Below are 72,089 nucleotides of genomic sequence, written 5' to 3' on the forward strand. Positions count from 1 at the left end.
AACTAACCTTCAACTTCCTGAGGAAGAGACTGTTTTCAAAGAATAGTTCACATTTATATTTGCCTATCAAACCTTCTATTCTCTTCTTGTCTCAGTGATGTCTAAAATGATCATAGGTTTATTCAGATACTTCCTTAAATCTCTCAAATTCAAAAGAAGTTATTTCTCCCATAATACTCTGGTTCCAAGGGACACTACAAACATTTAGATGGCAAAGAGAAAAGAGTCTCTTTAACTAAGAGAACTGTATTTATTTCTTAATATTCCTAGTGAAACTGAAAAGGAGGTTTTAAATGTACTCTCAACCCATATATGACATTCCTTCTCCTGCTCCTAAACCCTCACAGAAATTGTCTATTTCACCTTCTTCCTTCTCATTATCTCTGGAATGATTTTCTTTCATGTCTCCTCCTTTCAGAATTCTTGGTTCTTTTCAAAGCTCAGGTCACTGGCCACCTCCTTTAAGAAGACACTTCTGGGGGCAGTTAGGTAGCACAGTGGACAGGTTTGTAGTTGAGAGAACTAGGTAATATCTGGCCTTAGGCACTTCCTAGTTGTTATAACTCTAGGCAAGTCACTTAACCTTGATTTCTTAGTGGGCTGGTCTTTCATCTTGGAACTGATATTAAGACAAAAGGTAGGGGCAACTGGATGGCTCAGTATATTGAAAATCAGGTCTAGAGACAGGAAGTCCTAGGTTCAAATCTGACCTCAGACACTTCCTAGCTGTGTGACCCTGGGTAAGTCACAATCCCCTTGCCTAGCCTTACCACTCTTCTGCCTTGGAACCAATACTGAGTATTGATTCTAAGATGGAAGGTAATGGTTTAAAAAAAAAGACAGGAGGTAAGAGGTTGTTTTTTTTTTTAAAGAAGCCATTAATATTCTTCCTCTTGAAAAAGTGCAATATTGTATGCACCCTTAGCTAGAAGATCTTTAGAAGTATAAGCTAGTCTCCCAAAGAATCACAGGGGGGATTATGAAGATAGGATAAACTCTCCCCTTGACTATTTTTAGCTAGTCAAATCAAGAACTTAAAGTACCCCTACTTTCCATTAAGTATGAGAGTTCACAAGTCACTTACTCTAGTAAGTGACAACTCCAAAGGCCACTGCACCCACCCCTCTTGGATAGTTCTAGGCAAATTAAAAGACTGCCATTGGTTTCTGTGAAGGAGTCACAGGAAGTGATGTGGAAAAAAGGGGCATAAAAAGAGACCAACATGGCCTGGGAGATTCATTCCCTTCCTGTTTTTTGGAGAGATTGGTTCTGGGCATTCCTTTCCTGGCTTTTGGAGAGACTGGTTGCAGAAATTCTTGCTTTGGCTTTGGAGGAGGCTCTGTTGGTGAAACCCTGGCTAAAGATACCACTGGGACTTCTGGCTTGGAGAGATTCCTGCCTTGGTGGCTCTGCGAGGAGACCCTCTCTGCTTGTTGGCACTTCAGTGGGATACTCCCTTCAGTGTGAGTTCTGTGAAGACACTTTTTCTTGGACCCTATATAGGCTTGCTGGATGAGTGACTTGGACTTCCACATGAAGACTGGAACTTTGTTGAGGAGTGAGCTGAATTTCATTGGATCAGCACTTAGGTTAGGCTAGGCAACTCCTTACCTCTTTCTCTCCTATATTTCATACTTCAACTCTTTCTCTATCTCATTATAAATAAAAGCTGCTAGCAGTTTTTTTCTGGCTTAGGGATACTATTTTGAATTTGGCGACCACAACACTGAATTTATAACTCTCTTATTTAGTCAAAACCCCAATTTAACCCTTACAATTGGAAACTGAGTGTATGTCCATCAGTTGTGAAATGGCTAAACTAGTTTTAGTCTATGATTGTAATGGAATACTATTGTGATGAAAAAAATGATGTGAAGGATGATTTAAGAAAAGTCTAGAACTGATGCAAATCAAGGTGAGCAGAACCAGGAGCATATTGTACATAATAATAGCAATATTATATGAGGAACAATTGTGAATGACTTAGCTATTCTTAGCAATATAGTGATCCAAGAAAATCCTCAAGGATTCAGGATGAAAAATATCATCTGCCTCCAGAAAAATAACTAATAAAGTCTGAATGGAGACAGAGATATATTATATTTCACTTCATTTCTTCACTTTTATTTTGCTTGTTTAGGCTCTTTTTCACTAAAGAACTAGTTTTATACAATTATACATGTAAAATTAATATTAGATTGCTTGATGTCTCAGGTTTGGGGAAGGGGAAAAAGGGAAGGTAAGAATTTGGTTCAAACTAAAAAAAGAAGGGGCAGCTGGGTAGCTCAGTGGATTGAGAGCCAGGCCTAGAGACAGGAGGTCCTAGGTTCAAATCCAGCCTCAGACACTTCCCAGCTGTGTGACCCTGGGCAAGTCACTTGACCCCCATTGCCTACCCTTACCACTCTTCCACCTATAAGTCAATACACAGAAGTTAAGGGTTTAAAAAATTAAAAAAAACAAAACTAAAAAAAGAAGATAAAATTATTTTTTCATGTAATTGAGGAAAAAATAAAAAATAAAAAAGAGAAGGGGCAATTAGAGGGCAAAGTGGATAGGATGCAAGACCTGGAATCAGGAGGACCTGTGTTCAATTCTGACCTCAAACATTTCCTATATGTGTCATCCTAGGCAAGTCACTTAATTCCATTTGCCTAACCCTTGCTGTTCTTCTGTCTTAGAATTAATTCTAAGCCATAAGGTAAGGGTTAGAGAGAGAGAGGAGAGAGAAGAGAAGAGAGACAGACAGATAGACAGATACATACATACACACACACACAGGGAGAGAAAGATAGAGAGAAAGGAATTAGAAAGAACTAGGCAAATTTCCAGAAATATGATGAAATGAAAACATATCTAAGCCCAGTCCTTAGAAAGAACTGGGGGGACTTGAAATGAGAACTTATATCTAAGAGCAGCCCTTCTATAGCATTTCAAGATAACAGGAAAATCACTAAATAGAGCAACAGAATAAAAACAAACTAATTAAATAACAACTCCAACAATCCCAGTAGTTATAATGAGACAATTACAGAAATATTGGGGCAGCTAGGTGGCACAGTGGATGGATCTCCAGGCCTGGAGTCAGGATGATCTGACTTCAAATTCAGCCTCAGATACTTGCTATACGACTGTGGGCAAGTCACTTAGATCTGTTGGCCTCAGTTTTATCATCTCTAAAATGAGCTGGAGAAGGAAATGGCAAAGCACTCTAGCATCTTTGCCAAGAAAACTTCAAATGGGGTGACAAAGAATCAAATGTGACTGGAATGAACAAACAACAACAACTAATAAGAATTTTCTTTTGCAGTGGTTCAAAAGAACTTCAATGCCTCCTTATTACTTCAAGGATCAAATCTAAAATCCTCTGTTTTACTTCCAAAACCCTTTACAACCTGTCATTTTAAAAAAATTTCCAATTTTCTTATATTTTATTCCCTTTCATATACTCTGAGATCCAGTGACGTTGGCCTCCATACTGTTCCTCATACATGATACACCCTCACCCAATTTGGAGTTTTTTCATTTGCTATGTTCCAGGCCTGTAAAGCTCCCCTTTTACATCTCTGCTTCCTAGTTTCCTGGGCTTCACTGAAATCTGATTTAAAGTCCTACCTTCTGCAAGAAGTTTTTCTCAGTCCTGAATCTTAATCCCTTCCTTTGGATATTATCCCCAATTTATCTTGTATATATCCAATCTGTACATAGTTGATTGCAACTATGATTTTAGAAATAGCTATTAAATTAATTGAGGATAATATATTTATTATGATAATAGCTAAGGAGAATATTAATCATATTAGTGCGTTAGAATTTAATGGCAATTAACAATATTAAGAGCTTCTGCTGGAGGAATAAAGCTTCAGATCTCTGTGATAATCTAGGTGAGATGTAACTCAAGCAGCAGGAGATGAGCTGTGTTCATTTGGAATATTTAGTGCACAGCTTGAGCTGAGATAACAGGAAGACAACCTTGACAAGTCCAGGGTGATATTTTCTCTTGTAAGGATTTATATTCACTACAGGCTTCTCAGTGTTTTATGACCAAGGCAGGAGCCTCTGGCTTACCTATTAGAGTCAGAGATATGTGTTGAGTCTGAAGGTGCTAGGCTATTAGTTATAGGATTAAGTAAAATATATTATCTTAACCTTTTACTAGAATTTATTAACTCTTAACAAATGTTACCAAAGTACCAAAATGTTAATACTATGTTCTTAACAAACTCTGAATGTGTGGTCCTATTAATCACTTATGATAATTTTCAAAAGCCTATAAAACAATCTGGATAACATCTAAATGGGACCTTTACCACATTCTGGGTGTGGTGATGACATTCAGCTCTATTCTTCTATTTCACAAATAAAGTTGGATTTTTCAGCTCCAAATTCTGGTGCATATTTCTTTATTTCTAACAGATGAGGAGAGGACAAGACTGAAAGTAGGAGTAGAAGGACACAAAGATCATGCTTGACTGATCTGGACAGAGGGAGGGGGGTATTGTCTTTTAGATTTCTCATATTCTGATAGTTATTAGGAGAATAGGGAGAAAACATTTGGGGAGAGGGATATGGAGGGATGAAATAAAATTCTGTCTTTGGAGAGGGCAAACTTTGGAGAAATTCCAGCATGTTTCCCTCTAGCAATAAGGGATGCATCTGGAGTCTTGAAGTACTTTTGGTACCTTTCTTCCCCAGGCATTGGCTATACTTTTTTGTACTGTGATCCATCCCAGGAAAATAGGACTTTATATCCCAGGGACTCCTAGCACAAAGGACATGTGGGGAGGGAGGGAAGTCTAAGCTCTGGAGGGATGATATTGCTGATCCCAGAATTTGTCTCTGGTGACTGGCCATGTCTAATTTCATTCTACACCTTATGACCTTGGACCCAGAGATTTCTTTTTCCCTTTTTTTTTTTAACCATATGCTTCATGAATTAATGTTCTGTAGAATAGGACTGGTCAAAAAGAAGAGATATGGGGAAAAGAGGAGTGAGGGGAGTTCCATATAAAGAAACTTGAACCTCCATCAGGGCAAGACTTTCCAAGATACAAGCCAGCACCTTCAACTTTGAGGTTACAGACAGGTCAGCAGAGCTGGAGTAAATGTCTTTTTGTACTATGAGAAGTTTCCATATCCTCTTCCTCAACAACCTATCACCATGGGTCTTCTGCTACTTTGTCCAGCCTCATTGCCATTGCATCAACATAATCACTCAGTCTTCTCTTACTACCTTGCTCATTCCTCAAAGCCTTGACTGTTGGACAAGATCCAGCCAGGGACCAGAATCTCACGAAAGCTACCTTACCTTTTATCTCCAGGTCCCAGTCTAGTGCCTCATCCACAGAAACCTCTAGGAATAGAGACCAGGCACCTGAGTTTTTAGGTAGTAATCTTCTTGCTGCCAGAACTTCATTTATTATAGCAGATATGAATACCAGGATCAATCTCCCTTATTCTCCAAGAATTTACAAAAGAATTGATGCTACTCTATGATTAGAAGGACTCCTGAGAGTGAGAACTGAAGTCAAAACATTCTATATACTCCATGGCTAGCAAATTTACTCCTCTGACTATTGATGCAGAACCCCCTTTCTACTTAAATGAAAACCACACCCCATGATCTCCTACCCTTAATCTGGTAACCACATCTTTTTTTCTCATCTCCACCCACCTTAACTCTTCCTCTTTCAAGTCACAATTTAGCTCTGGTTATTCTTTCCAGTTTGTTTGTTTTGGAGTTCTTTTTTCCCCCATTAACAAACTTGAGTCTCTTCTTGTGTTCCATCTATCTTCTGGTGCTCTTGAAGAACTGAGTTACTCCCAGAAGACACTGCATTGTTGATCCATCCTTTTAACTGCTTACATATACACACTCCCTCACATTGCCCACCATACTTGGCCAGGAAGAAGAATAGATGTATTTATCCTTGTTCTAAATACTCTCTCTGCTGCCACCACTCACTCAGCAACTTCTTCTCCTTTGAGGATCATTCTATTGAGGGATATTATGCAATATAATCTTCTTTTATGTTATGTATGAAGTACACGGCCATTATCCCTAATTTCTCAAGGAGTAGAGTATCTGAATCTCACTGTCTTCCTTTGCCCCTCAGCCGTTGTCTTTATACTAAGAGGTTTCAACACAAATGTTGATGTTTCCTCAATCACCCTGGCCATCCAGTTCATTCATCTCAGTTCCTATAATTTCATTCCTTCTCAGTCTTACACAGGTATAGTCACAGTTCTGATTTCACTATCACCCAGAGAGTGTCCCACTTCCATGATCAACAATTCTGAAATTCTATCTCCTATAATTCACTCTTTGCCTCACTTTTCCTAAACTTGTGCTTTATCCTTCATTGTGAGTCCTCTACCCCACAAGTTATTCCACCCCTTAGTGCTCTCCAATAGAGTATCATCCCTGTCTAATCCCTTTCCTCATTTTCCAATATTGATCCTACTGTTAATCAGTTCAACTCTGCATTATATTCTGCCCTCATATTCTTTGTCTCCTTTTCTGATTAATGGTTAGGTCTTGTCAAAACCCAAATCCAGTTCGGAGAACAGTTAGTACTTTTATATGGCTAATAATATGAAATAAGGCTAGAAAGTAGAGTCAAACCAGAATGTAGAGAGCTTTAAGTGAGCTTTAAATAAATCTAGCCTGAGCTAGAGTGGATGCTATGAAAGTGACAAAGAGGGAGTTAACATGAGATATCTTAAAGAGGCTGAATTGATTCTATGTGGCAAATGATTTAGTATTGTGGAGAGAAAGGAAGAAAGGAAAAAGAGAGAGAGAAAGAAAGAAGGATGAAAAGAAGGAAACAAAGAAGGAAGAAAGAAAAGAATAGAAAGGAAAGACAAAGAAGTGAATGAAAAAATGATAAAAACTACCACCATTTATTAAGAACTTACTATGTGCTAGGCATGGTGCTGAACACTGAGAATACAAAAGAAAAAGCAAGACTGTCTCCCAGGACTTCACATTCCAATAGAAGAAGACTATATATAGGGGAGAGGTGGTTAGGTTTTTGTCTGGGAAGTCATAGGGATGGTGAAAAGAGTCAAGTGGGCAAAGGATTGCTAAGTCTATTGTGGGAATTGTAATGTTAAAAGATTGTCAGGGGCAGCCGGGTAGCTCAGTGGATTGAGAGTCAGGCCTAGAGATGGGAGGTCCTAGGTTCAAATCTGGCCTCAGACACTTCCCAGCTGTGTGACCCTGGGCAAGTCACTTGACCCCCATTGCCTACCCTTACCACTCTTCCACCAAGGAGCCAATACACAGTATTGACTCTAAGACGGAAGGTAAGAGTTTAAAAAAAAAAAAAGATTGTCAACCCCAGAGCTGGAATTGGAAGGGATGGTGGTGGTTGGGGAGAGTGAAAGGAGGTACATAGTATGAAAAGCTCAGAGAACTGTATGGTGGGGCTAGAGAGGGAGAATTCTCACTCATAAGGAGCCCAGGGCCCTTTGCATGGGGGCCTGAGAACCAGGTAGAAGGTAGAAGATTCAACAAGGAAACAGAAGGAAGAATCAGAAATAACTGAGCATTCAAGTTTAGGAGACTGAAAGGAAGAAAAATAGGGAGTTCAAAAAAAATCCCTTCCCTCCTGCCTTCCCAAAGCATCCTTAGTAGAAGAACCAAATTCTCTGTAATGTACCTGTTTTTGTGAGATGTTCTGGCACAGGCCCAATTGTACTGCTTGACTCTGGCTTGAGTGAGAGGGTATTGGCATTTGGATTTTTAGTTTCACTTGTGGCACAGCTGGATGTGGTTTGTGGTCTTGTTTTTGGTGAGATTCAGGTGGATAGTCAGTTTATCGTTACTTATGCTAATTAAAGGATGGAAACACAAATTAGAGTTGCATTTCTCAATGCCTGCAGTCAAACTTTATTCATCAAAATATGAAAACAGTACTCTCCTCTAAGAACAAACCACTCACCCAGATCATCCACAAAGGAAATAGGGTAATTGCTGCAGCAATCCAGGTGATGGTCACAGGTGCATTTATCTTTCCTATTAATTGCTATTAAAATTGAAAAAAAATTAATTTCCAGGGGGCTAAGTAATATTTTTTCTGGAAAGGGGGTGGTAGGCCAAAAAAGTTTGGGGACCACTGGAAGTCATCTAAGTTTGCTTGATGCATATGTTAATTGATTGTTATAGGTAAACTAAGGAGACTGAGATAACTGACCAGTCTTCCTTAGGGAAGGGCTAGGAGTTTGGCAAGTTGAAGTTCAATTTAACTCAAGGTTACAGAAACCAATCTTAAGAGTCAGCGTTTTGAATGCTCCTAAAATAATGCCAAATTAATAAGCCTGGACTCCCACACATATATTGGTTGATAAACATTGCTTGAGCTCAGTAGGAACACAACAGAAGGCTCAGGGAATGAAGTCATCATAAGACTGTAGGCTAATAATAAAAAGAACAATTATGATGATGATCATGAAACTGGCATTTATATAGTTTTTTAAAGTTTGAAAAATGTTTTATAGCCATTATTTCATTTGAACTGCTTCACAAGACCCCTGGATGTCAATTTCTATATTTGTCAAGTATCCATACTGAACTTATTCCATACATAATGGAAGATGTGGTTATAAACCTTTTTTAAAAATTGCTTATTAGTTTTTTTAACTTTCATATTAAGAAATTTACCTCCAAGTTGTTTATTAGACTTATTGAACACTCATTTTACTTAATCAATAATTGTCCCAAAATTCTTGGGAAATAATTTGGAATTGTGCCAGAAAAAAATGTGTCAAAACTGTTCCTACTCTCTGACCTAGAGACATTGCTGATAGACAAACGCCTCAAGGAGCACAAAAACAGAAGAACAAAAAGAAAGAATGTTTATTGTAGCATTTTTTTTGTTGTATCAAAGAAATGGAAACAAAGTTCTCATTATGTTATAACAATGTAATGGAATATTATTGGACAGTTCCAACAAACAAGTATCCAGGGAAACAGAGTAATACTTAAATGCACTGAAATAGAAGGAAATATAATTAGTACATACAACCCCATCCCCACCCCCTCTATGAATACAACAGAGTAAATGGAAAGAATGAGATGGAATGCTGTTTAACTATAATAATCAAACTTAGTCTCAGGGAAGGGAAGATGAGAAAATGCACCTGCCCTCTTGGATTAAATATAGTTGATAATATGAGTTCATTGTAGTGTATTTTTTTTCTTAAAAAAAATCCTTTTTTCCTTCAAAAAAAGACTTATAGGATGGGGAGTGGGTAGGAAGAAATAATATTTTGAAAAGATAAAGATATATAAAAAACAAAAGGCATTAATAAGAAAAAGACACTTTAAAAAGTGACCTGTTTCTTTCGTAAAACGTAATACATAAATAAATGAATTGTTATAGGGGTGCAAATGGTGAACTCCTGGGTTCGGGAAGGAAACCTTTCTCAAGAATGAGAGGACTCCAAACTTAGCTTAAAAGTAAAAAGAAAGATTTATTAGTAAGATAGGATTAATGACCAGCAAGACAGCATGAGTGGAACAACCCTGGGGGGTTGCCCTCCACAACATGGCATGGCAGCACCAGTGGAGCAACTGTCGGATGCTCCAGTTCAGGGGTTTTTGTATCCTTTACAAGAGGGTGGATGTGACTTCTTGCACTCAGGCATCTGGTGGGTGGGGAGGGTCTGTCTGAGATCCTCAAAGCTTAGGCTATCAAGGCGGGGCCCACTCTTTGTCTAACTCAATCTAAAGGATGTCCAAGGATACTGGTCTTTGCCCTGGGAGTCACAAGGACAAGAAGGGGTAAGGGAATTTCCCTTTTCACAGCCTGCCTGAGTTAAGGGGTGCAGGGTCTCTGCTATTTCTGCACAATGCCCATGTCAGAATGACTTGAAAAACAAATAAGTGAATCTTCTGCTTGGTGTTCAAAGCCTTTCATAACCAAACCCCTTCTACCTTCTCTAAAAAAATATTTTTTAAAGGCAGCTAGGTGGCTCAGTAAATAGAGAACCAGGCCTGGAAACTGGAGGTCCTGAATTCAAATTTGATCTCAGATACTTCTTAGCTGTGGGACCCTGGGCAAGTGTCTTACCTCTAATTGCCTAGTCCTTACCACTCTTTTGCCTTGCAACTGATACTACTAATTCTAAGACAGAAGGTAAGGGCTATTTAAAAATATACTATTTGTCTTATGAAATGACTTTTGGGATCTTGGAAAGGGAGGGATACAAGGGATACTATGGTGGTATAAGAAACAAAACATCAATAAAAAATCACTGTAGTAGAGAAAAAAGGTACATTAAAGGTTCTTTAAGAAGTCTTCCATGCATGTCAAAATCTTTCAAGAATACTTGAAAACAATGAAAATAGAGATAACTTTGTGTGAGGACTCTCAATATTCATATGAAGAGAAACATTAAAAAAGGAAGCCATATGCCTGTCAAATATGTTCGCTACCATCATGAAGCATGATTCATGCAAAGTTCAAATATGAGAAAGATTTCACATGTAACTTATTTTCTAGAAACTTTGTTACTGAGATAAGGACCATTGACTGGAGCAGGTTCTTAGCCTAGAAATTAGAAAAAAAAATTGAGAACTATTTCAATATAATTGTTTTCCTTTATAAAGTGTGTGCTTGATTTTATGGATATTAAAATATGTTTTGAGGAGAGGTCCACACGACATGGGCATTGTGCAGAGATGGCAGGGACCCTGCACCCCTTAACTCAGGCAGGCTGTGAACAGGGAAATTCCCTTCTCCCTTCCGGTCCTTGTGAGTCCCAAGGCAAAGATCAGTATCCTTGGCTGTCCTTTAGGTTGAGATAGACAAAAGACATACCTCTGGGCCACACCTTGATAGCCTAAGCCCTGAGGATCCTAGACAGACCCTCCCCACCCACCTAATTCCTGAGTGCAAGAAATCACATCCACACTCTTGAGAAGGCTACAAAAACCCCTGAACTGGGGCATCTGGGGAGCAACCGCCGACAGTTGCTCCACTGGTGCTGCCATGCCATGTTGTGGAGGGCAACCCCTCAGGGTTGTTTGACTCGTGCTGTCTTGCTGGCCATTGATCCTATCTTATTAATAAATCTTTCTTTTTACTTTTAAGCTAAGCTTGGAGTTCTCTCATTCTTGAGAAAGGCTTCCTTCCTGAACCCAGGGGTTCACCATTTGCACCCCTTTAACACACAGGCTTTACCAGACTGCAACAGGGACCATGACACAATAAAGGTTACAAACCTTAGGGGGAAAAGTGTAACAGGGTTGTGCAGGAAAACCTCAGGCCTCTCTGGTTTCCTGTGCCTTTAAAAGGAACTTCCCTTTGGGGGGATAAATTACATTTGAGAAACAGCTGAAGAAAAAAAGGAGAAGCAATTCTAAAGGGAGAAATAATTGTCTTTAGCTAAGGCTGGGGTTAGGGTCTTATGAGCTGATTATAGAGGTTTCCATGATTTTTAATAATCTTTAAGATAGGCATATAAGAGAAAGAGTTAACAAGAAAACATGAAAATAACACTGTGAGTAGAATAAGAATGCTGGTGCTTAAAATCCACAAATAATTGACATTTTGTCCTACTATTCTAATGAGCCTACTTATCTTCTAGTCCAATTGGGTGAACTTACAATTGCATTTGGTCTATTTTGGGAGTGGCAAAGATCCATGGGGTAATTGGAATGAGAATTCCAGAGAAAATTTGCCTGTATCTCTTTGGGAAATACCTAGGGTTCAGGGATCCCCAGAGAATGTTGGCATCCCTCGTGTAGAAAGGGACACTTTTTGTATAGACCCCAGCTGGATGGCCCCATGCCTAGGTTGAGCAAAATACTGAAAGGCATCTGGTAATACTCAACAAGCAGACATATTTCATAAATATTGTGAAATGTTCCTTATTTTGTTGAATCTACAAAACTTTTGTGTTTGAGGATAACAGTGATTTTTATTTGTTCATATAGGATTGCATATGATCATGTAACGTTGCTTTGAGACTTTTGTATGGTAAAGAGGAAGCAGAGAACACATAGGACTATTCTGAAGTGGAGAGTGGGGCTGCATTTGAAATGTATCCCTGCCTATTTACTTGGGATGGCAATTATTTTATTGGGGATTTAATTCTGAATTGAAATTTTTTATTTAATTAATTAATTTAGAAAAATTTTCTATGGTTATGTGATTCATGTTCTTTCCCTCCCCTCCTCCCACCCCCTCCCATAGTCAATGAGCAATTCCACTGGGTTTTACAAGTGTCATTGATCAAGACCTATTTCCACTGGGCTCTAGAGTGATTGTTTAGAACAGTGATTCACAAAGTGGGCGCTACTGCCCCCTGGTGGGTGCTGCAGCGATCCAGGGGAAGCAATGATGGCCACACTTTTTTTTGTATTACATTCTATTCTGAGTTCAATAAATAGTTTCATAATTTCCAAGGGGCGCTAAGTAATATTTTTTCTGGAAAGAGGGCGGTAGGCCAAAAAAGTTTGGGAACCACTGGTTTAGAGTTTACATCCTCCAATCATATCCCCATTGACCCACGTGATCAAGCAGTTGTTTTTCTTCTTTGTTTCTATTCTCACAGTTCTTTCTCTGGATGTGGATAGTGTTCTTTCTCATAAGTCCCTCAGAATTGTCCTGGGTCATTGCATTGCTGCTAGTAGAAAAGTCTGTTACCTTTGATTTTACCACAGTGTATTAGTCTCTGTGTACAATGTTCTCCTGGTTCTGCTCCTTTCACTCTGCATCAGTTCCTGGAAGTCGTTCCAGTTCACATGGAATTCCTCTAGTTCATTATTCCTTTTAGCACAATAGTATTGATGGCAATTATTTTAGAGGAGAAAAGAGAGAAGTTTACTATATATTTCCAGATCACTCTGGGTTGATGCACCTATGTAGAAGGCAGCAGGGATCTGCTTCTGGGATAAGACATTCTGTAACACCTCTGTCATGGTAGCATCAGCCTCTTTCCATTGGCTGTGTGGACAGAATATGCTGTGTTTTAAAACTATCAGTCTGGGACAATCTTTTTTCTTTCTGGCAGGAGTATGATCCTAAAGTCCGGAAATTTATCATGGACTGAGTGGTATATGTGTGAATGGCTAACCACTACTTATTGGCCCGATGGCTTTGAGAATTGGGTTTGAGGTTTATGTCTGTTGTGTTGATATTTTTCAGTTCTAGAGAGAGGCAATGGAGTCCTCAGGTCCAGGAATTTGTGTCATAGGGAACTTGGAGGAAGGATCCCAGGTCGGACATTTCTGTCAGCTGATCAGGGAAGCCCTGACAACTTAGGGGGCTGACACAAAAGCCCAAGGGAGATTAATACTTGAACTTGGTGGGATTAGGATCCAGATGAATTGAGTCAAATTGTGAACCTAAGCATCCAGAGAATGAGGTGGTATGAAGGGAGATTATGCCTCTCCAGTTCTCGGGGAGAATGTATATTTGTTCTGATTACACCTTTGTAATAAATATTCCTTTATAAAAGCTAATCTGGCTGATGAGTGGTCAAATGGAATTGGGGTTCAGGGGACACCTAAGGGGGAGACACAATTGATGGGGGCTTAAGCCAATGATAGAACCCCCAAATTCCATGAAAAGTATCTTAGAACCCTGGGGAAGATAGAAATAGAACATATCTGTCCTTCAGACAGATAGTCACTGTTACATATCAATAATGTTTTAAAAATAAATGAAATCAAGATATTTTCTGTGGTAAAAGTTTTGTGGGCCAGGAAAAAATTGCTAGAAGCTCTAATTCTGGGTCAAGGGGCCAGGAGAGCAGTGGGCCATTCCTGTGGCCATGTAATATCTTTCATGAAGATTTGCCACCACCTTGAGGACTTTTATGATATGCTACCAAAAGCCATTGAAAACCAGTTGCGACCCTTGGCATATATGTCATGACATCTTCTCTTCTTCTTTATGAGGCTTTTGGGGAAGACTTTTGACTCATCCTGGAGCCAGATAATTGGGTTTTGGATTCACAGTTGAGTGATCATTTAGGAAGACTATCTTCATCATAGTTTCTTTTCTCTAAGCATTTTCAGGATTTTTTTTTTTTGGGTGCAGGAAGTGAATAAGGATAATGGAGGAGAGAGAGACAAGTTCATATAAAGGTTTAAAATGTGGTCCAAGGCTAGACATATAAAGCAACACGTATGATAATATGATGAGTGGTTGAGAGAAGACAGAGAGATCACTCAGGTCTGGGGGGGAATCAGGACTTAGCAAGCTCCTTTTGACATTCCTTTCAGTGGGAAAAATCCAAGGGGCCAGTGACTGAAGAATTAGTCTACAATTCCATTTCATTTGTTTTAAGATTAGACTTGGTGGTTTTGAGATTACCATGACAGTTTCCCCTTGTGAAAATTTAACACTATCCTCTACCTTTTTTTTTTTTTTTTGGTACCCCAAGACAACTTTTGGAATATAAAGCAAAGAAGCTTATTTTTGTATGTCTCTGAGGCAATGGGTGGACTCCTCCCTACCAATGCTGAGAGATGCTGTCCTGGTGCTATGCCTGCCATTCTAGAAATTAGACCACATGGTGAAAGGAAAATTGTTTTTTATTGCTTTTATATTATTGGTCATAAACCACGTGATCACATATAATCTTTTAGGTAGGTAATTGCAGCTATGATTTTTAGAAAACATTAGATCCAGTTAGCAAACTAACTGTGTATAAGATATCAATTATACTAATAGAATATTAAATGTGGTATTAGAAAGGATATAGTTTGGTATATTAAAATATTATAACAATGAAGTAGATTAAGAGCTTCTGATGGAGAAACAAAAACTTCAGGTCTATGTAGTTATCCAGGGAAGCTAAAACTCATGCGATAGGAAATAAGCTGTGCTCATCTGGAATGGTGAGTGCACAGCTGACCTGATGAGATCATATGAAAACAACCTCGATGTGTCCAGGTTTCTATTGATCCTGTGAAGATTTAGGCCAACTACAGGCCCCCCAGTATATTATGGCCAAGAGAGGTTACTTTGACCTCACCCCTTGCAGAGGTAGTAGGATAATTCTGGACTAGAAATTAGAGGATTAATTCAAATTTCTTATCTTAACCTTGTACTAGAATTTATCACTTCATATCAAATGTTACAAAACCTTGTTACCAAACACTGTAAAATGTTTCTTAACATACGATGTACCTTTTGCCTTGTGAATGACTTATGCTAATTAATTGTCAAAAACTTGTCAAACACTGTTGTACATCCATATGGGGTCTTTGCCACAGGCTGGGCATGGCGAGGCCTCCAGCTTTAATTTACCACAAATCAAGTTTGCATCTTCAACTCAGAAGAGATTTCTTTATTTCTTACAGTTGTGATTCCTGGCACCATGAAAATCCACATCTTGTCCAGACAGAGGCTGGAGGTCTCCAAATTGGAGTGGTTCTGGGAAGGGACATCACAGGGAGCATGAAGTGGAGTAGGAGAAGGAAGTGGATCTGTTTTACCTTGCAGAGAAAGGACATGGCTAGGAGACTAGTGGCACACCTCAGGTGTGGTTGCACAGTTGACTGGAGTGGGCCTGGGGGTTGGGGTCACTGGCTAGGAAAGTGCCAGTGCTGGTGAGCATTGGCTAGGGGACCCCTTGTGTATATATACAATGGAACTCGGGACTGCCCAGGAGAGTGTTGGAGGGAGGAGGCTTGTGAAGGGAATAGCTGGCCATAGGTGGCTCGTACCTTTCCTTTCCTTGGCCAGTTTTTTTTATTACTTAATAAATAGTTATATATTAAGATATAGTCTTCAAAAGATTTTAATCTTAACACCTTTAAGGGAGATTATAGCTTATGGAATCTATGCATAGAAACCACCATTATAAGATTAGGCCTAATGGTTTTTGAAGCCATCGTGACAGTCTCTCCTTAAGTTTATAGAACCTACTCATGGAAAAATACCAACAATAATATTTTGAAGGTTAGTACTGTTATGTCCCCCAAATAATATACTAGCTTATTTTTTTCTCTTTGATAATAAGTTCCCCCAAATCATATTTTTGTCCTGGCCCCCGATATGCAATCAGCTAGCTCCAGGGAGGTCTTATAAAATCATTGAATAAGAATCTGAGTCTCAGAAGAGCATTTTGCATTTCATTTATTTATTAATATTTTTAAACCAATTACATGTAATAACAAACTTCCACATCAGTTTTCCAGTTATATGATCCAAAATTATCTCCCTTCTTTCTTCCTTCCCCCCCTCCTAGAGCTGGCAAGTAATTCAATCTGGGTTATGCATGTATTATCGCACAAAACATATTTCCATATTATTCATTTTTATAAGTGAATAATCTTATAGAACCAAAACCCCCAAACATATACCCAAATAAACAAGTGATGAATCATATGCTTTGATCTATATTCCAACTCCAACACTTCTTTCTCTGGAGGTGGCCAGCATTTTTTGTCATAAGCCCCTCAACATTATTCTGGATCACTGTATTACTGAGAACAGCTAACTCTATCACATTTAATCATTCCACGATATTGCTATTACTACGTACAATGTTCTCCTGATTCTGCTTATTTTACTCTGCATCAGTTCATGTAGGTCTTTCCAGCTTCAGAAGAGCATTTTGGAATGTACTCTCCTCCAGCAGGGGCATACCTCCTGTTGAGTGGACTTGTGTTTCTGTGCCCCCCAATGCAGCACTGCCCTTATGTGAGTTATACTCTTGTATTAGTGGGTATACTTGAGTTGTATGTTGGGTCCCTTGTTCCTCTCTTCCCTTCCTCCTCTTCCCCATTGCTTATAATAAAGCTTGGTGCTGACCTGACTCCTATTCTTTTTGCCATTTTCAGCACCTTAACTTATCATGGGGTTGTTATTTTCTAGTGTCCCTGGCTGGCCTATAGGCCTTTCCTTAGACATAAATCAAATGTCCCAACAATGACTTAATCTATTGATAGTCACACCTATACTGGGGGAGTAGGGGACTGAGTCCAGTTGCAGAAAACAAGAGTCAGTAGGGGACTCCCCCATCCTCCCAGGAAGGACTCCTCTTTTTTTCAAAGGATTGCCTCAAAATATTATTCAATGAAATTTTATTGTCTTTGATAGGTCATAAACCATGTGGGCAGGAAAAGCCATTGTTCCAAGTTAAATTTTTTTTGATGGAAAAATGTGAATAGATATTCAACATAAATTTAGCAAACATTTTCTGTGCAATGGGGTGAAGGGAGATATTGAGACATGATATGATACTTTTCACTCTTCATTTAGTTCACATCTTAGAGGGAGTTAGATATAAATTAGAATGTAGTTAATACACACAATGTGCCTTGTTTGGTACCATCTATAGACAGAATGGATTACCAGTTAAAAAATGAGCATTAGGGGGCAGCTGGGTAGCTCAATGGAGTGAGAGTCAGGCCTAGAGACAGGAGGTCCTAGGTTCAAACCTGGCCTCAACCACTTCCCAGCTGTGTGACCCTGGGCAAGTCACTTGACCCCCATTGCCCACCCTTACCAATCTTCCACCTATGAGACAATACACCGAAGTTAAGGGTTTAAAAAAAAAAATGAGCATTAGTTTCTTGAAGATCTAGGTTCAAACCATGCCTCTTATATTGTGTTCATTGTGTGACCATATGCAAATTACTTAACCTTCCTGAGTTTTAGGTATTCTATTCTGTACAATGGAGGTAAAAATATTCATTACAAGGTTGTCATGAGGCTAAAATGGGATACAGTGTATAAAATGTCACATGTCAGCATCAAGGTGCTATGCAAATGTTAGTTACTATTATCAGAGGAGGGAAAAGGATCATCCCTAGATGGAGAATCAGGGTTGCCAAAAAAAATTTCTTTTTAAATCCTTACCTTCCATCTTGGAGTCAATGCTGAGTATTGGCTCCAAGGCAGAAGAGTGGTAAGGGCTAGGCAATGAGGGTCAAGTGACTTGCCCAGGGTCACACAGCTGGGAAGTGTCTGAGGTCAAATTTGAACCCAGGACCTCCCGTCTCTAGGTAATATAGTTTTAAAGGCACAAAATTTCTAATTACACACTATTGACATTTAATTTGATTAACTTAACCCATCTGCTTCTCAGTTAACATACATCTTTTTTTTTTTTACTTTTAAAATATCTATTTTTGTGTAAGCTTACGATTTGAGCAGTTATTAGTCTCTTGAGAAGTAGCAGGAGGGCAAATAGTCTGGATACACAGAACAACCAAGCTTCAGGAGAGGAGAGCTGAGGAGTTACAGAATTTTCCAGCTATTCTGTGAACAGGAGTCATTGGAAACTGTTTCGTAATTTCTAAGCATAGGAACGCAAATCCAAGTCTCTGAGCCAAAAAGAAATAGGTTTATTACAAAAGGGCTGGTCTTACAATAAACCCGGACTTGTGGTCAAGACCAAAAGACCTCGACCGCTGTAAGAGACCTTCCTATATACTCCAAAAAATATCACAACTTATATACCAAGTTAAAAATAATCCAAGACCATGTTAAAATAGAGCAGGACGTACTTCTCATTGGTAGAGGAAGTCATTTGACATTGACTTAGAAGAGCTTACAATTACGTAAAGACGCAAACGTGCACAAAGGGAAAAGCTCTCTGGGTAATACAGAAAGGAATTTTGGGTAATATAGTTTTAGGGGTTCAAGATATTTCTAACTATACTGCAGTAGGGATTTTTGACTCACAAAGCTAGTGGGCTATGTGTAGGTTTTCTTGTTAGCAGCTAGAAACTGCAGACCAGAGCAGAGTAGGAGCCCCAGAGTTTCTCCAGAGTAGATGGTGTAAACACAGGAAGAAAGCTCTCAGCAAGGAAGAGAAAGTTAGAACAGCTTACATTAGTCCTTTGTAACATTTGTAGCCTTTTTCCCCTCCTAGGAAGGATACATTCACAGGAACTCCCCAATATCATGATATAGAACAGGGGTTGGCAACCTTTTTGGCTGTGAGAGCCACAAACGCCACATTTTAAAAAAATGTAATTTCGTGAGAGCCGTACAGTGCTCACAGTGCGCCCTCCTGTAATAGCACCTGAAAAAAAGATTGACTTTATGGTTCCTGCAGAAAGAGTCATATCTGGCCCTCAAAAGAGCCAGATATGGCTCGAGAGCCATATGTTGCCGACCCCTGGCCTAGACCTTACCACTCTTCTGCCTTGGAGCCAATATACAATATTGACTCCAAGATGGAAGGTAAGGGTTAAAAAAAAAAAAACCAAACTACATTACCCAGGAGCCCACTGACTTCCTGTTGTTACATACTACTGTAGACAGGTTAAATTCAGTTGGTTCCCACGGCTGCTTTTCTTTGAGTGACTTTTCTAGGAGCTCTTGGTCAAGATGAATAAGTCACTTGTCTTGCTTATCCTCTTGACTGCTCATCCAGCTGCCTCTTGCTGCTAACTCCCTGGGTGGTCCCAGCCACCTGATCCTGGTCCAGCTGCCCCACCCGCCTCGAGCTTTTGGAGTCCTTGCCGTTCCTGCTATTGGTGAGTTACTGCAGTATGGGCCTGATTGCCAGAGGGTTCAAGATCCATTTAGAAGCACCTTTGTTTTTTTTCTTCAGAGGGTGAAATATAAAACACCCCTCCTCCCCAAAGTGGGTTTTCAAACCTGCTCTAGTCGCTTTTCTAGCCCCTAACCCAGTTTGGCTAACCCAGATAGGTTCTGCCTATGGGGGAGGGGACTGAGGTAGCACGTGGCCTCTATAGTTTTACCCCAAGGGGGAAGGAGAAGGATCGTTATTCTTTTAAAAAGAAAGTAGAATTGCAAGCATGGCTCACTCTGTGAAAGAGCAGTCCATTATCTATTTCAAACAGCTCCTATTTTTAGAAGGTGTTTTCTTCCTACCATTCATGAGTGTTCTGATCCTTGTGATTAGCTTGAATGATCCTGAGGTTCAGGGGAGAAATTCATCTCCTCACACCCCCTTGCCATTTTGTCTTGCCTAGTCTCTAAAATATATTCAATTTAGGATTCCTCCATACCATGTTCAGTGCGGAATTCTCCCTCACTATGGGAGATCTCAGGGATGTGATAAAAGGAATCTAAATGGATAATGATCCTGGGGAGGGGAAGAAACTTTAAAGAGTCTGGAGGTGGATTTTAAGCCTTTTCAGACTCCACTGTTTTATGGAAGTCTCTGTATCTGATTGCCTACTTTAACAATTTAATTTTGTTTTTTTAAGTTCATATGTTAATCTGATCAATATCTTTCTGTTACACTGAATTATTTCAAGCTACTGTGTTTCTGACTATTAGATAAATTCTGTTACATGATTTTATTTGTACCTCCCTATGACTGTACTAGAGCAAATATTGTAAAAGTTCATAGTCAACTTACACAAACCCTTTCACGAGATCACATATTCCCTTAGCCTTTTGTTCCTTTTTTTCTTTGTTAATTGTCATATATATGATAATGGATGGACTCCATCAAACTGGTGGAAAAAACAAAAAAAAATATCTCAATTGATTTTAAGGAGTCTTCAGAAGCGATTTTTAGATATCTAGTAGCATCCCTGCTTTTGAGTTGTCTATAACAAGAGATAAGGGTCCATTTGTAGTTGAAGAGAAGTACACTGGCACTATTTTATTTCCCCACTTCTGCATTTATTAAAAATGTGATGGATGAGACATCTGAAGTTATTTTCACTATTTATTCCTCAGCTTCACTTGAAATGGATGGGACATATTGAAGACAGGTCTGTAAACTGTTACAGTCTCATATCAGAGGGAGCTTTGCCCAAGAGGCTTATTAACCCTGTAATGGGTTATAATCTCATCCAGGAAGTATGAAGGATTTTTTCCTGTGAAGACTCATAGCTTCAAAATGGGTTTTTATATTTATAACTCTACAGATTATTCTACTCTTATGACAGAAGGATCTAAATTCTTGGTGACATTTTAGACCCAAAAGGTTTTCATCAGAAGTACAGAGGTTTGTGTTTTTTCTTGTCTCCTCTGCCAAATTTTGGGATTGTGGCAGTAATAGACTTTGTTAAAAAATATCTTTGCCAAGGTTGAAAGATTGTCTAGATCTATATAACTTGTGATATGTATCTATTAGCTTCTAAGTTAAAAAAAAAAGAAGAAATGGCACACAACAACTCATTTAAATACTATATGATAGTGGGTTTGTTTGCTATTGTCATTAAATGTTTTATTATAATTTTGGTGAATTTTGGTACTTCTTTGAATGTGCATCACCTCTTGTACTACTGTTTTATAAAATTGTTATTTTGTGAAAATTATTTGCACTCACACAGTGGATCATAGCTAAATGAAAAAGGAAATGGACCTCATTTTTGAGTTAGAAACCTTTATATTCTACCTTTCCTTGGGAAAACACAGTATGTCACTGATTTTTAACTATATATTTTTTGATTCTTAAAACATTTTTTATTATTCCTTTCTCTTGTATGTGCAATACAGTATTTGAGTTTCTTTTTTCTTTCATTTCTGTACTTGAAACACATTATTAATACTAATCTTTTTTTGATTTTGTAGGAAAATAAGTTTAAAACATATTTGTTCTAATATTAATGCATACCCAAAAGCTTTAGACTATGGAAACCTGCCATTTATTGATAAATGTTATGGATTGTGATTAATGATTCCAGGAGAAGGGAAGCAAAAAGAGCCATTGCATAGTGCCAAAGAAGCACAAGGTTAACTTACATAGTGCCAATTGATCACAGGGTCAAAGAAACCAACCAAACCCAATGGGATTGATGAAATTTTGAGCCAAGACAAGAAGACTTGAACTTGTTTGGGGTTCGATGTTCCAGCTGTTTGACATATGTCAGAGGCCTATCTTCCCTGAGCCACATCCTATCAAGTACCGAAGTTTGGCTATCATTCTGGCTCCCCCAGTCCCTGAGAATGAAGGTAAAATGAAACCAGGGTATGACACTTCCCTTTCACAAAAAATCTAGTCCTTTCTTCTCTCTTATAGTTTGGCAACTTCCTGTAGTATTGGATGCCAATGGGTAAGTGTATAATTATATAAATCACTTTAATTGGGCCCTGATTCAAGGAACTGTTATAGTTTTATTTTTCCTTTGCTTAGAATTTTTTAGACATAAGATTTTGATATTTTATATTTCATTCGCAAGTTTTTTCTCTTTTATTTGGATTTTTTGAGGTTTTTTACTTTCTTTTGTCAGATGATTCATATACATCATAACTTAGCCATGCATCCCTGAGTGATCCCTTTGTTTGTCATCATCATCCTCAGGGGGGAGTGTATTATTATCTCATAATGCAAAGTTTAAATTCTTTTGAGAGTAATTTTAGGTTAAGAAATTTGCTACCTCCCTGAAGCCAGAAAGTGAACTGTTTGGAGAAGGCACCATAAAGATGTCTACAGAAACCTACACTGCATCAAGAAGATCCAGAATGAACTTTGGGGCACAGTTGATTCAACTATGAGGGGTTGAATGCATTTGTTTTGAATGTATACTCTTATGCCATACACCATAATGAGGTACTGAAATGGGAAATTTTGGAGGAGATTTTTAAATTTTAGTTTTATTTTTTATATTTCTTAATTTGGATTTTTTATTTTAATAACAAATTTTTACATAAGTTTTCTGAAGTTATATGATGCATATTATCTTCCTCCTCTCTTCCCCCCCTTGCAGAAATGACAAGCACTTCAATCTAAGTTATACATGTTTTACAATGCAAAACATTTATAGATTACTCATTTTTGTAAGTGAGTAATCTTATAGAACCCAAACTCCAAAATATATACCCAAATAAACAAGTGATAAATCATATGCTTTCATTGGCATTACTACTCCAACAATTTTTTCTCTGGAGGTGGATAGCATTCTTTTTCATAATTCCCTCAGAATTGTCCCGGGTCATTGTATTGCTATTAGTAGCAAAGTCTATTATATATGGTCATTCTACAATATTACAATTACTATGTATAATGTTCTCTTGGTTCTGCTTATTTCACTCTGCATCAATTCATATAGGTCTTTCCATCTCTTTCTGAATCTTCCTGTTCATCATTTCTTGTAGCACAATAGTACTCCATCATTATCATATACCACAATTTGTTCAGCCATTCCTCAATTGAGATACAACCCTTTAGTTTCAAATTGTTTTCCACCACAAAAAGAGCAGCTCTAAATATTTTTGCACAAACAGGTCCTTTCCATATTTTTTATCTCTTTGGGATACAGACCTAGTAGTAATATTACTAGATCAAAAAGTATACATTCTTTTATAGCCCTTTGGCCATAATTCCAAATTGCCATAATTCCAGAATGGTTGGATAAGTTTGCAACTCCACCTGCAATGCATTAGTGTCCCAAATTTGCCATATTCCCTCCAACATTTATCATTTTCCTTTACTGTCATATTGACCAATCTGATAGATGTGAGGTGGTACCTCAGAGTTGTTTTAATTTGCATTTCTCTAATCAAGAGGGATGTAGAATATTTTTTCATATGATTATTGATAGCTTTGATTTCTTCATCTGAAAACTGCCTATTCATATCCTTTGACAATTTTTCAATTGGGGAATTACTTGGATTTTTCTAAATTTGACGTCTTTATATATTTGAGAAATGAGACCATTATCAGAGAAATTTGTTATAAATTTTTCCCTCAGTTTGTTTTTTTCCCTTCTAATCTTGGTTCTGTTGATTTTGTTTGTACAAAAATTTTTTAATTTAATTTAATCAAAATTATTTATTTTACATCTTGCAATGTTCACTATCTCTAATTTGGTCATAGATTCTTCCCCTCTTCATAGGTCTGACAGGTAAACTATTCTTTGTTCCCCTAATTTACTTGTCACTCTTTATGTTTAAATCATATAACCATTTTTTTAAACCCTTACCTTCCCTCTTGGAGTCAATACTATGTATTGGCTCCAAGGCAGAAGAGTGGTAAGGGTAGGCAATGGGGGTCAAGTGACTTGCCCAGGGTCACACAGCTGGGAAGTATTTGAACCTAGGACCTCAGTTCTCATTCCACTGAGCTACCCAGCTGTCCCCTTATATACCCATTTTGACCTTATGTTGGCATGGGTTTTGAGATACTGATCTAAACTTATTTTTTTTCCAAATTTCCCAGCAGTTTTTGCCAAATAGTAAGTTCTTATCCCAAAAGATTGATTCTTTGGGTTTATCAAATACTAGATTGTTGAGGTCATTTACCTCTAGTCAATTTCCATTGATCCACCCTTTTATTTCTTAGCCAGTACCATATTGTTTTTTTTTTAAACCCTTGTACTTTGGTGTATTGTCTTATAGGTGGAAGAGTGGTAAGGGTGGGCAATGGGGGTCAAATGACTTGCCCAGGGTCACACAGCTGGGAAGTGGCTGAGGCCAGGTTTGAACCTAGGACCTCCTGTCTCTAGGCCTGACTCTCACTCCACTGAGCTACCCAGCTGCCCCAGTACCATATTGTTTTGATGATTACTACTTTATAGTTAGTTTAATATCCATTACTGCTAGGCCACCATCCTTCATTTTTTAAAAATTAGTTTCTTGGATATTCTTGACCTTTTGCTCTTCCATATGAATTTTGTATTCATATTTGTATTTATATTTCTATAAAATAGTTTTTTGGTAGTTTAATTGTTATGGCACTGACTAAGTAAATTAATTTATATAGGATTGTCATTTTTATTATATTAGCTTGGTCTAAACATGAAAAAATTAATGTTTTTCCAATTGTTTAGATCTAACTATTTGTGAAAATTATTTTGTAATTTTTTTTCATATAATTCCTGTATTTGTCACAACAAATATATTCCCAAGTATTTTATTGTCTGGAGTGAATATAAATAGAGTTTCTCTTTCTAACTCTTGCTGCTGAGTTTTTTGGAAATATATAGAAATGCTGATGATTTATGTTGGTTATTTTGCATCCTGCAACTTTGCTCAAGTTATTAGTTATTTCAACTAGTTTTTTAGTTGATTTTCTAGGATTCTCTAAACATACCATCATATTATCCACAAAAGTTAATTGTTTAGTTTTCTTATTGTCTAATAATTTAATTCCTTCAATGTCTTTTTCTTCTCTAATTGCTAAAGCTAGCATTTCTAGTACAATGTTAAATAATAATGGTGATAATGGGCATCCTTGCTTCACTCCTGATCTTATTGGGAAGGCTTCCAACTTATTCCCATTGTAGATTTAACTTGCTGATGGTTTTAAATAAATACTACTTATTATTTTAAGGAGAGGTCTTTTTATTCCTATGCTTTCTAGTGTTTTTAATAAGAATGGGTATTGTATTTTGTCAAAGGCTTTTTCTGCATCTATTGAGATAATCATGTGATTTCTGTTAGTTTGATTATTGATATGATCAATTATGTTTATGGTTTTTCTAATATTAAACCAGTGTTGCATTCTTGGTATAAATCCTGCTTGGTCATAGTGAATAATCCTTGTGATATATTGATTTTTAGCTTCTTTTCTAGTGATTTATTTAAGATTTTTTGCATCAATGTTTGTGAAAGAAATGTCTGTAATTTTCTTTCTCTGTTTTCAGTCTTCCTGTCTTAGATATCAGTGCTATATTTGTGTCATAAAAAGAATTTGGTAGGATTTCTTCTTTGCTTTTTTTGGTCAAATAGCTTATATAATATTGGGATTAATTGTTCTTTAAATGTTTGATAGAATTCACTTGTGAACACATCTGGCCCTGGGGAATTTTTCTTGGGGAGTTCACTGATGACTTGTTCAATTTCTTTTTCTGAGATGGGATTTTTTTAAAGTATTCTATTTCCTCTTTTGTTAATCTAGGCAATTATATTTTTGTAAATATTCATCTATTTCACCTTGATTGTCAGGTTTATGGTCATATAATTGGGCAAAATAGCTCCTAATGATTGCTTTAATTTTCTCTTTTGCTTATTCTAATAACCTACCTGACTAACTGGATCTGGACAATAGAATGGAGGCCAGGTTTTCCAGAAAAATTATTCTACTCTTAACCATCTCATGCTTCATCCTTCCTCACCATCTCAGCTCAGGTAAGGACAATCTGGTCTTAGCACCTATGGCTGCCTCTTATCTGCTTACTCTCATGCTTTGATTCAAATCCACAAGAAATTTTAGAAGTGTTCAGGGTCTATATTCAGAAACTACCATGTATATACTGAACCTTCTGTTTGGACAGACAAAAAGTTTAGCAAGGATACACACCCTGCCCTCATGGTCTTCCCAGTTTAGTAATAATAAATGTTCAAATATCATATTCAGAAAATAGGATGAGATCATGGCTTTCTAACTAAAAGACCCTTAAGGTCATCTAACTTAGTGACCTCATTTTATAGACCTAGGGAGGGGAAAGGATTTAACTTAGTTGAGGGAGCTCCCATCAGAAGGCTTTAGTTTTCTCAGAGAAATAGGAAGCTGAGTCACCTTTTGTAAAAGTGAGATAGAAAGTTCGGGAGCCTGGGTTCCAGGTAAGAAAAATCAATTAATCAATTAGGCTGGCAATAAATAATAAATGATCCCTCATGACTAGAGAAATGCAAATAAAAACAACTCTAAAACCTCACACCTAGAAGATTGACCAATATGGCAGCAAAGGAAAATTATGTTGTGTAGTTTCTAACCACAGGAACACAATTAGGAGAAACTGATTCTCCTAATGTTAAGGATTAACTTTTGGGTAGGAGTTTGACAAAAGTGAGGAGAGCAGTTTGATAAAAACACTATGTTTAATTTAGAAGAAGTTCATTTAGAAATTAGAAAGGAAGAAAGTGAGATTATTACTCTAGTACCTTATGACTGTACCTAAAATCCTAATCCTACCTAAAATTTCTAAAAAAAACTATTCTTTTTTTAAAATTATTTAGAAAAATTTTCCATGGTTACATGATTCATGTCCTTACTTTCCCCTTCACCCCCTACCCCTGCCCATAGCCAACACTCATTTCCACTGGTTTTAACAAGTGTCATCTATCAAGACCTATTTCCATATTATTGATAGTTGCATTGGTGTGGTTGTTTCGAATTTACATCCCCAATCATGTCCGCATCAACCCATATGTTCAAGCAGTTGTTTTTCTTCTGTGTTTCCACTCCTGTATTTCTTCCTCTGAATGTGGGTAGCACTCTTTTCCATAAATCCCTTAGAATTGTCCTGGGTCATTGCATTGCTGCCAGTACAGAAGTCCATTACATTTGATTTTACCACAGTGTATCAGTCTCTGTGTACAATGTTCTTCTGGCTCTGCTCCTTTCACTCTGCATCAATTTCTGGAGGTCATTCCAGTTCACATGGAATTCTTCCAGTTTATTATGCCTTTGAGCACAGTAGTATTCCATTACCAACATATACCACAATTTGTTCAGCCATTCCCCAATTGATGGGCATACCCTCGTTTTCCAGTTTTTTGCCACTACAAAAAGCATGGCTATAAATATTTTTGTACAAGTCTTTTTATCTATGATCTCTTTGGAGTACAAACCCAGCAATGGTATGGCTGAATCAAAGGACAGGCAGTCTTTTAGTGCTCTTTGGGCATAGTTCCAAATTGCCAGCCAGAATGGTTGGATCAGTTCACAACTCCACCAGCAGTGCATTAATGTCCCAATTTTGCCACATCCCCTCCAATATTTATTACACTCCCCTGGTATCATTTTAGTCAGTCTGCTAGGTGTGAGGTGGTTTTGATTTGTATTTCTCTAATTATAAGAGATTTAGAACACTTTTTCATGTGTTTATTGATAGTTTTGGTTTCTTTATCTGAAAATTGCCTATTCATGTCCCTTGCTCATTTATCAAATGGGGAATGACTTGATTTTTTTATACAATTGATTTAGCTCCTTGTATATTTGAGTAATTAGACTTCTGTCAGAGTTTTTTGTTATAAAGCCTTTTTCCCAGTTTGTTGTTTCCCTTCTGATTTTGGTTGCATTTTTTTGTTTGTACAAAACCTTTTTAATTTAATATAATCAAAATTATTTATTTTAGCTGTTGTAATTTTTTCTAACTCTTGCTTGGTTTTAAAAATCTTTCCTTTCCCAGAGATCTGACAAGTATACTATTCTGTGTTCACTTAATTTACTTATAGTTTCCTTCTTTATATTCAAGTCATTCACCCATTCTGAATTTATCTTGGTGTAGCATGTGAGATGTTGATCTAAACCTAATCTCTCCCATATTGTTTTCCAATTTTCCCAACAGTTTTTGTCAAATAGTGGATTTTTGTCCCAAAAGTTAGGCTCTTTGTGTTTATCATACATTGTCTTGCTGATGTCATTTACCTAAAAAACCTTATTCTAACTGTCTTCAAGGACAAGTTCTTCTGCCTGGGAAATACCAGGCCTAAATACCTACACTGTCTATCTAAATTCATTCCCTAACTACCTACCTAAACTAATCAATAAACATTAAGCACCTACGACCTCCTTAAATCTAGTTCTTTATTCCAAATGTCAGTAGTAAAACTGCCTGTCACAGAGACACAGACAGAGCTCCTGCTCTCTAGGGAATCCCAAGGCAAAAGAATCCCTAACTCTCAACTGTCTCTCCTTATATATCTTTCTTGTCGCGTAGGTAATGGAATCTTCAGCTCCGGCTCACTCTTACTTAGAAATCTGTCTGTTCCTGCCTCTTAAAGAGACATAAGGAGATTAAGAAAATTCCTTTAACATATCCCCCCCTGAGATCTTTTGGGAGACCAGTCTCCCCCATGGATCTTTCAAACAAAACTATCTTATAATCTATATTAGAAACAGGGAGAAGTAAAGAGAGAAAGAAATAAAGCAAAACAAATCTTGCAACATGCAAGTCTCAAATTATACACAATTACAAATATTTCCAGTTATAGAATAACACAATTCTGACTATACAGAAATAAGAATCTAAAGATATTAATCCAAATTCAACTTACAGTTACAATGTGGAAAAAAATATGAGAACATTATATACATATAATATCCTCCCCCTTGAATAGTCCCCCCGAGGCAGGTGTTAACTAACACTTATAACACTTTGTAACACTTTATCATTTATGTATCATTCAGTTATTTTAACTTTTTCTATAATCCTATAAAAGCATATTAATAATAACCATTTTAAAACAGAAATCACTGTAACATAACAGAAATCGTACACTTACCTATTGGGTATTACTCATTCTATTTCAAAATCAAACTTTTAATTATAAGAAAATCAAACTTTTTATTGAAAAGTAAAATATAAGTTCAAGAGTTCAATGTTATTGAAATAATGTTCAGTTTTCTCTGTAGTCTTATCCTTTCTGTATACAGTCAATCATTTGTGATGGAAGGTACTCTTTTCACATGAGAACAATGAATCCATGATGTTTTTTCTCCTATTTTTTTTAAACCCTTGTACTTCGGTGTATTGTCTCATAGGTGGAAGATTGGTAAGGGTGGGCAATGGGGGTCAAGTGACTTGCCCAGGGTCACACAGCTGGGAAGTGGCTGAGGCCGGGTTTGAACCTAGGACCTCCTGTCTCTAGGCCTGACTCTCACTCCACTGAGCTACCCAGCTGCCCCTTTTCTCCTATTTTTTTAACACTTACCTTCTGTCTTGGAGTCAATATGTTGACTCCAAGGCAGAAGAGTGGTAAGAGTAGGCAATGGGGGTCAAGTGACTTGCGCAGAGTCACACACCTGGGAAGTGTCTGAGGCCAGATTTGAACCTAGGACCTCCCATCTCTAGGCCTGGCTCTCAATCCACTGAGCCTGTGCATCCCAATACTAAATCTGTGGATTTTTTAACTAGTAAAGCTATTGCAGCTATGCCTCTAAAACATAGTGGTGCACTGGAAGCTATTGGGTCTAATTGAACTGAATAATATGCAATTGGGCATTGAACAGGTCCTAAAGCTTGTGTTAAAACACCAGAAGCTACTCCTCTTCCTTTATGTACATGCAGAGTGAATGGTTTTTTGTAATCTTGTGTCAAAATTTGGGAAAATAAAGTTGGACTTTCTATGTAACCTTGAGGCAGACAGCACCATGTATATGAGACCCTTTCCAGGTGAATGCAAATATGTTTTGGGAATCTTCATGGATGGGTATTGAAAAAAGGCAGAACACAAATATACCACTGTGAATTATTTAGTGGTGTTCTGAACAGAGGAAATAATAGTTGATGGATTTGGAACAACAGGATGTCTTTTTATGACATGATTATTAATTGCCCTTAAATCTTTAACAAATCAATATACAGGTTTTTCATTTTCTTCTAATTTTCATTTTTTCACAGGTAAGATAGGCATATTGTATTCTTATTTGCATAGGATTATTTTCTGTTTGATTAAAGAATTTATCACTAGGGTAATTCTCTTGATTGCTTCTTTTGACAATGGATATTGAGGAATAGATGGAGATGGGCCACCTCTCATTCTGATTTGCGCAAGAACAGCTTATTTAAGCAGGACTATGTCTGTAGAAGATGTAGCCCAGAGAGAGTTTGGTATATCTGTTGGTATTTTAAAGGTTGGAGTTTTATCCATCTCCTGACTATCTAGAAAGAGTACAGGGAAAAAATTTAGAAATTCTTCAGGTAGTTTTAATGTAATATCACTATCTTGAGTACATATTCTAGTGGCTCTTAATTTACACAAAAGATCTCTCCCCAATAAATTTATAGGGAAGTTAGACATTAGAAGGAATGAATGTCCCATAGCTAAAGGTCCCACAGACATCATTCATGGTGAAAGTGTTTGGACTTCCAAAGATGTTCCAGATACCCTGACAACATTAATAGAGTCAATAGAACTACAATTATGATCAGGTGTACTCATCAGCACAGATCTTGATGCCCCAGAATTGAGAAGACAATCATATAACGTATTTCCTACTTTCATTGTTACATGTGGTTCATTGCTCTCTGGGGGAGAATAGGCTGGAATGATTGGTGTATTTATATCTGTGTCTGGAAAATCAAATGTTTTGATCTTTGATTCCAGGGTCCCTTCTCCCCCTTCAAACCTCCATAAAGGTCCTTGTGCACCTCTTTGAGATTCTTCTCGTTGAGGAGAATTTACATTTTGGATATAGTTTAACATATCATTTGCCTCATTTTGGTTATTAGTTCTATCATTCCCATAATTTCTATAATTATTATTTCTGAAATTGTTTCTGTTGTTATTATCATTTCTAAAATAGTTGTTCCTAGAATAGTTATTCCTAAAGTTTCCATCATCATTCCTAAAATTATTGAATATTTGATCCCAGCATCTGCAATTTATAGGCGTCTCCTTTTTCTGCATAAGTAACACACTGGTCCTTGGTTTGTATATTCTCATACAGGAGGCATAGGTAAACCATAATTTGTATCTCTTCTTTCAAGTTTTCCCTTCAATACTTTTATCTCCTTTCTTAACACTTCCTCTACATCACTATCATCTTCATCTTTCATTTCATGTCCATTATGCACATATACCACCACTCTCCTTAATTCATCAAGGTAAGTATTCAGCCATTCAGGACAACTGGTTTTAAAATAGTCTTTGACCACCCTACAACAATTTTTCACAAACTGCCTTCTCAATTGTCTAATATCCCTTTCTTTGGTCAAATCTAGGTCTATATATCTTCCTCCCAGTTCTATAAGTCAGTCCGTGAACTGTGAAGGATTTTCTCCAATCTCTTGCTTTAGTTTTTCAAATTTTGTACAGGTACCCAGTCTGTCAGAATGTACTCACATTGAGTTAAGTATTGTCTCACCAGTTTGACACAATCTTGTGTAGTCTGTTTCATCATTAAAATCCCACCAAGGGTCCTTAAGAGATCTCCGCAAGCTTCACTAGTAAGCCTGATAACCATATCCTTTTCCCTTTTTATTAACAATTTGTCTAGCAAATGTTCAAAATCAGTCCAGGTTGGATCAAATTGTTGGCATATGGTTTCTAGCTTTTTTTTTATAACAGCTATAGGATCCTCCTCAAAAGAAGGGGTGCTTCACTTAAATCCTTCAATATCCGGAGGGGATAAATGGTCTTTGATGTCTAATATTAACTAGCTGTCTTTTGGGATTAAAGGTTGGTACTTCTCTCAAGGGGAGTAGGGTTTTATGTTCTTTCTTTTGGGTTTTTGCTTTAGCTGCCTTGGTGGAAGAAGTAGAAATAGTAGGAGAGGTAGGTTGGGTAAAGCAAGAGACAGTTTCATTCTTTTGAGAAATAGTTTTGGCCATTTGAGAGATACAATGTTCCAAGTATTCCACTCTAGTTTCCATTTAGTTATCTTTTAGCTGTTTCCTTTTCTTAGAGAGAATTAGACTAAATATTTGATAAAGTTGGTATCCTGGAAATAATTCTGACAGAATGAATACTCCCAGAAAAGGTAATAACCTGAGACAATCTAAAACTGTGAGATGTAACATCTCAGTCAAGTTCCCCAGTAATGGGACTTGCTTGAGATAGAGTGGAACCTCCTCCTTTACTACCTGTACTGTGATATCTAGGACCATGGTTACACTTCTACCCTTTTGTCTATTATTGAAAGGGAACAGAAGATTAATCAATTCATCAAACTCCTACCTGGCCCCCCAGGCTGTTAAGGGTTAATTTTTGGGTAGGAGTTTGACAAAAGTGAGGAGAGAAGTTTGATAAAAACACTATATTTAATTTAGAAGAAGTTCAGATAGAAATCAGAAAGAAGGAAAGTGAGATTATTACTCTAATACTTTATGATTATACCTAAAATCTTAATCCTACCTAAAATTAAAAAAACAAACCTATCCTAACTGTCTTCAAGGAGAGGTTATTCGGCCTGGGCAATTCCAGGCCTAAATACCTACATTGTCTACCTAAATTTATTCCCTACCTACCTACCTAAGCTAATCAACAAACATTAAGCAAGTACAACCTTCTTAAATCCATTTCTCTATTCCAACTGTGAGTAGTAAAACTGCCTGTCACAGAGATACAGATAGAGCTCCTGCTCTCTAGGGAATCCTGAGGCAAAATAATCCCTCAACTCTCAACTGCCTCTCCTTATAGATCTTCCTCATCTCCTAGGTAATGGAATCTTCAGCTCTAGCTCACTCTTAATTAAAAATCTGTCTGTTCCTGCCTCTTAAAGAGACAGAAGGAGATTAAGAAAATTCCTTTAACACTAGCCATAAAGAAATTAGGTTTATTGTAAGAGGGCCAACTCTTACAATAAAGCTGGACTTCTGGTCAAGACCAAGAGACCCCAAATACTGTGAGAGACCTTCTTATATAGCCCAAAGATTTAGATAACTTTTATACCAGTACCAAAATAATTCATGACAGTGATAAAAATAGAGAGATATGGATTGGTTAATTTAATAAGGAAATATTTCTTGTTGGTAGAAAAAAATCACGATACATAAGGGAGGGGTGGAGAGTCTGAAGGCCAAGTCACAAGTTCAAGACCATGATAGTTGAGGTTGCATGATGCAAATTTGAAGGTTAAGGCTGACAGTGAGGCTGACACTTAGGCCTATGTTAAAGCAGTTATTTACTTAATTCACAACCTTAATACTTATACTAAAATAATCACAAACTTATTAATATTATCACTTATGATAGCATTAATTACCTTAAAATCACAATTATGATTAACTCAAAACTATTGCTAACATTAAAATCTAATAATTACATAAAGGGGTAGGGAACTTTTCTCTCATAATTCTAAATGTTGGAGGGAATAGGCAAACTTGGGATGTTAATGCATTGCTGGTGGCATTGTGAACTGATCCAACCATTCTGGAAGGCAATTTGGAATTTTGCCCAAAGGACTTTAAAAGACTGTCTGCCCTTTGATCTAGCCATACCACTGCTAGGTTTGTACCCCAAAGAGTAATAAGGGAAAATACTTGTACAAATATATTTAGCCATGCTTTTTGTGGTGGCAACACAATGGAAAATGAGGGGGTGTCCATCGAATAGGGAATGGCTGAATGAATTGTGGTGTCTGATCATGATGTAATATTATTGTGTTGAAAGGAATGATAAACTGGAGGAATTCTATGTGAACTGGAACAACCTCCAGGAATTGATGCAGTCTGAAAGGAGCAGAACCAGGAGAATGTTGTACACAGAGACTGATACATTATGGCACAATTGAATGTAATGGACTTTTCCACTAGTAGCAATGCAATGACTCAGGGTAATCCAGAGGAATTTATGAGAAAGAATGCTATCCACATCCAGAGAAAGAACTGTAGGAGTAGAAATGCATAAGTAAAACATAAGATTGATCATGTTATTTGATGGGGATATAATTGGGGTTTTGGCTTTAAAAAAATCACTCTAGGGGGCAGCTGGGTAGCTCAGTGGAGTGAGAGTCAGACCTAGAGACAGGAGGTCCTAGGTTCAAACCCGGCCTCAGCTACTTCCCAGCTGTGTGACCCTGGGCAAGTCACTTGACCCCCATTGCCCACCCTTACCACTCTTCCACCTATGAGACAATACACCGAAGTACAAGGTTTAAAAAAAAAATCACTCTATTGCAAAAATGAATAATATGGAAATAGGTTTTGAACAATGATACATGCATAACCCAGTGGAACTACTTGTCAATTCCAGGAGGTGGGAGGGAAGAGGGGTGGGAAAAGTCATGAATCATGTAACCATGGAAAAATATTCCAAGTAAACAAATAAATTTAAAATAAAAAATAACTAATAAATGAACAGTCCTTGCTGATCTAAATGGAGAAATCAAGTTAGATCTGGTCAAATTTGTCTCCCATCATTTATCCTAATGGAAGAAATCAAGGACATGTGATGCTGTCTGCAGACATATTTGGTCAAATCTAGTTTTGTTTACATGAAAGAACGGAGCTTGTAATGGATATTTTCAGCCATCTTGTAAGTAAACAAAGAGTCAATACTCCAAGCCAATAATCAGGTTTATTGAGAAAGACCGTTGTCTCTCAGCAAAGCTGGATCATTAGGTTTTCCTCCCAATCTAAGACAACTGAATGAAGGTTTTCTCTCTTTTTTATACTCTGTAGGATTGTTTCAGATTGGTAATGGTTGGTAATGGAGTCAGTGCAAAGGATCAAGCTCACTGTCCTAGCAAGGGGGAGAGGTGAGAGTCAATAGAATTCTTTCTCCTCCCCTTCCTGAGGCAGTTGAAGCAGAAGGAGTAAAAGTTTAGGCTTAATCCCCTTTAGATCAAGAAAAGGAGACTGTTTAAGCTTGGCTGATCCAGGGGTAAATTGGTAGACAGATAGGAAATAATCCCACTGAGATTAGCAACTTCCACTGTTAGAAATTATTCCCCTAAACCCTAAGATAAATAAAGGTTCAGAATGTCTTCTAATATAGTAGACTTGCTCTCTGGATAACAGTTGTTCCGGTGCTTGCCTGGATGAAGATTTTGCTTAGGTAATGTATGATATTGGTTGGTATAACCCAAGTATACTTTCACACAGGCTTTCAAATTTAACAAGGGAAGGGATTTGTTAATTTTAAGAACACAGAGAAAGGGAAGGTAAATTTTAGGGTTAAGGGGGAGGCAAGCTACCTAGTATCTTCAGGAAACTTGTTGGATACACATCCCCCTGGGGAATGTGTTTGAATAACTTAACTTCTATCTCCCTCACAAACTAATTTTTCTCTTAATCTAATGTTATTAAGTTTAAGATGGTGAAGGTAATCTTGATTGAAGATCTATTTAAATTAGAGATTACTTGAGACTGCCAGTGAGGTATTTTTCCAGTGCACACAGCCTGGTATAGGCTATATGGAGTAAACCACAAAGTAACACCCTACTACCTGAGGTCAGAGATGAGCTAACAAGGAGAGTAATCCTACCCTACTTCCCAGCCTCCCTTGAACCCCAAAAAGAATGTCCTTGCAAACTGGGAGTCCTGGCTTTTATAGTCACATTCTTAACTGCCCCAACTGCCTCCTCTCCTGGAGTTCTGGGGGGTCCTGTGGAATTCTGTGAGGCAGTTTCACCTCACTTAAGATCATGGATGTTACAACTCCTAACATTACATCATTCAAGATCCCACCGCAAAATCAATCAGTAAGCCTAGATGAATTGCTCATGACATGATGGTACATTTTGTGACAATGGGTTGTATATCTATTCTTCACAATGGGCAGAAGATATATTTTCTAGCAATGACTGGGTGCTAGCTTCTTGAAGAGGTGTCGTAGTTTCTTATTGAGGCCATCATAATCAATCTTATTGTTTAAGATGGTTTTTAATATTTCATACTAGCAATGTCCCTTGGTCAAGGAGTCAGCATACTTCCAAGGCCTCCACCACTCACCATTTGGACATATCTTATGTGGTTGATAGATGGTTACAGTAAAAAGAGGAAGTAGATAGATTTAGTGTATAGTTAAAACTTTTCTTTTAAAAATATAATTCTTAGGATTCTGTTAATCTTACCAAAATTTTTAAACACTAATTAATGATAGTGCCAGATGAACAATTTCTTGTGACTAAGTTGGTTAATTCTATTATCTGGAGTCTTAATTAAAGGGGCCCAGGATTAGGTACTCTCATTCTCTTCAAACTTACATTCTTAATCTTAATTATCCTAATTTTGGATGTTGTTTTGGGGCAAAGAATATAAATTCCTAGGTCTGTCAGGGAAAAAAAAGGGGGTTGGGGGGGCAGCTGGGTAACTCAGTGGATTGAGAGCCAGGCCTAGAGACGGGAGGTCCTAGGTTCAAATCCGGCCTCAGACACTTCCCAGCTGTGTGACCCTGGGCAAGTCACTTGACCCCCATTGCCTACCCTTACCACTCTTCCACCTATAAGTCAATACACAGAAGTTAAGGGTTTAAAAAAATTAAAAAAAAAAAGGGGGTTGGACATAAAGTGTAATGTTATAGAATAATATTTCAAATGAAAATGATATAGCAATAAGAAAAGATCTTCATAAAATTGTAAGGGAGAGGATCAGGTTCAAATAGTTATTAGTAGAAATATGATATCAAATTATAGAAGAGGAAAAGAATTACTGAATATCATTGAGAGCTCTTAAAGCTAGAAAGGACATTAAAGTTCACATAATAACAATAATAACAATAAGAACTAGCATTTACATAGAGGACAGGTAGGTGTTATAGAAGATAGAGTATTGGGCCCAGAGTCAGGATGACCTTAGTTCAAATCCAGCCTCAGACATGTAAATGTGTCTGACTTTGGGAAAGCCACTTAACTATGAATGCCTCGTCTATAAAATGAGGTGAAGAGAGAAATGGAAAACCACTCTAGTAAATGTTGCAAGAAAATCTCAAATAGGATTCAGAAAGAGTTGGATATGGAAATTACCAAACTACAATAATTTATATAGTACTTTAAGATTTGCATGGTGTTTATATTACATTTGATTCTCACAATAACCCTTTAAGGCAGATGCTATCCCTGTTTTACAGGTGAAAAAACAGACTAAGAAAGAATAAGTGACTACCTCAAGGTCACTCAACTAGAAAGTGTCTAAATCAGGATTTAACCATTCCATCTACTATGTCACCAGTTATATCTCATCAGGAGAGGGGAAGTGAGGCCAAATGCCACAGAACTGGTAAATAGCCCATGGATGATGGGCTTCTCCAATTCTAAAGAGGTTACTCCTTTTTTAGCCAACTCTGTCTACTCCTGGGATTGTTCTCAAGGTTTACCCATCATAGTAGAACCAGAGTCTCCACTGCTTGCCCTGGCTCAGCATTGGAAATGCAGAACCACCTGCATGTGACAATAGGGCAACAGAGTTGGACATTGCCAAGGATATAAAGAAAAATAAAAGACAACTTTATATCAGTCCCAGATTATTAAAGTTAAAACATCAACACAACTTCTAGGGAAGGGTGTCAAGAGAAGAAATTGCTCATTTTCACAGCTGAAGTAAAGAGAAGAGAAGGAGTTGTCTGGGATGTAAGGGACAGGGAATAAGGTAACTACTGATCAAGGATTCAGAATCAGAGCTTCATACTCCTAGAGTCCCAGACCCCTACTCTAGAAAACACATGAACTCCCCATCTTAAATAATTCTTTTGTTCACTTCTGTTTCTTTTCCCCCATTGGACATGGTACAGTGACTTTCAAAGTGAATGGTCCTGCTCAGCCCATCCTGACTTTCGAAGGGAAAGATATCCTGCTCTCTTGTCACCTTTCACCAAAGATGGATGCTCAGAACATGACGATTAAGTGGTTCCAAGGCCAGACCCTCGTCCACAGGTACCACATCTGGAAGGAGGTAGAAGAAACCAAAGGTCCTGAGTTTGAAGGCAGGACGGAGCTGATGAAACATGACTTGGCTAAAGGAAAAGCAACCTTGAAAATGTACAAGGTTCAACTCTCTGATTCTGGGAACTATACTTGCCATTTCCGGTCACCTTACTATTACAATGAAGCCCACTTTGGACTGCAGGTATTAGGTAGGCTTCATTTGGATTATAGCTTTCTTTTGAATCATAAAATGATAGTGCTAGAAGACACCTTAAAGAGTATCAAGTCAAAACCGTATCATTTTACAAATGAGAATTTGTATTTTGCCCAAGATCATATAACTTGGAAATGGCAGATCTTATCACTCTAAATTTGGCAATTTTGGGGATAGCTGGGTGGCTCAGTGGATTGAGAGCCAGGCCTAGAGACAGGAGGTCCTAGATTCAAATCTGCCTTCAAACGCTTCCTAGCTGGGCAAGTCACTTAATCTCCATTGCCTAGCCCTTATCACTCCATAGACAGTATTGATTCTAAGATGAAAGGTAAGAGCTTTTTAAATTAAAAAAATAACAATTTGACAATTTTCTGCTCCTTACCACACACCTTGAAACCTCTCTGGTCTTAAGCCTATTAATAAAGTCCATGCTTGGGGCAGCTAGGTAGCACAGTAGATAGAATGCCAGGCCTGAAGTCCAGAGGACCTGGGTTCAAATATGGTCTCAAACACTGCTGTGTGGACCATGGGTAAGTCACTTAGCCCTGATTATTTAGTCTTTTTCCTTATTTCTTAGAATTGATACTAAGATATAAAATAAGGACTTTTAAAAAAAGAAAGAAAGAAGAGTCCAAGCTCATTTTAGGAAGTAAACTTTGATCGAGAGACTTAATTTTCTCCCTTCCCTTTTAATCTTTCAAGCCTAGAATTTCTCATTGAAGAATTATTGAAGCTTTCACTCTGTCTTGAACTTCACCAGCTGGGATACTTAATTTCTCTGCCAGGCCTCATTTGGCTCCCAAAAGATATATACTGGCTAGAGTGTAAGTGTCTGAGGCCCATCTGCCTAGCTTCTGTCCACACTGGCCTAGTAATTGTTTCCTAGATGCCTTTTGTGGTCCAGAGCCTGTGGAGGAAAGAAGGGAAGAAAACCTTGTCTCATCCTTGAGGGGCTTACAGTCTAGTGGGCAGATATCATAACCAGAATTTTTTAAAAAATGGTACATAGCTGTGCCCTGGAATAACAATGACTATGAAAGTAGAAAGGCTCTTAAGGGAATTGCAAACAGCACCCCAAGACAGGAATAACTAAAGAAGGGTAGAAAGGCAGATTCTAAATAGAGGAGTGCTTGGAAGAGGCAGCAACACGGAAGTATGATTAACCTCTGATTAGATTAAAGGCTCTAAGTGTGATTAATAGCTGATCAGATCAAATAGCTTCAGGTGTGGCAAGTTTCCAGGGCCATTCCCAAGACCTCCAACAATGATGCCAGTGAGGCCGGTAGCTCCTTCTTATAAGTGCTTTTAACATAGCAAGGCAAGAGACCAAAACAGTATGTGCTAGTGGATAGCCAGGTTGGACTTGGAGTCAGGAAGAACTGGGTTCAGATGCTGCCTCTGACCTATTAGCTGTGTGGCTGTGGGCCAGGCCCTTAACCTATCTTGGTGCTAAGGTAATAGAGAAAGAAAAATTGCTGTCCCCATGATAACAATACCATAAGTCCTTGACAAATGGATGTATAAAAAGAAATGCTAGGTGGTTTGAGTACAATTCAAGAAACTTTTAAAATCAAGTATTTTGAATAATCTGGCCATCCCTATGATTTGGAGAAATGACTGGTAATTAGAGTGAAGAATAGATTGGAGTAGGGAACTTGAGGGGAGAAGGAGTAGAATGAGCTAGTCAGGAAGTAGTGAGGGTCCAAATTAAGGTGGTGGTTGTCTGAGTAGAGAGTAGGGACACATGCCTTCCTGGCCTTCTCACACCGGAATTTCTCTGTCACTTAACCACTGTTTGACTTAGTTTCTTCTATATAATGGGGATAATAATAGCACAGATCTGCCAAGGTTGTTGTGAGGATCAAGCATGATATATAATTGTAAAGTGCTTAGCACAATGCCTAGCATTGTAGATGTAGAAAGCAGTCTATAAATGTTAGCTACTATCATCATCACCATCATCATCATCACCATCATCATCATCATCACCTAGGTTTTTCTCCCCCTGGAACACATCCCTATTCTTTTCTCTTATTGGGAAGTTCCTCCTGAGGTCTCTGTTTTTAAGAGGTGTGACCCATTGGAAAGTCTCTTTCCCTCTTTAAAGATAAAGGTGGCAGACTAAAGTCTGCCAAAGGTCTCACCAGCCCCTGAAAGTCTTTGAGTCTATAAAGATACAATTTTGGTGTAGCAGAAAGGCCCCTGAAGTGGGAATCAGAGGATTTGGGCTTCAGACCTGGCTCTCTGACTTCGTCTGGAGAATGTAGGGCCTCTCCTTTCTTCTGTTCCCCCCTTTCAAATGAAGGGATTGGGCTAGATACTTTCTAGGGTTCCTTCCAGTTTTCACATTCCATTCTCATAAGTCCTAGGGCAGCCTGGTTATGGGGGGAGGGTTGAGTGGGGAGCAGGGAGGAGCAAGATGCAGGATCTAAACACAAAGGCATTATCACTACTCATGATTTCTTGTATCCTGATGCCCTCTATGTTCCCACCTCTGTCCTGAGCCACAGTTTCCCCTACATACAATTTCTGCAGTAATGGAATTTGGGACACTTTTTTTTTTTTTTTCAGACTCCTCTTCCTTGTCAGGAGATTCTGGTTCTTTCTCCAAAGAACCAAAGCTGTGCACAGCTGTCTGGATTGTTGTGCTATTTGCCATTGTCTTTATCATCCTGGCTTTTATTGTCTACAGTGGCTAAATAGTCAGAAAAAAACAAAGGTAAGCAAATGACCCTGCCTCTCAGGCCTTTAGTCCCTTTCATTGGATTCTTAGTACTCCAGCAGGAACAATGAAGGGAGTTCCTGATTTGCTGGACTAAGACACTTCCTGTGGTTCTAAATGTGTGCTCTGATCCTCTGCTGAGAGACCGGAGATTTTCTAGGACTTGAGGGAAGTCATCTATCACCCCTCAGTTCCAAATGTAGAACCCCAAAGTTATGACACAGAAACTAAGCAACCACAAGCAAATACAAGCTAGGGACTCCCCAATCAGGACGGCGCTGAGAAACTCCTGGTCACTAACAATAGGGTGTTCGTTAGGACACAATGTGTACACTCTGCATTTAGCATAAAAACCCATGCTTCCCTCCCAATGGGGTCCAGGCTGGTTCTAGCTTCCTGGACCCTAACTCTGAGTTAGTTCCTATTGCTTGTTACATCGTGGGCGTGGACTCACACGCAAAGGGGGATCTGAACTGGGCATAACATATGGGGGCTCATCCGTGTCCCCACAGCTTGGATTGACAATCCACCCACATAGGAACTTAGGTTGGGAATTCCCTGAGGAAGATCCATATTGTGAGTAGCCAGGTGTTCCGCTCTGGAGATGGACGTACCTGAAGGGCAGGTCTGTGAATCTGTGGTGTACAGTTTATCGGCCGGGCTCTGCCTCTCCGACTTTGGGGCTTATTCGAGGTAGCCTTATTGCTAGGTCAGAATTCAGTGCCAGACCCGTACCTTCTGAAACCCCTTCCTGGTTGGATGCTCTGTCACAGCTTGCAGGGTGGATTTTCCTGAACCCAAAAGCCGGTAGGCTGAGCATTCCTTTTGTGGGATCTCAGCAAACAATTGGGGTTTGAGTGCCCAGCAGGCTGAGTTTTCCTTCCGCAGGAATCTCAGCAAGTAACATAGGCAAGCTCAAGCATTCCTTTCATAAGAATTTCAGCAAGAAACTGCAGGCTGAGCGCTCCTTTCGTGGGACGCTTGGCAAGGACCCGACCAAGCAGACATGCTGGCAGTGGGCCTGGGAGCCGTTTGGCCTCAGTCCAGGAGTCAACTCTTCAGTGTGAGTGGCCCGTACGGTGTCCATTTTATGTTTGTCTGTCTCCTGTGCTTATTTCTTTCTGTGCTTGTCTCATCGTCCTCCGTGTTTGGTGTCCTGTCTTATCTTTTCTTTTTCCAAGATTGTGATGGGACAGGGAGACTTGACTCCTGTTATGTCATGTTAGCTCATTTCCCAGACTTTAGGTCCTGGGCTGACAATTTGTCTTTACAGGTGAAGAAAGGGAAACTAGTGACCTTTTGTTCCGCAACTCTAAGATAATTTAATTGGTTAAAAGAAATCTTATTCTCTGCTCTTATTATGGCAAGAGTCAAACTAATCTGTCAAACATTTCTCTTTCCATTTCTCACTGGCCATGAGAAAGGGAACATAGAAATCAAAAGGCAGAAAAAGGGATAAATTTGATTCCATCACCAAATTCTATCAACAGGTTAAATACTGAGATATATATATCTAATGAAAATTACAAAGGATTCTAAATCGCAGTCTAAGAAAAACTTATTCAGACAGAAAGCAAAGATTCTGAGTTGTGTACAGAAGTATAGAAGTACATAAGTGCAGCTTAACTTTCTTAGCGAGCCAAAAAACCATCAGTCTTGCTCAGTGCTTAACCAAGAGTGAAGAAACTTCCTTGAACAACTGTGAGTTCAACCTACTATCAATCACACTGATATTAGTGAAAATTTAACTCAAGGATTATTAGAACAATACATGAGCATAGTAAAATTGTTACTCTAAAACCTGTACTATTCAAAATTTGATAATTCAAAAATAATATATGCATTAAGAATCTAGTCTATTATGAATATAGAAATTTGGACAACATTATATTTACCTAGGATACAAGAATTATTTTAAAAGCATGTAAGAACAATGTATGAGAACAGCTCCTGTGTAATAGACAGGGAAGAAACAGTGACCGCTGAAGCGTAACTGCACTGTGTAAAGAAAAAAAATGAACAGGAAGCTGGTATCAACTTTATAACATCTATAATGATTGTGCAAAAATTTAGGTTTCCCTAATTCACCACAATTGAACTATAAATTTAAAATAAAAAGGGGAAACTGCAGATATTATAGAGAATAAAAGACAGTTAATACAAAGAAAATATGGTTTGGAAATTTATAAAAAGCAAATAATAACATTTATTGTGACAACTTAAAACTAAGCCTTAAGACAAAAGGGAGAGTTTACTCCACAATTAGAAGCATTTTTCACTTAAGAATTTATTTTAAGGGTTGAGGATTGCTAATGATTTTTGATATAGTACAATGTAATTTTATTTATTGTGGTAACTCTTTGTCAGTTAAATGTGAAATATTAACCAGATTTTATTGAAAAAAACAAACTCATGGTTAGAAGTTTGTTAGGCCTTGGTTTGAGTGAATTTCAGAATTGTCTAAATGTGAATAATAGCCAGTCTGACACAGAGAGGGAATGTTTATTCTATAAGGACAGAAATTGTACTGGCCACTTTGTAGATGTAAAAGTCATTCAGAAAAAAAAAAGTTGTAATGTTATTGAGAACTCATTCTAGAATTTAAACTTGGGATTTTTCAAATGAGATCTTTTAATGTATGTGTTGTCAGAACTAGCAACAAGTAATTATATGACACACAAGAAGTTTTTAAAGTGGTTAATCTATGCATGGGTTTTAATAATACAGGTACTAAGAATTTGGTATTTTTCAAAAGATGGAATTTCTAAACAGTATTGTGTTTGACTAGGGTTGTATGAACTATTTTTAAAAATGTGTACAATGTATAAGAAGGAATTAGTGATCTAGAAATTAACATGCATTTAGACTCAAATTGCTAGAAAGTAATGATGAATGAATACAAAATATGTATGCATCTAGACTATAAAGAGAATTAAGTTTTCCACCTGAATAGGTGAGGGATATATGCTATGCAAACTGTATGAAATTAACAAGGAAAATTTGATCAGCCCAGGAATCTAATAGGGGGATTACATGCAATTAAATATAGTACCTATTCTCTTTTTGCAATAATGGTAAAGGAGGAGAAGCCAGAGGAAATAAGAGTAATGAATAAAGAAATAATAGGTGTGAATTCTAGTGCAAAATAGATACAACAAATGGTAAATCAGAATAATATTTTTTTCTTTAACCCTTGTACTTCGGTGTATTGTCTCATAGGTGGAAGAGTGGTAAGGGTGGGCAATGGGGGTCAAGTGACTTGCCCAGGGTCACACAGCTGGGAAGTGGCTGAGGCCGGGTTTGAACCTAGGACCTCCTGTCTCTAGGCCTGACTCTCACTCCACTGAGCTACCCAGCTGCCCCTAAATCAGAATAATATTGATGGAATTTGATCAACTATGTAGCAATGTTTTGAAGTAAAAGGAAACTAAACTGGAGGTTCTATTATATTCCATTTTTTTTAAACCCTTACATTCTGTCTTGGAGTCAATACTGTATATTGGCTCCAAGGCAGGAGAGTGGTAAGGGTAGGCAATGGGGGTTAAGTGACTTGCCCAGGGTCACACAGCTAGGAAGTCTCTGAGGCTAGATTTGAACCTAGGTCTTCCTGTCTCTAGGCCTGGCTTTCAATCCACTGAGCTACCCAGCTGCCCCCTATATTCTGTTTTAAAGAGAGATTTGAAAGGAATAAGAGTAAATGCTTTGAAATTCAGTTTGTTTACATACTGAAAGATTGCTAAAGGACTTAAAGTTATTTACAAGTTGTGGAGTTCAAACTAAAATCTGTTGAGAATAATTTATTATGAAGATTTTGATACATGCAAAATTTTAAATTGTGATGATCTCACTTGATAAAGAGGGATAAGAGACAAGGTTGCTAAGTAATAAAAACCTAAACCAAGCCAAGAAGCCTTAGAATAAATTGCTCACAAGCTTTTAACCCCTTCCTTGCACACAGGAAGGAGAAAGAAATATTTATAATTGTTCCACTGATACTTAGGGACTGATATAGCAGCATAGCATATCAGTTTGACCTATATTTTAAAAGTTGATAGAAAAGCCACAGATCAGTTTTGTAAAACAGGTTTTAGTAGTACAGTCTCAAGAAGACTGCTTTCAGATCTATATAAACAAATATCCCAGCAGACCTTGAGCCCAAGTGGCCTTCTCCTCATTTTGGGGCTGCTCTCTGCAAAGCTGGCAATGAGGACTTTCTCTGGGGATCAGAAATGGGAGCTTTCAGAGGCTGCCTGACCACCTCTGGAAGAGGAAATCAGAACTACAAGTCTCTTGGAGGCCTCCTGGTTTGGGGGCAGGGAAGTGCTTATTGACTAAATATGACTTTTATGTGAATTGTTGCTAAAACATGTATTTTAAGAATTGTTTGAATGTAAGCAAAAGATCATTGTAAACCTGACTGTATCATAGATTCTGTTACCTCTGTTTACCAATTTGTATTATGAACTGAGACTTATAGTTGATAAGCCCTATGCTAAAGGTACAGTGTCTCAATTTTTTGGAGTTATTGCTTAACATTTGCAAGGATACCAACTGGTATGTTTATTTTTATGATGGTAACAGTGAATCAGAAAAGGTGAAGATGACCTAGAGATAATTTCTAAAATTAATGTATATGGTGTTGGAAAAATCACAAATGATTCTGAAATTTCTCTGGACAGTTACCCTGAAATGATTCCTGTATAGACTTGTCTTAGTCCTTCGGATGGACTAGGTCCAGGAGATAATATAGCCCTGATTTATATTTACTATAGAGCTGCTCAACCCAGCACTCCTGTTCCTTAATTCAGGTTTTGTGACTAAAGTGTGAGATGTTAATTATTACCAAAATATGTAAGAATAACTGAGTGATCAGCCTTGTAGGGATGTGAAAGGCTTGTTTGAGGGAATGGAAAATTGTTTCTAGACTGTTGCGTAGCAGATTTCTCTGAGCTGTAATGGGTAAGACTTGTCTTTTAAGGAAGGCGAAGGCTTCTGGGATCTAATGGTGATATAGAGAATGTTCTGTGAGGGTTAGATAGGCAGTTCTAGGGCTCAACCTTGACTGGACCTCTTCTGACCATCTAAAATACTAATCTTCAAGTGGCACAGTGATGGCATGAGCCAGTGACAGCTTTGGCCTGTACATGAAATCCCCTCACTACATGTCCCTTGGAATATGAGGAAATGTTTTCCCTGTCTACCTTTTTTTGTGACAAGTCCCATAATTAGCACTTGAGGCAAATTGAAAATTAACATTACCATTTCCCCAAACAACCTATTAGGTTGATAACTGAAAATTATCAAATTATTAGGGAACATGCTTTGAGAAGTAGGTGAAGTTTAGTAATAAATAACTTGTAGCTGCAGCCTTAATTTACCACAATTGAAATTTGGATCTTGAGCTTGGAAATATAACCCCAAACTTTCTGGATTCCCTCCAGAATCTGGGATAAAGAAATTTATCTGTAAAATATTGTTATTCAAGTATTTACAAATGCCCTATTAATGTGAGCTTTGCAAAAGGGTATTCTGTAACAGAAACATCACAGGCCAACTCTACAAACAACTTAGGAATCAAACTTCCTAAAAGGATCAATTCCTATCAGAGGATGATTTCTGGAGATGAAGTCTGTTGGCTAAGATACCCAAATGTTAAGGTTTAATATCAGTTTCTATTGTACTAAATTTTCTCTCTTTATATCTGGTGTTCTAGTTTTTGCCCCAGTCTTGGGTTCTATACTTCTGCCTAAGGGGGACTGACGCTCCCCTTCGTGACCTGTGTCTGCCAGTCCAGGGAAACAGTTTCTGGATACACATCCTTCAAGTCTCCAAGCCTTCAAGAACCTGGCATTCACTGCAGACACGTCCCTGAAGACACTGTGCCCACAGCTCCTTCTCCTCCTCCTCTCAGGGATTCTACACCCCTCATCAGCTATGAAGAAGGTACAGAAGGCTGAAACCATCGCCCTATTCCCTTAGATATTTGGAGGAGGGAGGAGACGACATTAGACATTGTAACATTCTAGTGTAGAAATTTTTCAGGCAAACTACAGGCAGGAAAATTCCTTTGCTCCAACTATGTACCCTTACCTGACTCTGAGTCAAAGGTTTGACTCAGTTACTAGTAGAGGGGGAATTGAGAATTGAGATGGGACAATGGAACCTCCTAGGAATGGGCTGGAGGGATCCGGCAGGCACTTACAAGACAAAACTGCTCAACCTGGAAGGGAGCTACATTGCCAGCACTGCCTCTGAGCCTCTCCCCTTTGCCCTGTGCTCACAATCTTCCCTGAGTGCCCATTCTCATCCCAATTTTGGTAGGGCTGGGCATAGGAAGCCTCTTCCATCATTCTCCATTGCTGACTATGCTTATTTCCACAATTCTAGGCCCACCTCTCCTCCTATTCCTCCTCCTGACTATAGGCCCCTGCATGATTAACCAGCTGGTTGCTTTTGTGAAGGATGGCTTTAATGTTGTCCAACTTATGGTCCTGCAGCTACAATATCAAACAATATCCCCCTTGGAATACGGTGAAACCATTCCTTGGGAATGATTTCTCAAGGGCCCAAGAGAAAAAGTGGGGAATGTAGGACCCCAAAGTTATGACAGAAACTAAGTAACCACAAGCAAACACAAGCTAGGAACTCCCTGATCAGGACGGTTCCGAGAAACCCACGGTTACTAACAGGTCAGGACATCTTAGAGAAACCCCTGGTCACTAACAGTAGGGTGTTTGTTAGGACACAATGTAACTAGACTCCCAAATGATTTATGTACACTCTGCGTTTAGCATAAAAACCCATGCTTCCCTCCCAACGGGGTCCAGGCTGGTTCTAGCATCCTGGACCCTAACTCTGAGTTAGCATTCAAGTTCCTATTGCTTATTACATTGTGGGTGTGGACTCATTCTTGCTATGGGGGAACTGAACTGGGCATAATAAGAGAATGAGAAGGGTACAAAATGAGATGATGTATGGAACTTGATGAAGAAAGTATTAGTGCTATATGAATCAGGGAAGACTTCCTGGAGGCAGGAATATTTGATTAGATTTTAATAGTTTCATAGGGATTCAACTAGAAGAGGAGGAAGGGTATTCCTAGCACAGGGAATTGTGTCATCAAAGGCACAGAAGCCAGAAGAACAGGTGATCTGGAAGGCACAATGTGTGGTCCAGCCTGACTTACACCAGAGTGAGAGTTATTCTAGTGTGAAGAACATGGAAAATAGAGTGAGGTCCCAAATAAAGAGCTCCTGGATATTATGGAGGGCAGGAATGGCCTGAGCAGGTCCATGTGTAGGGTAAAAGAACCTGGCACCTATTTGTTGAATGGAGGGAAAGAGTAGGGGAAGAAAAATATCTGTGGAAACTAATGGAAGACTTCAGGCAGGAGTAAAGGAAGATTTATGCTAGGATGGTTTCACGGAGAATAGAGAGGAAGAGAAGGATGGCAAAGCTGTTCATGAGGCAGAATGAAAAGAAAATAAGTGTGCCTTTGATGTTTGAGGTGAGGGAGACAGTGAGCATCAGAGATTCCTCTAACATCAGGGAATGGGTGAATCATGATTTTAATATGATTTTAAAATGGCGAAATCAAAAGGAAGAATGACTTTAAAGGTGCAAATATAACCTTAATGTGTGGCATGGGGAATTTGAGGTGCTGAAAAGACATCTAGATGGGGATGCCCTGAGGGTAGGTGGAGATATAGAAGAGAAGTCAGAACTGGAGATTTAAATCTGAAAGTCACATGGTTTGACTTCTTGGTTAAAGACATCTAGAAAACAAGATTATCAAGAAGAAATGTTGAGAGAAAAGAGGATAAAAGACAAAGCCTTGACCAAAATTCTCTTTAATTTATTGAGATGGGGACAAAGAACCATCAAAAGAGACAAAAGAATTGTCAGAGAAGTAGGAGAAGAACCAGGAAAGTATCTTGTCTCTGAAGTCAAAGGAGGGGAATACAACAAAAGAGGGGAATACAACAAATGTCCCAGAAGGGGATGGGAGTGGTTAATAACATCAGATGCTGCAGAGGGTTCAAAGACAATGAGAACTCAAAGGATGTCCCCTTGATCTATTATTAGGATTGCAAAGATGACTTTAGAGTGTGTATTTAAATAGAATACTGTGAGAGAGGAAGCCACATTAAAGGACATGGAAGAGAAAGTGGAGTTTGAGGCTCTAGAGACATTTTGCATGTTGGCAACTTTGCCCCCAATTTTATTAGTGAAGGGACAGTTAAAATAACATAGATAGCTGCAGACCTGGGAAGATTCAACCATGCTTTTAGGGCAATTGGAAAATGGCACTGGAGAAGGAGATAAAATGAATACGTGAGAGAGTGGGGATGAATATGGGGCAGGGTTCTAGGGAGATAATGAGGAAAGGAAGCAGAATCAATTTCAGGGAGAGGAATCAGTCTTGATGAGTAGGGGGATGGGGTCTCTCCTGTGACAAGAGGAGAAGAGAAGAGAATGAGTGGTGATGGAGAGAACTTCTGAAGATGAAGGAAAGGAAGGGAGAGGGCTCACACTCAGGTTAACCCTGGACTGTCTCCCTAGGATTCAAGTTCCTCACACTACCTCAGAGCTAAAAGGGAGCTCAGACCACTTAGTCCAACCAATAGTTCATAGGAAACCCCTGGAACATCTTAAACATCCAAGATACTTGGTCATTCAGCCTTTGGCTAAAAAATGGAAGGAGACTCCATGGAAGTAAGCCTTGGCACCTACTGAAGCAGCCTATCCCCCTGAGGGCAGCTCTATTGAGCAGGAAATATAAATAGACTTCCCCATCATTTTTAACTGTTGTTACCAATTAAGCCTCTAGAGCCCAAAGGAAGAAATCTAGAGACCTTTTCCTGGATTCTGGATCATCTGGTAGAAGTCAGAGATGGGGTCTAAGCAATAACCCAGTTGTCTGTCTGTATCCCACAAGCAGACCCTATCATGTCATCTGGTTCACAAACTTCTTTACATGGGTTAAGTCATTTCCCAACTACACAGTGAGGGGCTTACTATGTGCCCATCACTATGTCTGACTTGCTTAAGGTAATCTGTGGTCAAGATGGCTAAGTGTGGATTAAATGACAGTACAGAATTGGTGAATTTAAAAGTGATATGAATCTAAAAAGTAATGGATCCATGTCATATTTGACAGAGACAGAAGGGGGATGTTTAGACTAAAGAAAAATAAACTGAGTGACAAGATATTGTCTTCAAATATCTGAAGGAGTATTATGAAGAAAGAGAAACTGACTGATTTGTTATGGTCCTAGAGGGAAGAACTGGAAACTAGAAGCAACAGGGAGAAAATACAGGAAGAAAGATATTTTGACTCAATGGAAAGAAGAGCTGCCTAACAATTCCAGCCTGTCCATGTAAGTGTTAAAATTAGTGGTTTGGCTAAATATATGAAAATTATAAAACTTTTATTTCCAAAGAATTGGAAAGAGTGAAAGCAGAGGAATACAAAAGTGTAGAGAATATATTAACCTATCTAACTAAATATTGTTTTAGTGCTTGGCTCAACCAGGGCTTGTTTAACCTTCAATCAAAATTAAACTCTCTCCAAAAGAGAGAGGAAAGGAAAGCTAACTATCCACTCACCCACGTTCCCTCCAAGAGACAAATCAAGACAATGAATTGAGTTCAAGGTGACTCTTGAGGCCAACTTTCTTCTTTGGGCCGACCTTCTTCTTGAAGCCAACTTCTTTCTTGGAGTCCACTCCCCAGCCTTAGAAATTCAGGGCCTTTTATAGTGGCTTCTTGTCTTCCCTACCCCTTCACAGGGGCCAATCAAAGCTTCCAAATAATCTAGCACTGCCCAGTGGGTAATGTTTGTGGGAACCAGTTCACACCTTCTGGAGGGTTTATATGCAACAATCAAATAGCTGCCTTTGGGTATATGCAGAACTTAGGGAGTACTAGCATCTCTGGTGTGTGGGCTTGTTAAACTCTTTTCAGGGTTGCTCATCCACTTTGATGTCCACCTTTCACCCAACTCTCACCTCTGATTCCTAGAAGCCATAGCATGGGCAGCAACCACACCTCAGTAAAACTATCTTGGCAGATGGGTTAAAACAGCTTAAGGGTAACTGAAGGGCCTCCAACCCACTGATGAATTAGGAACATGTCTGTCCCCAAGGATATGAAAACTTGCCCCCCCCCCCAATAGAATGAGAACAATTTGTCCCAACAGCCGTGAAAAACGGTGAAGCAGGCAGGCACCATGGAATGCTCAGAACTTGGTCAGACAATGAAGAAGCCAAAGTCATACACTGCATCCCCAGCCACTGCCATTTGTCCTGACTTTTCTCTTGCCACTGGACTCTGATGACTAGAAGAAAGTGTGAGGCTGATGACTTTGTATAACTCTGCCTCATTTAAATCTAATTCTCACTAAAGTTAAGATACCACCCCATGATCTTGGTTTATATCTGATCATTGCTATCTTTTAATACACAAAAATATTTCTCACTCTGATTTTGGGGTCCAGAGCCAAAACTAAGGAGGCCTGGCCAGATTTGTTATGCAATTGACATGCTTTGCTTAATAAATTCATATGCTCAAAAACTCAAACCTTTGTTTCCTCGATCATTTCACTCAATCCATCCTCAATACAATAGTTTAAAGTCTTTGTTCTTTCCTGCCTAAGAAACCTAAATTCTATATTGGCTTTTAAAACCCTTCATAACCTTGCCCCTTTCTACCTTTCCAATATTCTTAGTTTTTAGTTTTGAATATACTCTATGAACTCTGATCCAGAGCCACTGGCCTACCTGCTGATCCTTGCACAAGACCAATTTCATACCCAATTCTGTGCTTTTTCATTGGCTATCTATCAACCATTAAGCATTGATTAATTACTTTCTATATGCCAGGAACTGTGGCAAGTGCTAAGTATACAAATGTTTAAAAACAAAATCAGCCTTTTCGCTTAAAGAGTTTACAATTTAATGGAGGAAGATACTACACAAAAGGAAGCTTAATGGAGAAACTGCCTTCTGTGACTTTTGCTAAGTGGGGCTGTGAAAGACAGAAGGGAAGAAGGGCTGGTCTTATCCTTAATGGTCTCACAGTCTAGTTGGGAAGATGTAGTGACTAACATCCTTTTTAAAAAGTACATAGCAAAGTGAAATGTAGTATGATTAGTGAATAGAGTGCTAAATGTGGAGTCAGGAGGAACAGGGTTCAGATGCTGTTTAAGACTCTTATTCACTATGTGACCACAGACAAGTCATTGAAACTCTCTGTGCAAGAAAATTCCAAAAGACTATTTATTCTAATGGGCAGCTAGATGGCATAGTGGATAGAGTATTTCACCTTTAGTCAGCAAGACTCATCTTCATGAGTTCAAATCTGGCCTCAGACACTTATGAACTGCATGACCTTGGGCAAGTCATTTAACCCTATTTGCCTGTTTCCTCCTCTATAAAAAGAGCTAGAGAAGAAAATGGCAAAACACTTTTTGAGGAAAATAATAAATGTTGGAGGCAACGTGGCAAAATTGGGACACTAATGCTTTGCTGGTGGAGTTGTGAATTGATCCAACCATTCTGGAAAGCAATTGGTAACTATGCTCAAAGGGCTTTAAAAAGAATGCATGCCCTTTGATCCAGCAATACCACTACTAGGTTTGTACCCTAAAGAGATAATAAGCAAAAATGTTCATACAAAAATATTTATAGCCACACTCTTTGTGGTGGCAAAAAATTGGAAAATGAGGGAGGTATCCCTCAGTTGGGGAATGGGTGAACAAATTGTGGTACATGATGGTAATGGAATGCTACTATGTTGTAAGGAATGAACTGGAGGATTTCTATATGAACTGGAAGAACCTCCAGGAATGGATGCAGAGTGAAATGAGCAAAACCAAAAGAACATTCTACACAGAAAATGAAATATTGTGGAACTATCCAATGTAATGGACTCTGCTACTATAAGACAATCCCAAGGGACTTATGAGAAAGAATGCTATCCACATAGAGAGAAAAGAACTGTGGGAATAGTAACACAAAAGAAAACCTAATGACTTATTATTTGTTTATATGGATATGGATTTTTTAAAGATAAGTAACTTGCTTGTTTAGGTTTTTAAAAAAGGAAAACCAGATTCCCAAAAATTAAAAGGAGAATTCAAAATAAAATAACATCAAAAGAAAAAAAAGAGTTGAGAAAATGTGGCTTTTTCCCTTCAATTGCAGTGGTGGGACACGATGGATATGGAATAGCATATGTCAGATGTGGCCAATGTAGTTGCAACATTTTCAGCTTAGAGAGAGCAATATCCAAATTGACAAAATCCCCTCATGACATCTCTCTAATACAAGTCATTTTAAAGTTAAAACATATAGGATTCCTGAACAAGAAAAACATTATAACATGATAAAACAGTTTCAAATCTTGAGGTAAGAGGGAAGTTCAGTTAACAGCTAATTTCATTAAATGGAACATTAGTCACTTAACTCCCAGTACACTGTTAGAGAATCATCTTCCTAAAACCACTCCATTCTTTTTTGAATAATCCTTTTTAGTATCTTCCTTTTTTATCAAGTCGAAGGAGAACTTAGAAGATACTACAATTAACTGAATTTCTCAAAAAGATTTCTTACTTCTTGTCATAAGATATTGATGTGGGCTGACAGTGGGCAGTGAGGGGTCCTAGGAACAGGACTCTCATAATCTAAAATCTTGCATTTCTCACTACTTAGCACTGGTTAAACATCAATTGCAAAACCTGTAGCTTCAGCATAGTCAAGCATGAATATCAGATTGATCAATTACCCACTCTATGTACTGGATCTGTAACATTCTATACTGGGCATCAGCTTTATGTCTAATCTGTTTTATTAATTACTCATATTGTTCTTAGAACTATAAGATATAATGAAATATCTATAGTGGTTCTCCAATGTACTTTCCCACCCCATCCCACTATGATCTCATTCTAGAAGGGCAATGTGACCTCTCCCACACTGACAAATGATGACAAGGTATACAATAGGGGAACGTGGAACCTGCACACTAGGGACTCTGGCATTCCAGAAGAACTTGCACATGCTCCTTATTCCCTATGATGACAAACCCTGAATTTGGAATGGGAGATGACAAGCTCCAAACCCCTAATAAATATGCCAATCCTGATCCATAATGGAAGCTTCCCCTCTACAGTGGAGCTGCTCTCCTTTCATTAGCTCCAGAGAGGCTACTCTACTAGTCCCTGGGTTTATCCATCAGCCCTAAGGCTACCTGATTGGCCCCCAAACTATTCCACCAGCTATTAGGCAATATTATACCATCATAAACCACTTCTTCAAATAAAATTCTTTCCTTGCTTCTGGATTAAACAGAGTTTGAGTGTTCCATTCTTGGGGTGAGACCCTGCTGCAAACTTGGGTATGTTTCTCCAACAGTATCACCCTAGTCTAGTCAATGTGGGTCATTCAACTTACTATTTTCTATTTAGTTACAATGCTGTATAGGTCACCTGACCCAGCTTTGTATCCTTCCCTGGGTAGATTCCTACCCCAAAGCATTCAGCAGAGACAGAGCTTGGTCCTCACAGAGAACCACATGGATTAGACAAATTCTGAACTGGAAAGTCTGAAAGTTACAGATCTAGTACATTACAAAGACCAAATGTCAGTGATGCTATGGCATCCTCTCTAAAAGGAGTAGGTTTCCTGAAGGACAGTAGTCCTTGAAGGGAAAAGGTTGTTCCAGGGTTGAAGTGTCCATTATGGTTGCTGGCCAGTGCTGAAGTCCTGAAAGCTTATCTCTATTGCCAATTTGAAAAAGATAGTAAAAGCTTCTCTTGCTAATCAATCAAAAGAATACTTGGCTATACCAGGCAATCTGAGACAGTCTAGAAAAGTCTATGTGTTCCAATTTCATCAGCCCTTGACATTGTAATCTCCATTTCACAAAATTATCATCTATATAACAGTTTCCTAAGCTTCTAGTTAACACTGAAGTTACTGTTTGGCTTCTGGAAATAGGAAGAGGAGAGGAAAATAAGAATCTTTAAAAGTTAATTAAATGCAAAGAACTACATCTAGTGTCATTAATAATGGAAAGTCACACTATTCTGGCCTTGGGGAAAAGAGAAGGTCCACTTTCATTTGAATGGGAAACTCTTGGAACAGATTAGTCTAGGTAATTAGTGGAAGTGGCATCTGCCCAAAGCCATACTTTGCAGGAAGAGGACTAATACAGTATTTATGCAAATGCAATTTTAACCTCCTAATCTCCCAACTCTGACTAAAGTCAGAGAAGAGCTGACTTCAGAGTAGCACTCCTGAAAGCCAGAATCCTTCATGGCCTGTAACAGTTATTAAAAGTATGCCCAAAGAGACTGACCTGTGTAAGGGTGAAAAAGGGGTTTTATGGGTTCAATATAGTAAAAGATGGTCACCAGAGGATTTAACTATTATCAATCCTCAATTAAGAATAATCTCAAATCAAAATCGACTTTTATGGAAATTTACTTACAATTGAGAAGAGAGAGAGGAAGTAAGGAATTAAGAATCTATCCCAACAACTTCCGGGTTAAGATGGTGGCAGAGTAGAGGCAGGGCAACTTTCTCTCCTTACTAACCAGTATAGAGTACATCCAAAGGACAAGAAAACAAAATCCAGATGAAAGAAGGGACCCCACAATAGGGCGCAGTATCAAAGGTACATGGGATTTGGGCACTTCCATGCTATAAGTGGGGGAAATAGCTCCCATCAAAACACGAGTGGATCAACCCTCCCCCACCTCACCCACAGTACCAGAGTCAGAGGCTGCGCTCCAGAGTTAGAGCAAGTGGGGGCACAAAATCTAGCCCCTAGCCAGGCGGCTGGAAAACTCAGACCTTGGACATGGGAGTTGGGCTGAGAGAGGCAGCTGCAGCACCCAGCATGCTCAGACTCAGGGGAAAATCTCAGGTGGAGGAGCAAGTGTGGGCCAAGTTCCAGGCTCTGGGCAGCCAGCTAGGAACATGGAGATTTGACCCTGAAAACAGCTAGACCAGAGACCCTAGGAGGCTGGAAAACAAAGACCTTGGACACGAAAGTGGGTCTGAGAGAGGAAGCAGCAGCACCCAGCACACTCAGACTCAGGGGAAAACCTCAGGTGGAAGAGCAAGTGTGGGCCAAGTCCCAAGCTCTGGGCAGCTGGTTAGGAACATGAGGGCTCGACTCTGAAAACAGCCAGACCAGAGATCCCAGGAGGGTCCCCAGAGAATCCAAGAGACTCACAAAGTAGCCTCAGGCAAAAAACTGCTCCCTATCTCCATACAAAGAGAATCAGATTGCCTTACTCAGCCTTCTGGCAGATAAAACATAATGATGCCAATCAAGGCCAATGAAGAAATAAACAAGAAGACCAAGAAAAAAGCTCAAACACTTGAAAACTTCTGCACAGAAAAAAAAAACAGAAAACAGAGGACAAACAATTAAAGACATCCAAACCTTCCCCCCAAAATAAAAATGGGTTACAAGATCTTGAAGAGTTCAAATCTGAGATTATGAGAAAGATGGAAGAGATCTGGCAAGAAAGCAACAGTTTAAAAGGCAGAATTTCGCAATTGGAAAGTGAGGCTCAGAAATCAAATGAATTGATAAGCAAACTGAAGACCAGAAATGACCAGCTGGAAGCCTTGAAGAACCAGATAGACCAGATTGAAAAGGAAAACCAGTCTCTAAAGGCTAGAATTGGGCAATTAGAAGCCAATGATCTCTCAAGACAGCAAGAACAAATAAAACGAAGTCAAAAGACTGATAAAATAGAAGGAAACATGAAATACCTCACTGAGAAATTGACAGATCAAGAAAACAGGTCTAGAAGAGACAATTTGAGAATCATTGCTCTTCCTGAAAAACCAGAAATTAATAGAAATTTGGACTCTATACTAAAAGAAATTATTCAGAAAAACTGCCCTGAAGTTCTACAAGAGGGCAATACATACATTGAAAGGATCCATAGGTCACCCTCTACACTAGACCCTGAAAAGACAACCCCAAGAAATATAATAGCCAAATTCAAGAGCTTCCAAGTAAAAGAAAAAATATTACAAGAAGCCAGAAAGAGACAATTCATATATCAAAGGGCACCAATCAGGATCACACAGGACCTGGCAGCTCCCACACTAAAAGATTGCAAGGCTTGGAATATGATATTCAGAAAGGCAAGAGAACTGGGTCTTCAACCAAGGACCACCTACCCATCAAAACTGACCATATACTTCCAGGGGAATACATGGGCATTCAACAAGATAGAAGATTTCCAAGTATTTGCACAGAAAAGACCAGGACTAAATGGAAAGTTAGATATCCAACCACAAAAACCAAGAGAAATATGAAAAGATAAATAAGAAACAGAGGGGAAAGAAAATTCTTATTCTTAAATCTACCCTTTTAAGGGCCTTAATAAGATCAAATTATTTGTATTCCTATATGGAGAAAGGTTATGTGTAATTTTCAAAAACTGTATTCACTATTATAGTAATTAGAAGAATTATTCATAGGGAGAGGTTGGAGCACTAAATGGTCTAAGATGAGAAGGGGTGGGGAAAAAAGAGGGAGGGTGAATAGTAGATGGCATCAAGAGAAACTTGAATGAATAAGAAAAATAGGATATTCTATATCACACAAAAAGAACATGGGAAGGGGAGGGGATCAAGACTATTATAAAAAGGAGAGGAAGAGAGCATTAAAAGGTACTATTTAAACCTTACTCTCAGCAGAATTAACCCTGAGAGGGAAGAGTAGCTATATCCACTGGGATATAGAATTCTATCTAACCCTACTGAGAAAGTCAGAAGGGACCAACCAAGGGGAGCAGGGGAGTGGGGAGGTCAAAAAAGGGAGGGGAGGAGAGGAGGGAGGAAATTCATTAGGCCTTAAAAAACAAAAAGAGGGGAATAGTAAGGGAGGGGATGGAAAGGGAAGCAAATCAAGGGAGGGGACAAGGGGGACTGGTCTAAAACAAACCACTGATTTAAAAAGAAATAGTGTAAGAAAGAGGGGTAGAACTAGGAGAGGATACCAAAATGTTGGGGAATACACAACTGATAATTATAACTCTGAATGTGAATGGGATGAACTCGCCCATAAAACGGAAACAAATAGCAGAGTGGATTAGAAACCAAAAGCCTACCCTATGTTGTCTACAAGAAACACATATGAGGTGGGTGGACATACACAGGTTTAAGGTGAAGGGAGCAAATCTTTTGGGCTTCAAATGAGAAAAAGAAGGCAGGAGTGGTGATCATGATCTCTGACAGAGCCAAAGTAAAAATAGGTTTGGTTAAAAGATATAGGTAAGGTAATTATATCCTGATAAAATGCAGTATAGACAATGAGGAAATAACAGTGCCCTGAATGGTATAGTATCCAAATTCCTAAAGGAGAAACTGGCAGAGCTCAAGAAGGAAATAGATAGTAAAACCATACTAGTAGGAGATCTAAATATTCCTCTTTCAGATTTAGGAAAATCAAAACAAAAAATAAATAAGAAAGAGATAAGAGAGGTAAATGAAATCCTAGAAAAATTAGATTTAATAGATATGTGGAGAAAAATAAATAGGGACAAAAAGGAATATATCTTCTTTTCAGCTGCACATGGTACATTCACAAAGATTGACCATGTAATAGGGCATAGAGACATTGCAAACAAATGCAAAAGAACAGAAATAATAAATGTAACCTTCTCAGATCATAATGCAATAAAAATAATAATTAGTAAGGGCACCTGGACAGGCAAATCAAAAACTAATTGGAAATTAAATAATATGATTCTCCAAAACCAGTTAAAGAAGAAATTATAGAAACGATCAATAATTTCATTGAAGAGAATGACAATGATGAAACATCCTACCAAACTCTGTGGGATGCAGCTAAGGCAGTACTCAGGGTGAAATTTATATCCTTGAATGCATATATTAACAAATTAGAGAAGGCAAAGATCAATGAACTGGGAATGCAAATTAAAAAACTAGAAAGGGAACAAATTAAAAAACCCCAGTTAAACACCAAATTTGAGATTATAAAAATTAAAGGAGAAATCAATAAAATTGAAAGTAAAAGAACTATTAAATTAATAAATATGACTAGAAGCTGGTACTTTGAAAAAACAGATAAAATAGACAAAGTACTGGTCAATCTAATTTAAAAAAGGAAAGAAGAAAACCAAATCATCAGTATTAAAGATGAAAAGGAAGACCTCACCTCTAATGAAGAGAAAATCAAGGCAATCATTAAAAACTATTTTGCACAATTATATAGCAATAAATATAGCAATCTAGGTGAGATGGATGAATATTTACAAAAATATAAATTGCCTAGATTAACAGTAGAAGAAATAGAATACTTAAATAATCCCATATCAGAAAAAGAAATTGAACAAGCCATCAAAGAACTCCCTAAGAAAAAATCCCCAGGATCAGATGGATTCACAAGTGAATTCTATCAAACCTTTAAAGAACAACTAATTCCAATACTATACAAACTATTTGACAAAATAAGTAAAGAAGGAGTTCTACCAAACTCCTTTTATGATACAAATATGGTACTGATCCCAAAGCCAGGTAGATCAAAAACAGAGAAAGAAAACTACAGACAAATTCCCTTAATGAACATAGATGCAAAAATCTTAAACATAATACTAGCAAAGAGACTCCAGCAAGTGATCTCGAGGGTTATTCATTATGATCAGGTGGGATTTATAGCAGGAATGCAAGAATAGTTTAACATCAGGAAAACCATTCACATAACTGACCATATCAACAAGCAAACCAACAAAAACCACATGATTATCTCAATAGATGCTGAAAAAGCCTTTGACAAAATACAACATCCATTCCTACTGAAAACACTAGAAAGTATAGGAATAGAAGGACCTTTCCTAAAAATAATAAACAGCATATATCTAAAACCATCAACAAGCATCATATGCAATGGGGATAAATTAGAAGCCTTCCCAATAAGATCAGGCATGAAACAAGGATGCCCACTATCACCTCTATTATTTAACATTGTACTAGAAACACTAGCAGTAGCAATTAGAGAAGAAAAGGAAATTGAAGGTATTAAAATAGGCAATGAGGAGACTAAGCTATTACTCTTTGCAGATGATATGATGGTCTACTTAAAAAATCCTAGAGAATCAACTAAAAAACTAAAAGAAATAATAAACAACTTTAGCAAAGTTTCAGGATACAAAATAAATGCACATAAATCATGATCATTTCTATATATCTCCAACACATCACAGCAGCAAGAGGTAGAAAGAGAAACATCATTTAAAATCACCCTAGACAATATAAAATACTTAGGAATCAATCTACCTACCAAAACAAACACAGAAATTATATGAACACAACTACAAAACACTTTCCAAACAATTAAAACTAGATCTAAACAATTGGAAAAACATTGATTGTTCATGGGTAGGATGAGCTAACATAATAAAAATGACCATTCTACCCAAATTAATTTACCTATTTAGTGAAATACCTATCAAACTACCAAAAAACTTTTTTCCTGAATTAGAAAAAACTATAACAAAGTTCATTTGAAAGAACAAAAGATCAAGAATATCAAGGGAAATAATGAAAAAAAACATGAAGGAAGGTGGCCTAGCAGTACCAGATATTAAACTATACTATAAAGCCGTGGTCATCAAAATGATATGATACTGGCTAAGAGACAGAAGGGAGGATCAGTGGAATAGACTTGGGGTAAGTGATGTTAGCAAGGCAGTGTATGATAAACACAAAGAGCCCAACTTTTGGGACAAAAATCCACTATTTGACAAAAACTGTTGGGAAATTTGGAAATCAATATGGGAGAGATTAGGTTTAGATCAACATCTCACACCCTACACCAAGATAAATTCAGAATGGGTGAATGACTTGAATATAAAGAAGGAAACTATAAGAAAATTAGGTGAACATAGAAGAGTATACTTCTCAGATCTATGGGAAAGGGAAGATTTTAAAACCAAGCAAGAGTTAGAAAAAATTACATCTAAAATAAATAATTTTGATTATATTAAATTAAAAGATTTTGTACAAACAAAAACAATGCAACCAAAATCAGAAGGGAAACAACAAACTGGGAAAAAATCTTTATAACAAAAAACTCTGGCAGAGGTCTAATTACTCAAATATACAAGGAGCTAAATCAATTGTATAAAAAATCAAGCCATTCTCCAATTGATAAATGTGCAAGGGACATAAATAGGCAATTTTCAGATAAAGAAATCAAAACTATCAATAAGCACATGAGAAAGTATTCTAAATCTCTAATAATTAGAGAAATGCAAATCAAAACAACTGTGAGGTATCACCTCACACCTAGAAGATTGGCTAAAATGATAGCAGGGGAGAATAATGAATTTTGGAGGGGATGTGGCAAAATTGGGACATTAAACCACAGCTGGTGGAGTTGTGAACTGATCTAACCATTCTGGATGGCAATTTGGAACTATGCTCAAAGAGCGATAAAAGACTGCCTGCCCTTTGATCCAGCCATACCATTGCTGGGTTTGTACGCCAAAGAGATCATAGATAAATAGACTTGTATGAAAATATTTCTAGCTGTGTTTTTTGTGGTGGCAAAAAACTGGAAAACAAAGGGATGCCCTTCAATTGGGGAATGGCTAAACAAATTGTGGTATATGCTGGTGATGGAATACTATTGTGCTCAAAGGAATAATAAACTGGAGGAATTCCATGTGAACTGGAAAGACCTCCAGGAATTAATGCAGAGTGAAAGGAGCAGAGCCAGAGGAACATTGTGTAGAGACTGATACACTGTGGTAAAAACGAATGTAATGGACATCTGTACTGGCAGCAATGCAATGACCCAGGACAATTCTGAGGGATTTATGGAAAAGAACTCTACCTACATTCAGAGGAAGAACTGCAGCAGTGGAAACACAGAAGAAAAACAACTGCTTGAACACATGGGTTGATGCGGGCATGGTTGGGGATGTAGACACTAAACGACCACACCAATGTAACTATCAATAACATGTAAATAAGTCTTGATTGATTGCACATGTTAAAACCAGTGGAAATGTGCATTGGCTATGGGGGGGAGGTGAAGGGGGTGGTGAAGGGGAAAGTAAAAACAAGAATCATGTAACTATGGAAAATGTTTCTAAAGAAATAAAATATTTAAAAAAAAAAAAAAGAATCTATCCCACTAATTAATCCAGGTAGATCTTAACTTAAAGGGCCCGAGGCCCAGAGGTAATTGGAGCAAACTTCATTCACAGAGTCTATAAAAGAAGTTTCTTAATAGAAGTTCAGGAAGATTCAGTCTTTAAATTCACCATGTGGAACAGTCTCAGTCACCAACCAGCAAAACTCCCTCAGGTGCCCTTCACAAAACCAGAAGACCTCTCACTCACTCAACTCCCTCTTTTTAAAAGGGGTCACTTATGCATCACTTCCAGTGCCTTCCCCTAGCCTGCATGTCAAATCACAATAGATGATTCTCATAGAATGCCTAGGGGGCGGATCAGTTGATTCTGATTCATCACTTGACTCTAGTGGGTTAGCACTTCCCAAGATTGGAGGTACTCTCACCTTTGGTGATTAAATCTAAAGATGGGCAGTGTAGACTTAATCTAATTATCATACCTGTGCAGTCAACCTGGAGATGGAGGGAATGTTAATAATACAGCTAAATTACCAGGAAACTCATCATCAAGACTACATCTCCTTCGGTACTCATACCTCTTCAGTGACCTTAGTTGCTTCTGATTAGAGGGTGGACACAACTAGGAAGTATCTGATGCCAAATTTGAACCCAGGTCTTCCTAAATCCAGGTCTGGCACTCTATCCACTGTGACACACACACACACACACACACACACACACGAATGCTTCTCATCAGCTATATTATCTATACTGTCTTCACACCACCTCTCAGCATATCTTTACCTAGCTGGTGCTAGAAACTTGTTCTCAAGAGTTTCATTCAAGGGATCAATAACACAACTAAGTAATTTGAAAAAAGGTCAAAAGAGAAGGCCCTTCCATGGAACTTCAAATTATATTAGTTTCCTTGGAGAACCAAGTGCACTGAGTAAAAACAGTAACTTTTTTGATCCTAGAATCAAGGAGTCTAGGAGCCAGTTAGCTTGAAGCTCTGCCCCACCATTCTGATCAGCCTCAGTTTCCTCAAAGGACAGGAAACTTGCTCCCTTCCTCTCAGACTTCAGAGTAAGAAGAACCTGACTATCCCACCCCTAGTTCTATTCCATTCAATTCAGTCATGTACACAACTAAATTTGGCTACATTATGGGAAAGACAAAAGGATAAAGCCTGATCTGATCTGCTCACCTCACTCCCACCCCTATGAACTCAACATGGATACATATATTTATTATACAATGCTGAATATGAGCAGGACTACAGATGGGGAATAGGCCCAGAACTATAAGAACTCAGAGCTAGGAGTTTGTTAGAGGATTAGGGAAGAAATCTTTGACAGTAGCTCTAAAAATTTATTAAGCACCTAATATGTTCCAGGAGCTCCTTTAAACCATAGCAGAGGAAATTGAGAGGAAGTAACCCTATAAAAGTTAAGGGGGCACTTCATTGTCATTGAATTTGGGAGCACAGGGTTTCCATTGGGTGAAGGGGACTCTAAAAGCATTATAATAGAAGGGCAACCTCTCTCAGAGGGGGAAAAAAGACAGTGGGAGATATTGAGGCAGTAGGAAGCACCCTGAAAAGAGCTGGAGAGTTATGGGAGAGGAGATGAAGGGAACAAATTCACCCTAACTTAATCAGGAGTAGAAATGGACATTTGTTCTAGAGTAACAGAGCAGCACTCCCGAAAGCCAGCCACAAGCAGCTAAAATCTTTCATGATTTGCAACAATATGAACACACTAGACACTTTCTGATTCCAGAGCCTCAGTTATAAAGTGTGAACAAAGAGGCTGACTTGTCAAGATCAACTTGGAGGTGGAGAAATGTTCTTCAAGAAGATTAATCACAAGGAAATTCATCATTAAGGAATTTGCATCTGCTTTGGTACTTCTTTTTGTTTTTTTAATCCTTACCTTCTGACTTATTGGTTCCAAGGCAAAACTGTGGTAAGGGCTAGGCAATTGGGTTTAAGTGATTTGCCCAGCTAGGAAGGGTCTGAGACCAGATTTGAACCCACATTCTCCCAACTCCAGGCCTTGCGCTCTATCGACTGGGTACTCACGCTTCTTTAGTTCTTTGTTCATAGGGTAGGTCCCTATGTAAAAGACAGAAGTAAATAACCCAGAGCCATCCCTGTACACGAGAACCAGAAGAACTGTACTATTAATGATCTAATATACTTCTCAAAGTCACTGGAGTGCTGGTCCCCTCTTGTGGGGAAAATGAGCAACTGTTAAAAATTGGACTAATCAAAATGCACTTCTTTGAGGACAGGTGGCAGATAGATTTGTGTTCATTCTGCCTCTGATACTTACTATATGATCCTAGCAGAATCGCTTAAAGTCTTCAGGCCTCAGTTTTCTCATTTGTAAAAAGGGGAGGCAAATTAGCTAGGCTATAAGGTCCCTTCTAGGTCTAAAGTTAGGATCAATAAATGGAGTTCCAGAAGTGAGGGATGGGGGGTGAAGAAGCAACATGAGAAAGGAAGGCCATGATGCTGTCTGGGAGTAGAGGATAGCAATGAGCAGTCACCCTACAGGCATCTTGGAGCAATGTTTGGTGACTGACATTGGTTTTGGTTTGGAAAAAATCTTACACCAGAAGGAAGGGGGTCTGGCAAGGATATGAACCTCAACCTTTCCCCTTTCCTGACATTTTACTCAGTGAAGCAATATAAGACAAAGGGATTATAGAGGACCCAAGGGAGAAGAATCCAAAGATAGAAGGAAGGGGACCCCTGCTTCTTTAGGAAACGCCAAGTTCTTTATTTAAATGTATTTATTTGATTAATTTAGAATATTTTTCCATAGTTACATGATTCATGTTCTTTCCCTCCCTTCCTTCCTCCCCCCTCCTGTAGCCAACAAGCAATTCCACTGGGTTTTACACGTATCATTGATCGAGACCTATTTCATTATTATTATTTGCAATAGAGTGATCATTTAACATCAAAACCCCAATCATATTCCCATCAACCCATGTGATCAAGCAGTTGCTTTTCTTCTTGGTTTCTGCTCCCACAGTTCTTTCTCTGGATGTGGATAGCATTCTTTCTCATAAGTCCCTCAGCCTTGCTCTGGATCCTTGCATTGCAGCTAGTAGAAAAGTTCGTTATGTTCTATTGTACCACAGTGTATCAGTCTCTGTGTATAATGTTCTCCTGTTTTTGCTCCTTTCACTCTGCATCAATTCCTGGGGGTCATTCCAAAGAAATCCCAAGTTCTTGTCTTTTCTTGCAACCCCATCCAGTGCAATATCTTAAATTGCAAGGACAATATAGACCCCTGGAAAGGGGTGTGTTAGTGGAAATTTGGGGTTCTTTGGGGTTCATTGAGTCTTAATATTCAGATCCACGATATAAATTTCCTGTGGACGCTTAGGGGACTTGAGAACTATACTTCCCATGGTTCAGTGGACTTCCTGTCTTACGTGGTGATGTGGGCCAACATAAACAGAAGCTTAAATAGGGAAAACTTGATTGGGACTCTCTCTTTCTTGTGGAACAAGCCAAGTGGGCAGAGGTAATAGTGGGGCATTTGAATTAGATCTTAGCAGGCACTTGGCCTTCTTAATTACCAATATGGCTTTAAATAAACTATTAAATATTTTTTAATATATCCATCTATATCAATATTATTTGTAACAGGGGGGAGATGGAAATGTATGAAAAAGGAAAGTGGTGTGATTCTTAGCTCTCTATAGAGGAAGATTTACATTGTTTAGTGAATAAAGCTTAGCTTATGAATTCTGCCTTATGAATTTAAGGACTTTAAGGGGAGCTGATATCTACCTTTGGAGGGAGGACAAAAGAGGTCTTGTTATTTTACAGGTGAAGAAAATGAGTCTTGGAGGAGCTGAGTAGCTTCCCATGTTGACACAGTTAATAAGTGACCAAGACAGGATTCCAACTCAGTTCTTCCTAACTCCAAGCCTAAGACTCCATCTTAGTGCAGGACTTGAACCTAGGTTTTCCTGACTAGAAGCTCACCACTCTATCTATTGTGAACCCCTATCCTCATCCAGGGCCCCTAGAGATGAAGGAGGTATTAGTCTCTAACTAGCCCTCAAGGACCTTGTAGAATCCTACTGTAACACCAGAAATTTCTCCAATCTGCAATAGAACAACTGAGACAGAGCTCAGAGCCAATAACTGTTTTTTAAAAGGACCTGGCCCCATCCAGCAAATAATCTCCCATTTTTGAGATCCCAACTGATATACCTGTGTCATGCTCAGTTCAGATCCCCATAGCAAGGATGAGTCCACACCCACGATGTAATAAGCAATAGGAACTTTAATGCTAACTCAGAGTTAGGATCCAGGATGCTAGAACCAGCCTGGACCCCGTTTGGAGGGAAGCGTGAGTTTTTATGCTAAATGCAGAGTGTACATAAATCATTTGGGAGTCTAATTACATTGTGTCCTAACGAACACCCTATTGTTAGTGACCAGGGGTTTCTCTAGGACGTCCTGACCTATTAGTAACCGTGGGTTTCTCGGCACTGTCCTGATCAGGGAGTCCCTAGCTTGTGTTTGTTTGTGGTTGCTTAGTTTCTGTGTCATAACTTTGGGGTTCTACACCTGAATCTCTCTGGGCCACATCATCTTCTGATGTTGGCCTACTCAAATCAGCTGTCCCTGTCCAAATTAAAACAGAATCTAGTCAGACCTTCCTCACAGTCTGAGACCCCTACCTTCCCCAGAGTACAGCTTTTATGCCCATCAGTGCCCAGCTCCATCCTTGTATGCCTCGTTAGTCTAGACATCAACAGGTTATCTCACTAGTTGACCCCAAATTCTTCATATGCCCCTTGCCCCCATTGCCACCAAACAATGAGGTGGGCACATAGCAACCAACCCATCTACAACCCATTAAGGCCTACCTCCACCTCATCTTCATGATACCCACTTTAGCAATGGGCCCTAGCAATGGACCGTAAACTGACATGGTTGAATATTAGGTCAAGCCTCTTGTCCAGGCCTGCCTGGGATGGATCATGAGGAAGAAGTGATAAAAAATAGAGGGGCTCTTAAGATATCTCGACTTTTTCCTCTGAAGCTTATTCTATCTCTATCATACAGTGCTTAGAGAGTTTCTTTCTCCAATCTTGCAAGTCATGCTGAGAAGTTACAAAATTTGTTTAACATAAGAAGAAAGAACTTATTCAACTATACCTTAATCTAATTACTCCTGATTATATCATGCTTTAAGCTTCATTGATTATCCTTAAAATAAATATCTAGGAGTTAACCACTCCTTTTATGGAATCACATTAAACTGGATAATATTGATACAATCATTGATCTCGGATGGACAGGAATCATCTAAAATAGGGTAGGAGGCAGATTGTTTCTCACATTACTCCTTTCATTCCTTCTTCTGACATAGGTTTTGGAAGGTTATTAGTGTCTTTGGTGAGGTCGCAACCAGACCTCTCATTTCAGGAATCCTAGAAAGGTCCTTCTCTCTCTCCTAAGCCCCTCACTTGCTCAGCATAAAATCCTTTTTTCCAGAGAATGAGGTTTTTCTCTCCATAGTTAGGGATGAAGTTAAAAAATATTCCTAAGAGGAAAAAAAGGGACTTCATATTAAGGTATAAGTGGCTCATATCAGATCATTCAAATCTGGAATGTTATAGCTAGGAAGAAACAATAAATAAATATTATAAATAGATCATAAGTAAAGATTACCTCCTTTCCTAAAAGTAAGGAAAAATAAAAGGAGGATACTCTTTCAGAAAGCTATTATTATTATTTCTATTTTATAGATGAGGAATCTGAAGTTGACAAAAGTTTGATTTGCTCAGTCACATGGATAGTAAGTGTCTGAGGCAAGTTACAAATTCAACGTCTCCCTGACTCCAAGATCAAGCCACTCGCCAATGCCCCTTAACAAATAAGCTGACCAAATTATTGTTTACACCTTGGGTCATATTCAGACACCAAGACCCCTATATGAATTTCTGACCTCTGTTCCCTAAGCAGGAAGTAAGAGAAATATTTCTGGGTGGCTGGCTTTATGCCAAGAGAAGAAAAGTTAGCCTGTTTACCCTGCATTTCCTTCTGCTTCAGGACATTTATGGGATAGAGAGAACCATTTTTTCTTAAAAAATAAAAAACAAAAAACAAAAAACAAGATAAATTGTTACATTCTTGGGCTTCCTGGAGACTGGGAACACAGGACTGGTAAAGAGAGATTGACAAGGTCCCTTTGGGAGTGCTCTGAAGGGCTATAATATTGGGTCAATCCATTAACACTACCAAAGAGGTCTACTATGTAAGAGAATATTAGTTATCTCTTTAGGCTGACCTTAAAATAAAGCTCCATCATGGATATTTGATCTAGAAATAAAGGGTGATACCACAAATTAGGGGAACAAGAAAAAGTTTACCTTTCCTTGACTCCAAGACCAAACCACCTGCCAATGTCCTGTAACAAATTAGCTGTCCAAATTACTGTTTATGCTTCTCCCTGGGGGTTATATTCAGATACCAAGGCCCCTGCATGAATACTTAACCTCTGTTCCCTTACTAGTGGACCACAGGGCAGGAAGTAAAAGAAATTTATGACCAAGTGACATAAAGAACATTATGAAAAAGTAAATGGATAATTTTGATTACATTAAAATTTGTGCAAACAAAACCAATGCAGCCATGATTAAAAGGGAAACAGTAAATTAGAAAAAAATTGTAGCAAGTGTTTCCAACAAAGGTCCCATTTCTCAAATATATAGAGAAATGAGCCAAATTTATAAGAATGCAAAGCATTCCTCAATTGATAAATGATCAAAGGACGTGAATAGACAGTTCTCAGAGGAAGTAATTAAAACTATGTTCATATTTTAAAATGCTTTAAATCACTATTGATTAGAGAAATACAAATTTTAAAAAACAACTTTTAGATAGCACCTCACACCTATCATATTGGCTTATATGAACAAAAATAAAAACTTTTGGAGGGGATGTGGGAAAATTGGAACACCAATAATACACTGTTGGTGGAACTTTGAACTGACACTACTATTCTGGACAGCAATATGGAACCATGTTCAAAGCACCATAAAACAATGTATACCTTTTGAACCAGCACACCTCTACTGAGTATGTATCCCAAAGTAATCAGAGATGAGGGAAATATTTTTATCAGATCTCTTTGTAGTGGAAAATAATTGGAAACTGAGGTGTCTGTCAGTTGGGGAATGACTGAACAAATTATGGTACATGATTATAATGAAATACTATTGTGTCATATGAAATGATGAGCAGGATGAGTTCATAAAAGCCTGGAAAGACCTTTATGAACTGATGCAAAGTGAATCAAGAAGAACCAGGAGAGCACTGTACTCAGTAATGAAAATGTTGTATGATAATCAATTATGAAGGACTATTAATCAGCAATGCAAATTTCCAATATACCTGCAAAGGACCCATCATGAAAAATGCTATCTACAGCCAAAGACAAACTCTTGGAGTCTTATTGCAGAACAAGCATGCCATCTTCCACTTTATTTTTTTATGAGTTTTTTATTATATGAGTGATATGTGTCTTCTGTCATGGTATGAATAATATGAAAATATATATTGCATGAAAGCACTGGTATAACCTATAACATACCATTTACCGCTCTGGAGGAAGGGGAAAGGGAATGAGTGTGATAATCTGAATGGTAAAAAATGTCAGAAAAAATTGTCAAATTTTATTTCTATGTGTAACTGGAAAAAAGTTTAAAAAATATATTATGTGGGTCAAGTAAGTAAATATGCCTTATTAATTCCTTGAGGGCAGAGACTGTTTTATTTCAACTGTGAATCTCTAATTTTAGGACATTGGATTCTATAAATGTTTGTTTGAATTGAATTTACCTGAACAGAATTCCTTCAAATATCTTCTCTCCTTAATTAAATGATCTTTATTTATCAAAAATAAATCTCCATCAGTAAATCATTCAGGATCAATGAGCATCTGATGTATACCTAGCCCAATGATTGACCTGAAAGAGAACTACAGAAGCACTAGTGGCCTGTTACTGGTAAGTATTTAGAGGAACAGGTAACCTTTCCTTCCATCCTGTTCTGGGAAGGATTGGACTTAATTACCTCTGAGCAGGGCCTTTCCAGGTCTGATTGTCTGTGATTATGTAACCAGGCTTTGATCATGCCCAGATCACCTAAAATGCAGGCACCCATGTAGGAAAAGTTAGGACAGGATATTTTGTGTTTCCCTAATACATGGGTAAGAGAAGCCTCTTCCCACTGACAGCACAGCCTTGGCTACATCTTTAAAACTACCAGACTGGATCAGTCCCTCTCCCTCTTTCCAGCTGCAGCCAGAGGTGAAGGTCTTATTCACCTACTGCATGGGGACCATTCACTAAGCAGGCTATGAGAAGTGTTAGAAACAAAAAGGGGCCTAAGGAGATATAGATATACAGTGATGTGAGTATATATATATGTATTCTCCCTAGCTGCAGATGATGGAGGAACACGAACCCTGATCACCCTTGATAGTTTTTATAATTTCCCCTTTCCTCTAACAGTTGCCCAGGGAGGACCCTTGAGGTTATATGGATGGGTAACCCTTTCAGGTCCAACCTGGGGTTGGATAAATTAATATTGATCTGCCTTGGATTATGTTTGGTATCTGACTGCGTTGACTCCCTCCCCAAGGGTCGTGATATAAAGACCACTCAGGAAGATATTTGTTAAACTCACTTTATTTATAATCCGGGAAAAGATAAACAGGACAAGGATTGGGGATTGGAGACCTTATCAACCTAATATCTATAACTAGTTGACAACTAGGGCTGGAGGCTATTGATCTAGTAGAAACTGGAACTTTATTCTCTACTACACCTTTGGCCCAGCCTGGCCACAGCCAAGCCAGAGAATAGGGACTGCTATTGATGCAACTGTATTGGTGATCTTATTCTCTCAGCTTTCTCACTATCAGTGTTTGGTGATGCACTAGCTCTCACAGTCTTCAGGAAATATTCAGATTCTTCCTACCCTCTTCTTCATAGACCTCCCTGCTTCCATTTACCACCCAGAAACCTAGAGTCCTAAAGAGCTAGAAAGACCAAGAGACCTAAAGACCTAAAAAGCCCTCAAAAGACCCCTCCAAGTGGCTGTCAGGGTTATTTATTCAGTCAGGCCAACCAACGTTTGCCCCTGGCTTATGGCACCTGGGAACATTCCGTGTCTTCCAACTGCCTTCCCTGTCATTCAAGGTGGCATCCATAATTTCCCAGGATATGAATACAACATAAATGCCTTTTTGTTTTTTGGAAATTTCAACCTGCAAATTTCCTGATGATCTTCTTCATTGGTGACTTGTACTCTATGCTTATCTAAACTTATGTGTTCCTATCCCACTAACTACCCTTCCCAAAATAATAAATCTTACCTTAGCTAATGCCTTATCTACCTATGCTTGCCTAATGCTAATGACAAGGGTTTAGGATAGATTTTCTGGGAAAGTATGGGATTTGAATACAATGTTTCCATAAGTCATAACATTTGAACACAAGTATAACATGTAAGCATTATAAAAACATTTCAGAATAACTATCTGTGTTGTTTCTTACTTCTAAGTCAATGCAATCCTGTAACAAACTAGCTTAAGTTTCTAACACTGAACTTTAGATAAACATTCCTAATTCACAATACATTCTAACATTTTCTCTGTTCCCTAAGCTATGTTTAGGAAGATTAGTATGTCAGTAATTTCCTACCTGGCTTGCCAAAAACTGTTATAAACAAAAAGGGGCCTAAGGAGATATAGATATACAGTGATATAACAGAAGAAGGTTCATCTCTCCCCCTGAACTCATACCTGTGGCTATAAGAACTTAGTTGAGGGTTTGGGTCTGTCTCATTTTTTCTTTTCAGTTCTATGCATAGAC

The 72,089-nt window shown here is 38.3% G+C and overlaps 1 protein-coding gene across 1 annotated transcript; it reads left to right on the plus strand.

Moving 5' to 3' along the window:
• Positions 1–21,748: 21,748 nt before the first annotated feature.
• LOC123241208 (butyrophilin-like protein 9) lies at positions 21,749–41,010 on the plus strand. Its single transcript, XM_044668910.1, has 3 exons — positions 21,749–21,857; positions 37,965–38,306; positions 40,901–41,010. Exons 1-3 carry the CDS (start codon positions 21,749–21,751, stop codon positions 41,008–41,010), a joined length of 561 nt encoding a protein of 186 aa, XP_044524845.1.
• Positions 41,011–72,089: the final 31,079 nt, after the last annotated feature.

Source organism: Gracilinanus agilis, chromosome 3 (genome assembly GCF_016433145.1).
Source record: "Gracilinanus agilis isolate LMUSP501 chromosome 3, AgileGrace, whole genome shotgun sequence".
In the NCBI taxonomy this organism is placed as follows: domain Eukaryota; kingdom Metazoa; phylum Chordata; class Mammalia; order Didelphimorphia; family Didelphidae; genus Gracilinanus; species Gracilinanus agilis.

Coding starts and splice junctions, on each gene's coding strand:
- LOC123241208 (XM_044668910.1), top strand. CDS start 21,749: ATGTTCCAGCTGTTTGACATATGTCAGAGGCCTATCTTCCCTGAGCCA. Junction 21,858..37,964: donor CCCAGTCCCTGAGAATGAAG/GTAAAATGAAAC, acceptor GACATGGTACAG/TGACTTTCAAAGTGAATGGT. Junction 38,307..40,900: donor CTTTGGACTGCAGGTATTAG/GTAGGCTTCATT, acceptor CTTCCTTGTCAG/GAGATTCTGGTTCTTTCTCC.